The sequence below is a fragment of the Zea mays genome, chromosome 1 (assembly GCF_902167145.1).
Source record: "Zea mays cultivar B73 chromosome 1, Zm-B73-REFERENCE-NAM-5.0, whole genome shotgun sequence".
NCBI classification, from domain to species: Eukaryota; Viridiplantae; Streptophyta; class Magnoliopsida; order Poales; family Poaceae; genus Zea; species Zea mays.
This window is the reverse complement of record NC_050096.1, coordinates 260,210,432-260,281,535: the sequence shown is the minus strand read 5'-3', so window position 1 is coordinate 260,281,535 and position 71,104 is coordinate 260,210,432. Positions and strand designations below refer to the sequence as shown.

Here is a 71,104-nt window from a genome sequence, read left to right as displayed (position 1 = left end):
ACTACAAGCCGGGGTTAGCGTTAGACATATAATCAAGTCCGAAAGAGAGGGCGAAAACAAATCACAAGCAAATAAGGCAGATGACACGGTGATTTATTTTACTGAGGTTTGGTTCTTGTAAACCTACTCCCCGTTGAGGTGGACACAAAGACCGGGTCTCTTTCAACCCTTTCCCTCTCTCAAACGGTCACTTAGACCGAGTGAGCTTCTCTTCTCAATCAAACGGGACACCAAGTCCCCACAAGGACCACCACACAATTGGTGTCTCTTGCTTTGATTACAATGATCTTGGGAACAAGAAAGAAGGAAGAAGAAAAAGCAATCCAAGCGCAAGAGCTCAAATGAACACAATTGTCTCTCTCACTAGTCACTATTTGATTGGAATGATCTTTGGACTTGGGAGAGGATTTGATCTCTTTGTTTGTATCTTTGAATGAAGTCTAGAGCTCTTGTATGAGGTTTGAAGGCTGAAAACTTGGATGCAATGAATGGTGGTTGGTTGGGGGTATTTATAGCCCCAACCACCAAAGTGACCGTTGGTGAGGGCTTCTGTCGCATGGCGCACCGGACAGTCCGGTGCGCCAACCACGTCACCAGGCCGTTGGGTTCCGACCGTTGGAGCTTCTGCATGTGAGCCACCGGACAGTCCGGTGGTGCACCGGACAGTCACTATTCACTGTCCGGTGCGCCTTCTGGCGCTGCTCTGACTTCTGCGCACGCAGGCGCGCACTGTTCACTTTTACTGTTCCGTTGCAGATGACGGTTGGAGCTGTGTAGCCATTACTCCACTGGCACACTGGACAGACCGGTGAATTATAGCGGAGCGGCTCCCAGAATTCCCGAAGGTGGCAAGTTTGGAGTTGGGTTCCCTGGTGCACCGGACACTGTCCGGTGGAACACCGGACAGTCCAGTGCGCCAGACCAGGGCAGCCTTCGGTTTAAGTTTGCTCCTTTATTTTGAACCCTTTCTTTTATCTTTGTATTGGTTTGTTGTGAACCTTTGGCACCTGTAGAACTCATAATCTAGAGCAAACTAGTTAGTATAATTATTTGTGTTGGGCAATTCAACCACCAAAATTCATATAGGAAAAAGTGTAAGCCTATTTCCCTTTCACACACCGGACAGTCCGGTGCTACACCGGACAGTCCGGTGCTACACCGGACAGTCCGGTGAAGTATAGCGGAGTGGCTCCCCAAATTCCCGAAGCTAGCGAGTTGGAGAGAATCCACCCTGGTGCACCGTACACTGTCTGGTGGTGCACCGGACAGTCCGGTGCGCCAGACCAAGGCAGCCTTCGGATGTCTTTTGCTCTTTTTATTTGAACCCTTTCTTAGACTTTTTATTGGTTTGTGTTGAACCTTTGGCACCTGTAGAACTTATAATCTAGAGCAAACTAGTTAGTCCAATTGTTTGTGTTGGGCAATTCAACCACCAAAATCATTTAGGAAAAGGTGTAAGCCTATTTCCCTTTCAATCTCCCCCTTTTTGGTGTTTGTTGCCAAGACAAACCAAAGCAAATATATAATTGCAGAATTGAACTAGTTTGCATAATGAAAGTGCAAAGGTTACTTGGAATTAAACCAATATACATTTTATAAGATATGCATGGATGCTTTCTTCTATTTTACATTTTGGACCACGCTTGCACCACTTGTTTTGTTTTTGCAAACTCTTTTGGAAATTCTTTTCAAAGTCTTTTTGCAAATAGTCAAAGGTAAATGAATAAGATTTTGAGAAGCATTTTCAAGATTTGGAATTTTCTCACCCTGTTTCAAATGCTTTTCCTTTGACTAAACAAAACTCTACCTCAATGAAATTCTCCTCTTAGTGTTCAAGAGGGTTTTAGATATTAATTTTGAAAGGGGGTTATACCAATTTGAAAATTCTATCAAAGATAAGATACCAATTGAAAAACCTTCTTTTAATACAATTTATTTTTGAAATTGGTGGTGGTGCGGTCCTTTTGCTTTGGGCTAATACTTTCTCCCATTTGGCATGAATCGCCAAAAATGGATACTTGTGAGTGAAATATAAGCCCTTTTTCAAACTTCCTCCCCCTTTGGTAAATAATGTAGGAGTGAAGATTATACTAAATTGGAGAGCGATGCGGAGCGTCGGCGAAGGATGAATAATTCGATGGAGCGGAGTGGAAGCCTTGTCTTCGCCGAAGACTCCATTTCCCTTTCAATATATGACTTATCATGAAATACACTTGAAAACCACATTAGTCATAGCACATGTAAGAGATATGATCAAAGGTATTGAAATAAGCTATGTGTGCAAGGGATCAATCAAAGTTCCTAGAATCAAGAATGTTTAGCTCATGCCTAAGTTTGGTAAATGTTTTCTCATCTAGTGGCTTAGTAAAGATATCGGCTAATTGTTCTTTGGTGTTAATATAAGCAATCTCAATACCCCCCTTTATTGGTGATCCCTCAAAAAGTGATACTGTATGGCTATGTTCTTAGTGCGGCTGTGCTCAACGGGATTATCCGCCATGCGGATTGCACTCTCATTATCACATAGAAGAGGAACTTTGGTTAATTTGTAACCATAGTCCCTAAGGGTTTGCCTCATTCAAAGCAATTGCGCGCAACAATGGTCTGCGACAATGTACTCGACTTCGACGGTAGAAAGAGCTATAGAATTTTGCTTCTTTGAAGCCTAAGACACCAGGGATCTTCCTAAGAACTGACAAGTCCCTGATGTGCTCTTTCTATCAATTTTACACCCTACCCAATCAGCATCTGAATATCGTATTAAATCAAATATGGATCCCTTGGGGTACCAAAGGCCAAACTTAGGAGTATGAACTAAATATCTCAAGATTCGTTTCACGACCCTAAGGTGAACTTCCTTAGGATCAGCTTGGAGTCTTGCACACATGCATACGGAAAGCATAATATCCGGTCGAGATGCACATAAATAGAGTAAAGATCCTATCATCGACCGGTATACCTTTTGATCTACGGATTTACCTCCCGTGTCGAGGACGAGATGCCCATTAGTTCCCATGGGTGTCTTGATAGGCTTGGCATCCTTCATCCAAAACTTGGTGAGTATGTCTTGAATGTACTTTGTTTGGCTGATGAAGGTGCCCTCTTGGAGTTGCTTCACTTGAAATCCTAAGCAATACTTCAACTCCCCCATCATAGACATCTCGAATTTTTGAACCATGATCCTACTAAACTCTTCACATGTAGATTTGTTAGTAGACCCAAATATGATATCATCAACAAAAATTTGGCATACAAACAAATCATTTGCAATTGTTTTAGTAAAGAGAGTAGGATCGGCTTTTCCGACTTTGAAGCCATCAGTGATAAGAAAGTCTCTTAGGCATTCATACCATGCTCTTGGGGCTTGCTTGAGCCCATAAAGCGCCTTAGAGAGTTTATAGACATGGTTAGGGTACTCACTATCTTCAAAGCCAGGAGGTTGCTCAACATAGGCCTCTTCCTTGATTGGTCCATTGAGGAAGGCACTTTTCACGTCCATTTGATAAAGCTTAAAGCCATGGTAAGTAGCATAGGCAAGTAATATACGAATTGACTCAAGCCTAGCTACAGGTGCATAGGTTTCACCGAAATCCAAACCTTCGACTTGTGAATATCCCTTGGCCACAAGTCGGGCTTTGTTCCTTGTCACCACACCATGCTCATCTTGCTTGTTGCGGAAGACCCACTTGGTTCCTACAACATTTTGATTAGGACGTGGAACTAAATGCCATACCTCATTCCTCGTGAAGTTGTTGAGTTCCTCTTGCATTGCCAACACCCAATCTGAATCCCTTAATGCGTCTTCCACCCTGTATGGCTCAATAGAGGACACAAAGGAGTAATGTTCACCAAAATGAGCAACACGAGATCGAGTGGTTACCCCCTTTTGAATATCGCCGAGGATGGTGTTCACGGGGTGATCTCGTTGTATTGCTTGGTGGACTCTTGGGTGGGGCGGTCTTGGACCGTCGTCATCTTCCTTGTCTTAATCATTGGCATCTCCCCCTTGATCATTGTCCTCCTCCTAAGGTGGCTCATCTTCTTGATCTTCATTTTCATCCTCTTGAGCTTGATCCTCATTTTGAGTTGGTGGAGATGCTTGATTTGAAGATGATGGTTGATCTCGTGTATGTGGAGGCTCTTCGGATTCCTTAGGACACACATCCCCAATGGACATGTTCCTTAGCGCGACGCATGGAGCCTCTTCATCATCTAGCTCATCAAGATCAACTTGCTCTACTTGAGAGCCGTTAGTCTCATCAAACATAATGTCACAAGAAACTTCAACTAGTCCAGTGGACTTGTTAAAGACTCTATATGCCCTTGTGTTTGAATCATATCCTAGTAAAAAGCCTTCTACAGCCTTAGGAGCAAATTTAGATTTTCTACCTCTTTTAACAAGAATAAAGCATTTGCTACAAAAGACTCTAAAATATGAAACATTGAGCTTTTTACCGGTTAGGAGTTCATACGATGTCTTCTTGAGGATTCGATGAAGGTAAAAATAGTTGATGGCGTAGCAGGCGGTGTTGACTGCTTCCGCCCAAAACCGGTTCGAAGTCTTGTACTCATCAAGCATGGTCCTCGCCATGTCAAGTAGAGTTATATTCTTCCTCTCCACTACACCATTTTGTTGCGGCGTGTAGGGAGAAGATAACTTATGCTTGATTCCTTCATCCTCAAGAAAGCCTTCAATTTGAGAGTTCTTGAACTCCGTCCCGTTGTCGCTTCTAATCTTTTTGATCCTTAAGCCGAACTCATTTTGAGCCCGTCTCAAGAATCCATTCAAGGTCTCTTGGGTTTGAGATTTATCCTGCAAAAAGAATACCCAAGTGAAGCGAGAATAATCATCCACAATAACTAGACAGTACTTACTCCCACCGATGCTTATGTAAGCTATCGGGCCGAATAGGTCCATGTGGAGTAGCTCAAGCGACTTGTCAGTCGTCATGATGTTCTTGTGTGGATGATGAAAACCAACTTGCTTTCCTGCTTGACATGCGCTACAAATCCTGTCTTTCTCAAAATGAACATTTGTTAGTCCCAAAATGTGTTCTCCCTTTAGAAGCTTATGAAGATTCTTCATCCCAACGTGGGCTAGTCGACGGTGCCAGAGCCAACCTATGTTAGTCTTAGCAATTAAGCAAGTGTCGAGTTTAGCTCTATTAAAATCAACTAAGTATAGCTGACCCTCTAACACTCCCTTAAATGCTACTGAATCATCACTTCTTCTAAAGACAGTAACACCTATATCCGTAAAAAGACAATTGTAGCCCATTTTGCATAATTGAGAAACAGAAAGCAAGTTGTAATCTAAAGAATCTACAAGAAAAACATTGGAAATAGAATGGTCAGAAGATATAGCAATTTTACCAAGTCCTTTGACCAAATCTTGATTTCCATCCCCGAATATGATAGCTCGTTGGAGATCATGGTTTTTCTCGTAGGAGGAGAACATCCTTTTCTCCCCAGTCATGTGGTTTGTGCACCCACTATCAATGATCTAACTTGAGCCCTCGGATGCATAAACCTACAAAACAATTTTAGGCCTTGTTCTTAGGTACCCAAACGGTCCTGGGTCCTTTCACATTAGAAACAAGCACCCTGGGTACCCAAACACAAGTCTTTGATCCCTTGTGTTTGGCCCCAACATATTTGGGAACTACTTTGCCTGATTTGTTAGTGAGCACATAAGAAGCATCAAAAGTCTTAAATGAAATATTAGGTTCATTTGATGCTATAGGAGTTTTCTTCTTAGGCAACTTAGCATGAGTGGATTGCCTAGAACTAGATGCCTCACTCTTATACATAAAAGCATGATGAGAGCCAGAGTGAGACTTCCTAGAGTGAATTCTCCTAATTTTGTGCTCGGGATAACCGACAGGGTATAAAATGTAACCCTCGTTATCCTGAGCCATGGGAGCCTTGCCCTTAACAAAGTTAGACAATTTCTTATGGGCATTAAGCTTGACATTGTCTCCTTTTGGAAGCCAATGCCATCCTTAATGCCAGGGCGTCTCCCACTATAGAGCATGCTTCTAGCAAATTTAAATTTTTCATTTTCTAAGTCATGCTCATTAATTTTGGCACTAAGTTGAGCTATGTGATCAATTTGTTGTTTAATTAAAGCTAGGTGATTATAAATAGCATCGACATTAATGTCTCTACATCTAGTGCAAATAGTAACATGCTCAACGGTAGATGTAGAGGGTTTGCAAGTATTTAATTCAACAATCTTAGCATGTAAAATAGCGTTCTCATCTCTAAGATTGGAAATAGAAACATTGCAAACATTTAAATCTTTAGCCTTAACAATTAATTTTTCATTCTCAATTTTAAGGCTAGAAAGAGATGCATTCAACTTGTCAATCTTAGTAATCAAACTTGCATTATCATTTCTAAGACTAACAATTGAATTATCACAAATATCTAACTTCTCAACCTTAGCAATTAATTTAGCATTTTCATTTATAAGGTTTGATATAATATCATGGCAAGTACTTAGCTCACTAGTTAATTTCTCACATTTTTCAACTTCCTGAGCATAAGCATTTTTGACCTTAACATGCCTTTTATTTTCTTTAATAAGGAAGTCCTCTTGGCTATCCAAGAGTTCATCCTTTTCATGAATAGCACCTATCAATTCATTTAGTTTTTCCTTTTGTTGCATGTTGAGGTTGGCAAAAAGGGCTACCAAGTTATCCTCATCATTACTAGAGTTTTCCCCATCACTAGATATTGCCTATTTAGTGGAGGCTCTAGATTTTACCTTCTTTTTGTCGTCCCTTGCCATGAGGCACTTATGGCCGACGTTGGGGAAGAGAAGCCCTTTGGTGACGGCGATGTTTGCGGCGTCCTCGTCGGGGAGGAGTCGGTGGAGCTCTCGTCGGAGTCCCACTCCCGACAAACATGGGCATCGCCGCCCTTCTTCTTGTAATACTTCTTCTTTTCTCTTCTCTTTCCCTTCTTGTCGTCGCCCCTGTCACTATCACTAGATAAAGGATATTTAGCAATAAAATGACCGGGCTTACCACATTTGTAGCACACCTTCTTGGAACGGGGCTTGTAATCCCTCCCCTTCCTTTGCTTGAGGATTTGGTGAAAGCTTTTAATGATTAAAGCCATCTCCTCATTGTCGAGCTTGGAGGCGTCGATCAGGAGCCTACTTGATGTAGACTCTTCCTTCTTCTCCTCTGTCGCTTTGAAGGCGACGGGTTGCACCTCGGGTGTGGAGGTGGCGCCTCACTCAATGATTTGTTTGGAGCCTTTGATCATTAGCTCAAAGCTCACAAACTTTCCTATCACTTCCTCGGGAGACATTAGTTTATATCTTGGATCACCACGAATTAATTGAACTTGAGTAGGGTTAAGAAAAACGAGTGATCTAAGAATAACCTTGACCATTTCATGGTCATCCCATTTGGTGCTCCCGAGGTTGCGCACTTGGTTCACCAAGGTCTTGAGCCGGTTGTACATGGCTTGTGGCTCCTCTCCTTGGTGAAGCATGAAGCGACTGAGCTCCCCCTCGATCGTCTCCCGCTTGGTGATCTTGTTCATCTCATCTCCTTCTTGCGCGGTTTTGAGCACGTCCCAAATCTCTTTGGCGCTCTTCAACCCTTGCACCTTGTTATACTCCTCTCGACTTAGAGAGGCGAGGAGTATAGTGGTGGCTTGGGAGTTGAAGTGCCGGATTTGGGCTACCTCGTCCGAATCATAGCCTTCATCCCCCACGGATGGTTCCTGCGCACCAAATTCAACAATGTCCCAAATACTAGCGTGGAGTGAGGTTAGATGGTGCCTCATTTTATCACTTCACATACAATAATCCTCACCATCAAAAACCGGTGGTTTGCCTAGTGGGACGGAAAGTAAAGGAGTGTGTTTGGAAATGCGAGGATAGCGTAAGGGAATCTTACTAAACTTCTTGCGCTCATGGCGCTTAGAAGTGATGGATGGCGCGTCGGAGCCGGATGTAGAAGGTGATGAAGAATCAGTCTCGTAGTAGACCATTTTCTTCATTTTCTTTTTCTTCTCGCCGCTCTGATGCGACTTAGTGTGTGAAGGGGATCCCTTCATCTTGTTGCCGGACTCCCCCGATGGAGCCTTCCCGTGGCTTGTGGCGGGCTTCTCGTAGGTCACCATCTCCTTCTTGGCGTGATCTCCCAACATCACTTCGAGCGGTTAGGCTCTAATGAAGTACCGGGCTCTAATACCAATTGAAAGTCGCCTAGAGGGGGGTGAATAGGCAAATCTGAAATTTATAAAGTTTAAGCACAACTACAAGCCGGGGTTAGCGTTAGAAATATAAGCGAGTCCGAAAGAGAGGGAAAACAAATCAACAAAGAAATAAAGCGGATGAACACGGTGATTTGTTTTACCGAGGTTCGGTTCTTGCAAACCTACTCCCCGTTGAGGTGGTCACAAAGACCGGGTCTCTTTCAACCCTTTCCCTCTCTCAAACGGTCACTTAGATCAAGTGAGCTTCTCTTCTCAATCAATTGGGACACTTAGTCCCCGCAAGGACCACCACACAATTGGTGTCTCTTGCTTTGATTACAAAGAACTTGGAAGCAAGAATAGAGGAAGAAGAAAAGCGATCCAAGCGCAAGAGCTCAAAAGAACACAAAAGTCTCTCTCTCTCTAGTCACTAATTTGTTTGGAGTGATTTCGGACTTGGGAGAGGATTTGATCTCTTTGTTTGTGTCTTGGAATGAAGTCTAGAGCTCTTGTATGAGGTTTGATGGCTAAAAACTTGGATGCAATGAAGTGTGGTGGTTGGGGGTATTTATAACCCTAACTACCAATATGGTCGTTGGTGAGGGCTTCTGTCGTATGGCGCACCGGACAGTCCGGTGCGTCAGCCACGTCACCCAGCCGTTGGGTTCCGACCGTTGGAGCTCTGACATGTGGGACCACCGGACAGTCCGGTGGTGCACCGGACAGTCACTATTCACTGTCCGGTGCGCCTTCTGCGCCTACTCTGACTTCTACACGCGCAGTCACGCACTGTTGATCATTGTTCACCTTTTGCAGATGACCGTTGGCGCTGTTAGCCGTTACTCCACTTGGCACACCGGACAGTCCAGTGCTACACCGGACAGTCCAGTGAATTATAGCGGAGTGGCTCCCCAAATTCCCGAAGCTAGCGAGTTGGAGAGAATCCACCCTGGTGCACCGGACACTGTCCGGTGGTGCACCGGACAGTCCGGTGCGCTAGACCAGGGCAGCCTTCGGATGTCTTTTGCTCTTTTTATTTGAACCATTTCTTGGACTTTTTATTAGTTTGTGTTGAACCTTTGGCACCTGTAGAACTTATAATCTAGAGCAAACTAGTTAGTCCAATTGTTTGTGTTGGGCAATTCAACCACCAAAATCATTTAGGAAAAGGTGTAAGACTATTTCCCTTTCACAGGTACAATAGCATAATAGATTTAAAAAATCTATATATTCATCTAGTTCAATTTAGAATCATATTCTTCACTAGATTTTCCAGATTCCTACCAATGAAATCTATAGTTGACAGTTGTTTTAACAAAACATATTTTTGCTTAACTACAAGCGTCAGCTCATAACAATTTTCTCACAACTCATATTTAGAATCGAATTTTCAAGAATCTACAACTGAACCAAACAGGCACTTAGTTCAAATTTTGGATAACAATCTTGAGAACGAGGGATTATTTTGTCAAATGCAATGTGAAGGATTTGTCGGTTCATTTCCTTCCCGATACAACCTCCAACGTAATTTAATATTTAAATTGCGCTCTTTATTATTACTAGGTGAGTGCCCGTGCGTTGCAACGAGAACATATAATATCATGGTAATTGTCGGCGTTTCGAGACCGGGGGGTCCCTAGGCCGACGAGTGAATGTCGCCGCGTGCCCCAGCCCAGATGGGTCGAGCGCGAGGCCGAGCGCGAAGGGGGGAGAGCGAGGCGGCCGGAGACCGGCGTGAGAGAGGTGGGAATCCCGCGGCCTTCGTGTTTGTCCCGCGCCCAGGTCGGGTGCGCTTGCAGTAGGGGGTTACAAGCGTCCACGCGGGAGAGGGAGCGAGCGGCCTCAAGCGAGCGCGTACCTCGTCCTCGTCCCCGCGCGGCCAACCCTCTCTAAGAGGGCCCTGGTCCTTCCTTTTATAGGCCTAAGGAGAGGATCTAGGTGTACAATGGGGGGTGTAGCAGAGTGCTACGTGTCTAGCAGGGGAGAGCCAGCGCCCTAAGTACATGCCGTTGTGGCAGCCGGAGAGATCTTGGCACCCAGCTGGTGTGATGTTGTGGCCGTCGGAGGAGCGATGGAGCCTGGCGGAGGGACAGCTGTCGGAGCTGTTGAGTCCTTGCTGACGTCCTCTTGCTTCCGTAAGGGGGCTGAGAGCCGCCGTCGTCACAGAGTATGCAGGGCGCCATCATCGCCTATCTGGCGGAGCGAGCCAGATGGGACGCCGGTCTTGTTCCCCGTGGCCCGAGTCAGCTCGGGGTAGGGTGATGATGGTGCCTCTTGTTGACGTGGCTGGTCTGCGCCCTAGGTTGGGCGACGTGGAAGCTCCTCCGAAGCCGAGGTTGAGTCTGTCTTCCGTGGCCGAGGTTGAGTCCGAGCCCCCGGGTCGGGTGAGGCAGAGGTCGCCGGCTGATGCCGGGGCGGAGTCCGAGCCCTGGGGTCGGGCGAAGCGGAGTTCGTCGTCTTCTGGGGCTGAGCCCAAGTCCGAGCCCTGGGTCGGGCGAGGCGGAGATCGTCGTCTTCTGGGACTTAGCCCGAGTCCGATCCCTGGGTCGGGCGGAGTTCGCCGTCTTCCGGGACTTAGCCCGAGTCCGAGCCCTGGGTCGGGCGGAGTTCGCCGTCTTCCGAGACTTAGCCCGAGTCCGAGCCCTGGGTCGGGCGGAGTTCGCCGTCTTCCAGGACTTAGCCCGAGTCCGAGCCCTGGGTCGGGCGGAGTTTGCCGTCTTCCGGGACTTAGCCCGAGTCCGAGCCCTGGGTCGGGCGGAGTTCGCCGTCTTCCGGGACTTAGCCCGAGTCCGAGCCCTGGGTCGGGCGAAGCAGAGCTTCCTATGGTGCCTTCGACCGGGCCTGACTGCCTGTCAGCCTCACTCTGTCGAGTGGCACCGCAGTCGGAGCGGCGCAGGCGGCGCTGTCTTTCTGTCAGGCCGGTCAGTGGAGCGGCGAAGTGACGGCGGTCACTTCGGCTCTGGGGGCGCGCGTCAGGATAAAGGTGTCAGGCCACCTTTGCATTAAATGCTCCTGCGACTTGGTCGGTCGGTGCGGCGATTTGGTCAAGGTTGCTTCTTAGCGAAGACAGGGCCTCGGGCGAGCCGGGAACACATTCGCCGTTGGAGGGGGGCCTCGGGCGAGACGGAGATCCTCCGGGGTCGGCTGCCCTTTTCCGAGGCTAGGCTCGGGCGAGGCGTGATCGGGTCCCTCGCATGGACCGATCCCTGACTTAATCGCACCCATCAGGCCTTTGCAGCTTTATGCTGATGGGGGTTACCAGCTGAGAATTAGGAGCCTTGAGGGTACCCCTAATTATGGTCCCCGACAGTAGCCCCCGAGCCTCAAAGGGAGTGTTAGCACTCGCTTGGAGGCTTTCGTCGCACTTTTTTGCAAGGGGACCAGCCTTTCTCGGTTGCGTTTTGTTCCGGTGGGTGCACGCGAGCGCACCCGCCGGGTGTAGCCCCCGAGGCCTCGGAGGAGTGGTTTCACTCCTCCGAGGTCTTAATGCCTCGCGTAATGCTTCGGCTGGTCTGGTCGTTCCCTCATGCGAGCTGGCCGTAGCCCGGGTGTACGGTCGGGTCCCAAGTTCTTGGGCTGGTATGTTGACGTTGTCAACGGTTCGGCCGGAGCCGGGTTTGCGAGAGCAGCCCCCGAGCCTCTGCACAGGGCGAGAGGACGATCAGGGACAGACTCGACTTTTTTACATACGCCCCTGCGTCGCCTTTCCGCAAGGAGGAGGGGGGAAAGCGCCATGTTGCCCTCGATGGGCGTCGAACATGGTGTCTCCGGTGAGCTGCAAGCGGGTGATCCGAGTGGACGCCCGTGCCCCGTTCGTTAGGGGTCGGCTAGGGGCCCAGAGGCACGCCCAAAAGTACCTACGGGTGATCTGCCGGACCCGGTCCCCTGGCGATGGGGTCCGAGGGCTCGATGCCTCCCTCCAATGGGATTCCGTTACAAGATCGTTCCCGCTGGTCTCGGAAATGTCCTAGGGTACCTCGGGAGCGCAGCCCGAGCCTTAGTTATGTATCGAACGTACCCATGGTCATCCCTCGCTCGGCGTCTGAGGCGGCTGTGAACCCTTCGGGGGCCAGCCTTTGAACCCCTGATCAGTAGTGGGCGCGGAGCCCGAGTAGCCTGAGGCGGCCGTGGAACCCTTCCGAGGGGCCGGCCTTCGAACCTCTGACCAGTAGTGGGTGTAGGGCCCACGCGATCTGAGGCGGCTGTCGAACCCTTCCGAGGGGCCAGCCTTCGAACCTCTAATCAGTAGGGGGGGCTCGGAGCCCGGTTCCTTCTCGGGGAAGGATCCTTTTCGGGGTATCCCCCTTTCCCGGCCCTGTTGCAAGAGAGAGAAAGAGGAAAAAGGGAAAAGGATACGAATTCGAACGACGCGGCGTACCTTTTTTGATGCGGTCATTATGGCGAAGGCGAAGCGTCGCCCGCTTCTCCTGCCAGAGGCGCCGTCTGTCCTGCCGCGGAGTTAATGCGACGAGGCAAGTGGTTGGTGGGGCGGCCATTGTGTGTGCGCGAGCCGTTCGAGGAACGGATCACGGGCGCGTTGTCTTCACGCCGTGAGAGAGGGTTCTCTCGTTGCCCCCGGACGGGACGTGAGCTTGGCTGACGACGTGACCGCTGCTCCTGCCCGCCTGCCACCGCTATTACTGCCGGCCCACTTTTGGCCGCATTGACCGTCGCGCCAGGCTGGCGCTGCTGGGTCGCGCGCTGGGTCGCCTCGAGTCGCGGTATTGGTTCCGCAGTCGAGGAGGCGCGGTAGTGACGCAAGTGGCGGTGCAGTTGCATGCGCGAAGCATTTGGCGCGCCGGTTGCATGACGCGTGGGCCTGGGCCTCCACGCCGAGCGTGTTGGGAGTCGGAGAAGTGCGCCCACCTGGCGCGGTTGCATGCCGCCTGCATGGCTGCCCGCCCTTTCGCCCGCTGGTCTAGGCGAAAGTGGAGGGTCGCTTGTAACCGCTGGGCAGTTGTACGCACCGCGCACGGCGGTTTGGCTTCTTCCGCTCTGAGCCGGCTTGCATGACCTGTGGGACCCAGCCCCCGCGCCGTAGGGGAGGACCTTGGAGTGTGTTGGAGGAGACTCAGCCCACGACGGCTGGGGACGCAAGTAGGGGGAGCCACCTTTAAAAGGGGGTGACTCCCTTGGAGGGCGACCATGTCTTCGCGCTCCCTTATGCATCGTGTCTTTTCACCTTCCAAGCCCCCGGATGGGGGATATCCGCCGTCTTTCCGCCTCGTCGTTGGAGGAACGCAACTCTGTGGGAGTTGGTACCTTTCAGCCATCGTTCGGCTTCAAGGATTTTCATCATGCAGCCCGGCTGCACCCCTCCGCTGGCGGTCACCCAAGATGGTGACCTCCAGTTTGATGGTGGGGGAAAGCGAGCCGGGCTGCGGCCTCTGCCCCTCCCTCAGCCTCAAGGATTTTCATCACCAGGGCTGGGGAGGGGAGTGAGCCGAGGTGGGGTCGGCCCCTACGTGGGCGGTGGCCCGCTCCTTCCCTCAGTGATCGGGGGGAAGGGCGGCTGTCGTCCGTGGCGCCGGCAGCTGCAGCGTGCCTGGCTCTCGGACCCGAGTGGCTTCGGAGCCGTTCTCGGCGCCGGCTTTCGCCACGGCAGCTGGAAGAGGTTCTTCCGCCGACGAGATAGCCAGGGCCACCCACGGGCCGACCTCCAACTCTACGGCCTTCTGCCCGTCCTTGCCTCACGAGTTTGGGCATGGGCGGGGGCCTCTTGGCAGCAGCATCCGCCCTGAGGTCAGCGCTGCCGCTGTTCGGCCCCCCGGAGCAGAAGTCATCGTCGTCGTCGCTGCTGGAGCGGGTGACGGCGCGCCGTTCGTCGGTCTTCTGTCGCTCCGCAGGCTCCCCCCCATCGAGTGGGGTTGTTCGTACCTGCGGAGGTGGAACCGGAGTTCCGTTTGTAATGGCACTTTGAATGCCAGTGTTTTTGTTCATTGTGGCTGTCGAGGCCTGAACATGTATGTATTTTTGGCACGGAGCCGTGTTTTTTCCTCATTTTCGAGCACTAAGACTCGCCTGTTGGTTGTCTGAACCGCTTCACCAAGCGTGAGTCGCCCCGTGTAAAGGTGACGAGCGAGGTATCCGTATCCCGGAGGCGTAGGAGTCCCTCGGCTCGGTCGGCCTTGTTGTCCAAGGCTTCTCTAGCTTAGTTAAAGGAACCCCTCGCTCTTCGATGAGCCGAGGCCAGGGGTAGCGGTATCAGCATGAACAGGGGCAGAGTTGGCTCGAAAAGGAAACCTGGTTGGCCGGAGCCTAGCCGGGTCGTCCGTTAGCGGGACCGACACCGGAGTTGACCAGCCGAGGCCTCGGGTCGGGCTGACGTCCTTGGAGGACGGCTGGCCGAGGCCTCGGGGTGACCGGCCGAGCCGCCTGCTCGGGCCGGATTCCCGGAGAAGACCCTATCAGCGATTGCCCGGGCGTGGCGATGACGTCGTCCTTTAGAGTGGAGATCCTCGGACCACGTCGCCGTCCGAGGCCAGGTCGGACCTCGCCGAAGGTGTCGTCGATGCCGAGGGTGCGGCTGCTCCCTTCAGCCGTCGAGATCCGAGCTTGCAGGATCGGATTATCTTGTAGTGTGTGTTTTCTGCGGCCGCCGAGGCCTAAACACACCTTCGCCGTGTTGTAAAGCTGCGTCTATTTTCCTCTTGTTTCGAGTATCTGCACTTTTTTGTCGGTAACAGAATTGTTTTGCGCGAGCGAGAGTTGCTTCTCACGGAAGGTGATGAGTGAGGTATCTGTATCCCGGAGGCGTAGGAGTCCCTCGGCTCGGCCGGCCTTGCCGCTTACGCGCACTCTTGCCCGTCCATGGGGTTCTGTTCCCGACGCAGTCGAGAAGGCTCAAACAATCGCTTCGGCAGAAGAGCTTCCGAACGTGAAGACTTGTTCGGTCCGCGGAATCACTTATCCGAACGTGAGTTACTTATCGCAGAAGGTGATGAGTGAGGTATCCGTATCCCGGAGGCGTAGGAGTCCCTCGGCTCGGTCAGCCTTGGTTGCTTACGTGTACTCCATCGTTTTCAGGATCCACTTTCGAAGTAGTCAAAAAGCACGAAAGACATTCTGGCAGAAAAGATCTTTTTTCGAGGAAAAAATTCGACGCAGAGGGGGTTCCCCCCCTTTTAGCCCCCGAGGGAGGGTCGGGCTTTGCCGAGGCAAGGCTGACCCTTCCTTGATGACTAAACTTTGCGTGGGAGTTAGGTTTATGAACAACTTGAAAACATCTTAAGGGTAGAAGCGACGTAGCTATTGGATGTTCCAAGCGTTGCTGTAGACCTCGCCTTGACTGTTGGCCAGCTTGTACGTTCCGGGCTTCAGAACTTTGGCGATGACGAACGGCCCCTCCCAGGGGGGCGTGAGCTTGTGCCGCCCTTGGGCGTCTTGTCGCAGCCGAAGCACCAGGTCGCCCACCTGGAGGTCTCGGGACCGAACCCCTCGGGCGTGGTAGCGTCGCAGGGACTGCTGGTACCGCGCCGAGTGTAGTAAGGCCTTGTCCCGAGCCTCCTCCAGCTGGTCCAGCGAGTCTTCTCGGCTAGCTTGGTTGCTTTGGTCGGTGTAGGCCCTCGTCCTCGGGGAGCCGTATTCCAGGTCTGTGGGCAAGACGGCCTCGGCCCCGTAGACTAGGAAGAACGGCGTGAAGCCCGTGGCTCGGCTTGGCGTTGTCCTCAGACTCCAGACCACCGAGGGGAGTTCCTTCATCCATCGCTTGCCGAACTTGTTGAGGTCGTTGTAGATCCGAGGCTTGAGCCCTTGTAGAATCATGTCGTTGGCACGCTCTACTTGCCCATTTGACATGGGATGAGCCACGGCGGCCCAGTCCACCCGGATGTGATGACCCTCGCAGAAGTCCAGGAACTTTCTGCCGGTGAACTGGGTGTCGTTGTCGGTGATGACGGAGTTCGGGACCCCGAAGCGATGGATGATGTTGGTGAAGAACGCCACCGCCTGCTCGGACCGGATGCTGTTCAAAGGTCGGACCTCGATCCACTTAGAGAATTTGTCGATGGCGACCAGCAGGTGCGTGTAGCCCCCGGGTGCCTTCTGCAAGGGGCCGACGAGATCCAGACCCCACACAGCGAAAGGCCAGGTGATGGGTATCGTCTGTAGAGCCTGAGCGGGCAGGTGGGTCTGTCTTGCGTAGAACTGACACCCTTCGCAGGTGCGGACAATTCTAGTGGCGTCGGCCACCGCCGTTGGCCAATAGAAGCCTTGTCGGAAAGCATTCTCGACAAGGGCTCGAGGTGCTGCGTGATGGCCGCAAGCCCCCGAGTGTATCTCTCGCAGGAGTTCCTGACCTTCGGCGATGGAGATGCATCGCTGGAGGATGCCGGAGGGGCTGCGGTGGTAGAGCTCCCTCTCATCACCTAGCAAGACGAACGACTTGGCGCGTCGCGCCAGCCGCCGAGCTTCGGCTCGGTCGGAGGGTAGCTCTCCTTGGTGGAGATATTGCAGGTACGGGGTCTGCCAGCTTTGATCAGGCGTGACCCCACTTCGCTCCCCCCCAACGTGCAGCGTCTCGCCCTCGGGGGCCGAGGGTACCTCGGGCTGAACCGAGGATGCCTCGGGCCGAGCCGAGGGTGCCTCGGACTGAGCCGAGGGTACCTCGGGCTGGGCCGAGGGTGCCTCGGGTTCGAGCGTGTCGTCGATCTTGACGGAGGGTTGATGCAGATCCCGGGAGAAGACGTCCGGGGGAACCGTCGTTTGCCCCGAGGCTATTTTAGCCAGCTCATCCTCAGTTTTGTTGTAGCGCCGAGCGATGTGGTTGAGCTCGAGCCCGTAGAACTTGTCTTCCAGGCGCCGAACCTCATCGCGGTAGGCCTCCATCTTCGGGTCGCGGTAGTGGGAGTTCTTCATGACTTGGTCGATGACGAGCTGCGAGTCACCGCGAGCGTCGAGGCGTCGGACCCCTAGCTCGATGGCGATCCGCAACCCGTTGACCAGAGCCTCATACTCGGCCACATTGTTGGACGCCGGGAAATGGAGGCGTAGCACGTAGCGTAGGTGCTTCTCGAGGGGCGAGATGAAGAGTAGGCCTGCGCCGGCTCCTGTCTTCATCAGCGACCCGTCGAAGAACATGGTCCAGAGCTCCGGCTGGATCGGAGCTGTTGGGAGCTGAGTGTCGACCCATTCAGCTACGAAGTCCGCCAAGACCTGGGACTTGATGGCCTTCCGAGGAGCGAACGAGATCGTCTCGCCCATGATTTCCACCGCCCACTTTGCAATCCTTCCCGAGGCCTCCCGGCACTGGATGATCTCCCCCAGGGGGAAGGATGACACCACAGTTACCGGATGAGACTCGAAGTAGTGTCGTAGCTTTCGCCGCGTTAGGATCACCGCGTACAGCAGCTTCTAAACTTGTGGGTAGCGGATCTTGGTTTCGGACAGTACCTCGCTGACGAAGTAGACTGGCCTCTGAACGGGCAATGCATGCCCCTCTTCTTGCCTCTCGACCACAATCGCGACGCTAACCACCTAAGTGGTCGCGGCGACGTAGACCAAGAGGGCTTCTCCGGCAGCTGGGGGTACCAAGATAGGTGCCTTCGTGAGGAGCGCCTTCAGGTTCCCGAGGGCTTCCTCGGCCTCAGGGGTCCAAGTGAAGCACTCGGCCTTCCTTAAGAGGCGGTATAGAGGTAGACCTCTTTCGCCGAGGCGTGAGATGAAGCGGCTCAGAGCCGCGAGGCATCCCATGACCCTCTGTACGCCTTTCAAGTCCTTGATGGGCCCCATGCTAGTGATAGCTGCGATCTTCTCCGGGTTGGCTTCGATGCCCCGCTCGGAGACGATGAACCCCAAGAGCATGCCTCGGGGCACCCCGAAAACACACTTTTCGGGATTGAGCTTGACGCCCTTCGCCTTGAGACATCGGAATGTCACTTTAAGGTCGGAAAGGAGGTCGGAGGCTTTCCTCATCTTGACCACGATGTCATCGACGTAGGCCTCGACCGTGCGGCCGATGTGTTCGCCGAACACATGGTTCATGCACCGCTGGTACGTCGCGCCCGCATTCCTCAAGCCGAACGGCATGGTGACATAGCAGTACATGCCGAAGGGCGTGATGAAAGAAGTCGCGAGCTGGTCGGACTCTTTCATCCTGATTTGGTGATACCCCGAGTAGGCATCGAGGAAAGCCAGGGTTTCGCACCCAGCAGTGGAATCCACGATTTGGTCGATGCGAGGCAGAGGGTAGGGAACCTTTGGACATGCTTTGTTGAGACCAGTGTAGTCTACACACATCCGCCATTTCCCCCCTTTCTTTCTCACAAGCACAGGGTTGGCAAGCCATTCGGGATGGAATACCTCCTTGATGAACCCTGCCGCCATTAGCTTGTGGATCTCCTCGCCTATGGCTCTGCGCTTCTCCTCGTCGAATCGGCGCAGAGGCTGCTTGATGGGTCGGGCTCCGGCTCGAATGTCCAGCGAGTGCTCGGCGACATCCCTTGGTATGCCGGGCATGTCCGAGGGACTCCACGCGAAGACGTCGGCGTTCGCGCGGAGAAAGTCGACGAGCACTGCTTCCTATTTGGGGCCGAGCTCGGAGCCGATCCGGACTTGCTTGGAGGCGTCACTGCTGGGGTCGAGGGGGATGGACTTAACCGTCTCCGCTGGCTCAAAGTTGCCGGCGTGACGCTTCACGTCTGGGACCTCCTTCGAGAGGCTCTCCAGGTCGGCGATGAGGGCCTCGGACTCGGCGAGGGCCTTGGCGTACTCCACGCACTCCACGTCACATTCGAACGCGTGTTTGTACATGGGGCCGACGGTGATGACCCCGTTGGGGCCCGGCATCTTGAGCTTCAGGTAGGTGTAGTTGGGGACGGCCATGAACTTCGCGTAGCATGGCCTCCCCAGTACCGCGTGGTAGGTTCCTCGGAACCCAACCACCTCAAACGTCAGGGTCTCCCTTCGGAAGTTGGAGGGTGTCCCGAAGCAGACGGGAAGGTCGAGCTGTCCGAGGGGCTGGACGCGCTTCTCGGGAATGATCCCATGGAAGGGCGCAGCGTCTGCCCGGATGGAGGACAGATCGACATGCAGGAGCCCGAGGGTCTCGGCGTAGATGATGTTGAGGCTGCTGCCTCCATCCATGAGGACCTTGGTGAGCCTGACGTCGCCGATGATGGGGTCGACGACGAGCGGGTATTTCCCCGGGCTCGACACATGGTCGGGGTGGTCGGCTTGGTCGAAGGTGATGGGCTTGTCGGACCAGTCTAGGTAGACTGGCGCCGCCACCTTCACCGAACAGACCTCCCGGCGCTCTTGCTTGCGGTGCCGAGCTGAGGCGTTCGCCGCTGGCCCACCATAGATCATGAAGCAGTCGCGGACCTTGGGGAACTCTCCTGCCTGGTGATCTTCCTTCTTGTCGTCGTCGCGGGCCTTGCCACCCTCCGCGGGTGGCCCGGCCCTGTGGAAGTGGCGCTGAAGCATGACGCACTCCTCAAGGGTGTGCTTGACGGGCCCCTGGTGATAGGGGCACGACTCCTTGAGCATCTTGTCGAAGAGGTTGGCACCTCCGGGGGGCTTCCGAGGGTTCTTGTACTCAGCGGCGGCGACAAGGTCCGCGTCGGCGGCGTCGCGTTTTGCTTGCGACTTCTTCTTGCCCTTCTTCTTGGCGCCGCGCTGAGTTGACGCCTCGGGGGCATCTTCCGAAGGGCGACCCTGGGGCTGCTTGTCCTTCCGGAAGACAGCCTCGACCGCCTCCTGGCCGGAGGCGAACTTGGTGGCGATGTCCATCAGCTCGCTCGCCCTGGTGGGGGTCTTGCGACCCAGCTTGCTCACCAGGTCGCGGCAGGTGGTGCCGGCGAGGAACGCGCCGATGACATCCGAGTCGTGATGTTGGGCAGCTCGATGCGCTGCTTCGAGAATCGCCGGATGTAGTCCTGGAGAGACTCTCCCGGCTGCTGTCGGCAGCTCCGAAGGTCCCAGGAATTCCCAGGGCGCACGTACGTGCCCTGGAAATTGCCGGCGAAAGCTTGGACCAGGTCGTCCCAGTTGAAGATCTGCCCCGGAGGCAGGTGCTCCAACCAGGCGCGAGCGGTGTCGGAGAGGAACAGGGGGAGGTTGCGAATGATGAGGTTGTCATCGTCCGTTCCACCCAGCTGACAGGCAAGACGGTAGTCCGCGAGCCACAGTTCCGGTCTCGTCTCCCCCGAGTACTTTGTGATAGTAGTCGGGGGTCGGAACCGGGTCAGGAACGACGCCCGTCGGATGGCCCGGCTGAAGGCCTGTGGACCGGGTGGTTCGGGCGAGGGACTCCGATCCTCCCCGCTGTCGTAGCGTCCCCCATGCCTGGGGTGGTGGCCTCGGTGCACCCTCTCGTCGAGGTGGGCTCGACGGTCGCGGTGATGGTGCTCGTTGCCGAGGCAACCCGGGGCCGCAGGCGCTGTGTTGCGCGTGCGTCCGGTGTAGACCGAGGCTTCCCGCATGAATCGGGAAGTCGCGGCATGAGGTTCCGAGGGGTACCCCTGCCTTTGGGAGGCAGAGCTCTCGGCCCGTCGGACCGCGGCACCTTCCAGGAGATTCTTGAGCTCCCCCTGGATTCGCCGCCCCTCGGTGGTTGATGGCTCCGGCATCGCGCGGAGAAGCATCGCTGCTGCAGCCAGGTTCTGGCCGACCCCACTAGATGCGGGTGGTGGCCTGACCCTGACGTCATCGGCGACGCGGTGCTGGAAGCCCTGGGGTAGATGACGTATTTCTCCGGCCGGGGGTTGGCCCGCCCATGCCTGCCCGACGTCCCGGCGGATCGGCTCAAGCGCTCCTGCTCCCTCGTCGAGCCTGGCCTGCACCCCGCGGATTTGCTCGAGCTGTGGGTCATGGCCCCCCGCCTGAACGGGGACCACAGCTAGCTCCCGTGGGATGTCAACGCGAGGCACCGGCCTAGGGAGATCACCATCCTCCAGCATGCCGAGATGGTTGCCTTCGGAGGGACCCCCTAGATCGACGTGGAAGCATTCGCGACTTGGGTCGTAGTCCTCGTCGCCGAGGCTACGGCTACCGTCGGAACAGTCAGAAAGGCAGTAGTCGCATGCAGTCATGAAGTCCCGCATGGCACTGGGGTTGCCAAGTCCAGAGAAATCCCAACAGATGCTGGGCTCGTCGTCTTCCTCGGACCCAGAGGGCCCGTAGGTCGAGACGTCCGTCAGCCGGTCCCAAGGTGACCGCGTACGAAACCCCAGAGGGTTTGAACTTGCCTCTACGAGAGCACCCGCCAAAGCGAAGCCGCTAGGCGGGTCGAGGCTGAATCCGGAAGACGTGGGATGGGAATCGGTCGGTACCTTCTGGTCGACGGGCGACGATGAGGTCACGTTGTGGACTGACTGCGCCATCGTCTCAAGTACAAGGTTGACGTCCAGCAAGCTTTTCGCGAGCGTGCTGGCGTCGTCCGCTTGCTCGAGATTGGCGTGTCGCAGGGAGACGGCGCTCGCCTTCGTCTCAAACGCGAGGTCGACGCCCGGTGCGCCCCCCGTTGGGGCGCTGGGGCCGTCGACTCGCTCGACAGCCGACGAGGCACTGCCTCTTGCTTGGCCTTGGTTGCCCCGCCTCCTCCTCCGTCAGCGGGGGAGAGGACGGGGTGAGCTCGAAGGTTGTTCTTCCACCATGCGGGGAAGATGTCGTCGATTCCGCCGCCGGCGGGCGGGTTGTCGGCCACCATTGTCGTTGTCACACGGCGGTGGAAGGAGTATCATGTCGTAGCTGCCGTCGAGGGACACGAACTCAAGACTCCCGAAACGGAGCACCGTCCCGGGTTGGAGAGGTTGCTGGAGACTGCCCATCTGGAGCTTGACGGGAAGCTGTTCGTCAACACGCAGCAGGCCCCTACCTGGCGCGCCAACTGTCGGCGTTTCGAGACCGGGGGGTCCCTAGGCCGACGAGTGAATGTCGCCGCGTGCCCCAGCCCAGATGGGTCGAGCGCGAGGCCGAGCGCGAAGGGGGAGAGTGAGGCGGCCGGAGACCGGCGTGAGAGAGGTGGGAATCCCGCGGCCTTCGTGTTCGTCCCGCGCCCAGGTCGGGTGCGCTTGCAGTAGGGGGTTACAAGCGTCCACGCGGGAGAGGGAGCGAGCGGCCTCAAGCGAGCGCGTACCTCATCCTCGTCCCCGCGCGGCCAACCCTCTCTAAGAGGGCCCTGGTCCTTCCTTTTATAGGCGTAAGGAGAGGATCCAGGTGTACAATGGGGGGTGTAGCAGAGTGCTACGTGTCTAGCAGGGGAGAGCCAGCGCCCTAAGTACATGCCGTTGTGGCAACCGGAGAGATCTTGGCACCCAGCTGGTGTGATGTCGTGGCCGTCGGAGGAGCAATGGAGCCTGGCGGAGGGACAGCTGTCGGAGCTGTTGAGTCCTTGCTGACGTCCTCTGGCTTCCGTAAGGGGGCTGAGAGCCGCCGCCATCACAGAGTATGCAGGGCGCCATCATCGCCTATCTGGCGGAGCGAGCCAGATGGGACGCCGGTCTTGTTCCCCGTGGCCCGAGTCAGCTCGGGATAGGGTGATGATGGTGCCTCCTGTTGACGTGGCTGGTCTGCGCCCTAGGTTGGGCGACGTGGAAGCTCCTCCGAAGCCGAGGTCGAGTCTGTCTTCCGTGGCCGAGGTTGAGTCCGAGCCCCCGGGTCGGGCGAGGCGGAGGTCGCCGGCTGATGCCGGGGCGGAGTCCGAGCCCTGGGGTCGGGCGAAGCGGAGTTCGTCGTCTTCTGGGGCTGAGCCCAAGTCCGAGCCCTGGGTCGGGCGAGGCGGAGATCGTCGTCTTCTGAGACTTAGCCCGAGTCCGAGCCCTGGGTCGGGCGGAGTTCGCCGTCTTCTGGGACTTAGCCCGAGTCCGAGCCCTGGGTCGAGCGGAGTTCGCCGTCTTCCGGGACTTAGCCCGAGTCCGAGTCCGAGCCCTGGGTCGGGCGGAGTTCGCCGTCTTCCGGGACTTAGCCCGAGTCCAAGCCCTGGGTCGGGCGGAGTTCGCCGTCTTCCGGGACTTAGCCCGAGTCCGAGCCCTGGGTCGGGCGAAGCGGAGCTTCCTATGGTGCCTTCGACCGGGCCTAACTGCCTGTCAGCCTCACTCTGTCGAGTGGCACCGCAGTCGGAGCGGCGCAGGCGGCGCTGTCTTTCTGTCAGGCCGGTCAGTGGAGCGACGAAGTGACGGCGGTCACTTCGGCTCTGGGGGGCGCGCGTCAGGATAAAGGTGTCAGGCCACCTTTGCATTAAATGCTCCTGCGACTTGGTCGGTCGGTGCGACGATTTGGTCAGGGTTTCTTCTTAGCGAAGACAGGGCCTCGGGCGAGCCGGGAACACATTCGCCGTTGGAGGGGGGCCTCGGGCGAGACGGAGATCCTCCGGGGTCGGCTGCCCTTGTCCGAGGCTAGGCTCGGGCGAGGCGTGATCGGGTCCCTCGTATGGACCGATCCCTGACTTAATCGCACCCATCAGGCCTTTGCAGCTTTATGCTGATGGGGGTTACCAGCTGAGAATTAGGAGCCTTGAGGGTACCCCTAATTATGGTCCCTGACAGTAATTTATATACAAATGTGTGTTATAAAGTTACGAGAAAATGTTTTGTAATCCATTTATGATCCTAATCATACACAAATTTTGTTATTTTAATCTAGTTATTTCACCACTATATAAGTACGTGTCCATGCGTTGCAACAACATACAAAATATTTGACAAAATGATAGCGCACAATGATTACATAGTATCGTAATGTGATACTTGTAGAAGGTAATTCAAAACCTTGCATAACTTAAGGTCAATGGACCGGACAAAGAAATAACAAGGAAGCTATAAAATTTGGAAAGTCAAAGTGCAAACATCATGCCTGGTAAAAGAATGTTTCTTGTAACAACGAAAGCTACTTCATATTCTGGAAATGTATGATGTCCCAGTAGACCTGGAATATAAGAGATTTGCATAGCGTCAAAATCCTAAAACATGTCCCGACTTTGTCATCACACCAGCAGTGGAAACATACCTCCCTTGCTATTTTCCTCCATAACAATGTCTGCTATTATTCGCACCTTTGTCATGTCTTGCTTTGTTGGCAGCATTGTCCGCATAGTGGCACCATTGCACTGGCATCATGTAACTAACCGTAGCATCAAGCTCTTGAATCGCTCACCTCTTTCTCCTCCGATAACCCGGCAAGGAACTTAGCGTACCTAATAATAGCTTTTGGTACCTTCTCCACCATCTCGACATCTTCATTATTGTCTGGTTCGAGTGAATAATTCAGACTCGTTAGTTAGAAAGTTTATCTATTAAAGTATGAACACAAAGGGACCATAGAGATTACTATGAAGCACAAAGGGGTAAAACATATTGTGTTTTCTTTTTTCTGAATGCTCTTATATCTTGGTCATCTAGGTACAACAAACACAATATAGATAGGACACGATAAGCATTTTGAAAAGAAAAAAAGAGTCAAGACAAATTTATGTGTCACCTTTTGAAGAGTAGGGGTTTAGGTTCATAAACTGAGAGAATGAAGTCCAAACAAGTATTAGAAAGTGGCATTAAATAGAAAGTGAAAATATGGAATAGCAAGAGATTAACATCACCTTATCATCAACTTCGACATCAAATATCTATGCCACACTGTATAAATATATTATTATGTTATCTAATGTCATAAAACGCATTTTGGGTATGTATCTCATGCTATCAACCTCATGGCACAAGAAATATATACTGATAGAAAAATTGTTGGCAGGATATACGAACTGAGCATTGTATTTTTCAGTGTGGGAGTACCATTTACAGACAATTAGCTGAGAAATACAGTTCCAATAATTACTTTGTGGACAGAGTAAGACACACCGAGTATCTAAAAACATAATGTTGCAAGTATCCATGATATTTAGCATAAAAGGATTGGCTTCATTTCAATCAAAGCAAATAAGAAATCCTCTGCATATGAAGGATCGTTCATTATCACTCACAATACAACAGATTCTAGTTTTCCATGTAGCAGTAAATAAAGGGAAGTCAAGACAACTTCAGCTACATCACACAACCTTAGACCATCAATATGTTCCTGTATTTGTTCTGGAGTGAATAATTCAGTCATTGAAATGCCTTTTATTTTTTGCTTTCCTGATTTAGACATAGTAGCATAAGTTAGACACTAAAATACCTTTAATCATTATGGATGAAAAACATGATAAGCATGAGTTTGTAGGGTATAGTCAAAGCTTAGTGGAAGCTAAAAGCTTGGAAGGAAAAACTATGTACGTGCAGACTCAAAATTGCCATATATACAAACTGAACCTACCCACTTTCAATTTCTAGACTTCTCATACTTCTCTCTAGCACTTCGCCTTTTCCGTGAGCTGCTTGCTACCAGGAAAACATACTTTAAATCCTTTTGGTTAACTGGATCATTCCTAAAGGGTAACCATGTAACAATATTGTCATGTTTGACTTCTTTCCAACTGTAGGCTACACGAATAATCAAACACTGCATGCATGCTACTATTTGTAAACATAGTTTGTACACAACAGATCAGGGAAATTTGTACCTTTCTCCAAGTAATGGGCACTCAGGGACTGGAGCTCCTTTTCCAATATTTATTGTGATGTCGCTTAGTAGAATGTGATGGTTCAACTTTCCCATCTGAAATAGAGCAAGATAAGCAGCACACACAAAAAAGTTGTTAGTTTTCTTAACTAAAATGATGCTTCAAATTCTTAACTAAAATCATGCTTCGAAAAATATAGAGTATAATATGTATGTAGTCCCATTCTAAATTCAGCTTAGGTGAAAGCAAGTATGCAGTCTGTTCACTTGTTTTAATCGCAGGATTGATGGGGGAGCCATCATCATTCTTGAGCTGCACCCTGGCCCTCCCTGCCTGGAAAATATCCTGAGGGTACGACTTATCCAACTTCACATAGCAACAATTGGCTAATCAGATGTATAAACAAATGATACTGCCAATCTTGAACTGGGAAAATAAACGATCAAAGAAGGAATCAGAGCAAGTACCTCGATGGTGTGGAGGATCTTGAGGTGTGAACAACAGTTGTCGAAGAAGGAATGAGAGTGACCTGAAGAATGTTAGTAACATCATGACAGAAGCTAGATTAATCATGTATTAAGCAAACAATACCAATATGACTTGAAACAATCAACAATGAATGGATTCAATAACTGGTTAGAAAAAAGAGGAAAATACATTGTTTTGTCTATTAAAGTTATTCCTTTCCAGACATTTATTATCCTACATATCATGAGCATCACCTGCAAAATTTTAAATTACCAGATAAGTACTTTCACTTTGTAAACAAACCAATTAACAATATCAGTTCAAGAATAGTACATAACATCTCAACTCTAGTATTTTCATCTGATAGTTGTAGATATGGCAGCTAAATTAGCCTCAGAGCTTATTTGAAACATTAAGCAACATGGGCGGTATAGGTTGAGCAGAAAATTCAGAATAAGAAAAAACATATAGTATCCAAAATTTCAGCTATCATCTTTAGCATGCACACATAAAAACATGACTCAGTAGTAATGTTTGTTGACAATCGTAGCTATTTCTTCAATCATCATTTCTGGTGAGTGAATAGCATTATCTCATGAAGAAAGGAATTAAACCTCATAATTTCGTTTCAACTGAGGATATAAAATATGCAGTATTTCGTTATTTTCAAGAAGGCCTTGTGAACATTTTTTCCTAATAAAAGTTGATATTAATTAACCTTAACAAATAGTTTTGATGCTGCCAACTTTTTCAAACAAATTATTTTTACCAAGCATTGTCTAATCAGGATAGGTTTGATATCAACCATGTTTAGACTTTATAATGGATAAAAACAAAGAAAAATAAGCGACAATTTTTTTATTGCGCAAAAGAAGAAGAATTTCAATTATATTATTAAAACAAAATAATAAATACAGAGAAGGGAGGAAAAACACCATTGCAATGATGAGAAAAGCAACAACCGGATAATTGGATATCTCTTAAGTCGAAATGGAGGAGCATAATATATTGTGCCAAGAAATAGGCCAAGGCAGTATAGAGAGGTAATGAAAGGTCCAAAGTTTGATATAACAATTAAAAACCTGCAACTGCAAATAATACAACCAAGAGCCATGCTGACTGAACTGAGATCACAAGAACACCGTTTTTGTTTACCAATATTAGAGAATTTTGATGTGTAAAATTATGAAATTAGGTATCAATATTAAACAGAAGATACTGAAGATGATCCAACTGGAGTTGCTCTAACAGCCATATATCAAATACTATACCTTGTTGTACTCAACTCCCAGATTACTCTATTGGGTCATAATCATATGGATATCTAGATGGCATCTAGGTTCAGTTTGTTGATACCGGCAATTTTTTCCTGTTGATAGGAAGCAAGACAGTTATTGTTGGGACTGAATTGCGCACAACCTATTGAGGCTATCTCACTCGCATGCATTCATTATCTACAATTTATCAAGCATCATGAGTATCCAAGAAAATGTGATCATTGATGCAACACAAACAGTACGAGAAAGCTTACATTACTACTATACTTACACTTTGGGCAGCCACAAGAATAACCATGTCCATTTATCCGTCCAACCTTATCCACCTAAAGATAATCAAAATTAAGCATAAATATTGTCCCGGAGATATCAAACCCTATGTTTCAATCAGTTTACTCGGGTTCACGGGCTCGTTGGCTCTTGGTTGTGAAGGATCTCCATTCCAGGGTATCTGTTGTGATTCAAGTTGTTGATGCAATCTCCAAAAGAATTGAGAAGATAAGGGATGAAGAACTACAGCCATAGCTTGTCGAGCTAATTCAAGGGTATATATACCTGATAGACAATATTTCATTTCTTATACCACAATTTCGAATGCAATCTTCTTGTTTCATTTTTTTCAGTGTATGCTAGCAATTTTTTTCTCGAACACGTAGGATAGTTGCGTGTCATTCCATTAATAGGTAGAAAATGGTCAATTACATGTCGATTCTATAGATCTGGTTAATATTACACCGAATTTATTAAATATTTCAATTGTCAACATCACTCCAATTTTTTTGGCAGAATGGTAGTACAGTAGAAGAGCATGCAGTGTTGGAGTTGTCTAGAGTTGCCAGGTTGCGGGTTTGAAATCGCCTTCTCCGCATTTGCAGAGGGAAGGCTTGCCTCGTCTATCCCTTTCCCGGACCTCACTTGTTTGGGAGCCTCTGATGCTGTGTCTGCCCTTTTTTTAGAATGATAGTGCAATACTGAGAATCAGAAGATTACAGTTCACATCCTATTCTAAGAAGTTCCTTTGTTTTGTTGAAACATTCTGATGGCTCATAACTGTACCTTCAGTCTTAGCTCATCAAAATCATGTTTTTGACATTTATAGTCTATTGACCTTGATCTGACTTCATACAAGCTAATCAGAATGTGGAAACAGATGCTGGAATGTCACCACAAACAGTTCATCACGATCACATTAGCATACCACGTGAAAGACTCGACCTCGGCGCGTCAAGGTGAGCACCACCATCACCGCCAGGCAGCGATGCATCTGTGGAATGAGATGGACAACTTCTCCTCCAGCTTCAGAAACTGGGTCACCGCTCACAAATCGTACGTCGAGGCTCTCAACGCGTGGCTCCAGAAGTGCGTCCTGCAGCCGCCCCAGGACCAGTGCAGGCGCACACGCAAGGTCTCCTTCCCTCCTCGGCAGGTCGTCTCCCCTCCCATATTCATCCTTTTGCGGGGACTGGCTTGCCAGGACAAAACCTCTCCCTGCTAACGAGCTATGCAGATCCCTCAAAGACGTGATGCAGCTCCTCCGCGGCTCGTTCGAGCACTGCGGCAAGCAAAACAGGCCCAGAAGCGGTGAGTAGCGAGAGTGCGGGATGCTGGAGAACAGTAGCGAGCAGGAGGCGGCAGCTGAGTGGGAGTTGTGCAGCATCAGCTGAAGGGCTGCAGTCGAGACTGTCGGCGGTTCTTGACCGCCTGACAAAGTTCTTGGAGGCATCACTGAAGTGCTACGAGGAGCTCAAGCAGAACTACGAGATGGCCTATGCTGATTATAGGAGAGTTGGACCAAATGCTCGGCTTGCTTAGGATTGATGTTGGTTGTGGTGTGTGACTTCTTGATATCTCTGTTCTGGATGACAAATTCTCTAGTGTTTTGGTATATATTTTGTGAACAATCAGGTGATAGCACAATCTTTGGCCGAATATTACTGATCGAAGGGAACTACTCCAGTGACTGCAGGGGGAAGCTATATTGAGCAAAATTACGTAGAACAGTAACCTGGTCGTTAATGATGGACGACAGAGAGTAATCTGGAGGCATGCAGTGGTGGAATTCATGAAATTCATTGAATGATTGACCTGTCTGCTATACTAACCGCATCACTCATCGCGAGATGGCACGACTGATGGAGGCTAGAATGCCAAGTCGGGCGCGGTGGAAATGGAATGGAAGAGATCGTTGCGTGAGAGGAAAGGGAGAAGGTGAAGGGGAGACCGGGGAGTACCTTACGGATGAACTTGGGGGCACCGCCAGTGAAGCCAGATCTGAGTCGAGGAGGCGGCGGCTCACCTCCTTGGAGTAGGATTGCAGCGCCTCGATTCCCTCCTCCACGGAGGCGGCGGCGCCTCCCGCGGTGGCCACGGCGTCGAAGGTGCGGTGAGGAGGATTGAGGGAGTTTGTCCTATGCCATCGCTGCGCAACGGATTGGGCGCTATGTCCATTGGAATCACTGCGATCGTGGGGGCTGCAGTGGCCACGGCGGGATTTGCGGGATTGCCGCGTGCGGGCAGGAGGGCGGGCGTTAGGGCGGTTCGCCATGGTCGCGACTTGGTTTGCGGCGTGCAGGCGGGCTGTCCGGGGGCGGCTGCGGGGTTCCACGGATCGACCATGGCGGGCGGCAATGGTCGGGCGGGTGGTTCGCGGAGGCCGCGGCAGCTGCAGAGGCCTTAGCGGGATTGCCGTGTGCGGGCGGTCTGCGGTTTTCGTGGCTTTCGCGGAGGCTGCAGCTGTAGCATCCGCACAGCGGGATTGCGGTGTGGGGGGCGGGTGGTAGGGCGGTTCGTGGCGTTCGCGGATGGAGTTGCGGGTGGGCGGTATGGCGGGGTGTTTCGACGGCGAGATTTCCGGCGTGAGGCAGGCGAAGGCGGGCGCAGTGTTTTTGGAGGTCAGGGGCGGGGGCGGTCTACACTCTGCGCTTAATTGTTAGTAGAGATAGAGATTGCTGCTGTTGCTGATTTTATCGTCGTGTCATCGTCATTTTCGTTATTTTATTGGGTCCCTGATTTGTGTTATTGTTATGACGTTTTCTAGAAGGCCAATCGGGCCAATTTTACGGCGAACGACGGTAAGCAACCGGTCAACCCATTTGGGTCGGAGGCCCATTCGTCTCCGAAATCCAGAGTGGGACCTGAGCGTAAATAGAACCCGAGCCCCTCTCCGCCTCCCTCCCCGCCGCACAGCCTCCACAGCCCGAAACCCTCGCCGCCGATCGGTTTCGGAGAAGAGAAGCAAATCAAGATGTTTCTCGGCTCGCTCCCGCGGCGCCCGAGCAAGGAGGCTGCGTACAAGCAGCTGCGGTCGCACATCATCATCATGGCCTCCTGCGCCGCCGTCATCCGCGCCACCCCTTACATCCTCCATTTCCTCGCCCGCGACGGCGACATCCAGGAACTCAAGCTCGATCTGTAGGCCCGTCCGTTGCTTCCCCACCTCCAGAGGTGAGCTCCTCGTCCTTCTCTTCCCCTCAATAGGTTTCTGTCTTGTGGTGATTGATTGATCTCTGCAATTGCATGTAGTTCGCAGCGATTTTGTTTTGTATTCACGATAGATGAGCCGCGGTCGGTCATAGCTCATTACATGTTCTGGTGGAATGATCTGTTGACTTGAACTTGGTTAGATTCACCGTGTTTTGTTGGATTAATCAATGCGGCAATAGGTCATCATAGTTTAAATTCTGCGGTTCCAAGAAGAGTTGACCGGCTGAACTGCTGGATTCGGTGTTTTAGTTCACTGGTGGGTTTCATTAAGTTGGTGGTCTTGTTGAACTGTCTGTTGGTATTGTATTATTTAATGTTTATTACTCCTCTGCTTGAATTGTTAAGGCACTCCTAATGAAGAAACTAGGGTAGTTTTTATGTGTATTTATTATCCAGTCAGATAAGCATTTTGCTGATGCGGCAAAGATTTTTTTGAGGAGAGAGGAGAAAATAGAGAAACCGTTTCTACATCAAGAAACATAGTCTTCACGCGCATCAAAGGCACAAGGAATGATCCGTTCTACTATGGGCATGGTGACATCGTTTCTATTGGCCTTACTCAAATCATGGGCTCCTGTGACCTCCCTCCCTTCTGGTTAGATTGCCGCTGCCAAAATCCCCTTCCCACTCATGCTGGTATTGTGTCCGTCCATGCCTTTTCTCCTTGCTTCTGGATCTGGTGCTGCCGCAACTGATGCAGCTGATGTGCCAACACAGTCCGCTGTGCACGGAGTCACCCTTCCAATGCTGGTCTTCCTTGCAGCTCAAATTGTCTCCATCTGATCAGTGAACAAGCTCTGCCTATCCCCAGCCACTTACCAGATCAGCTCCTGCCTGACCTAGCTGCACCAAAATTCCATCGGTGTCATGATTCCAATTTCTGTGCAAGGATGAATTGACCAGCAAATGATAGAGTAGAGCAAGTTGAAAGATCATAGAAGCGTACTTTGGGTACAGATGAATCACTGGTATTCTGGCGGCCGGTGCTCCTAGATGCATGTTTTTTCCGTCGCTAGTGGTCTTAAATCTAAATGGTATGGTTCCAATATGCATGCTTTGGCTAGGATGTGTTCTGCACCTCTCCTAAGTTGTGACTCTAGTCTAGAGTAGCTCTGCTACTTGTTCGATTTGGTTACTGGAGAAACTGTTTCCCGTTCAGTTTATGAACGACCCACAATTGTTGTAACCAAATTTTTATGGTATATTTATGTTTTATCTGCACAAAATTAAAGCTTTGCTTCTCCCCTAATAATTTTTCTTTGAACAATTGAACAAACATGAAGCTCCTTTGCACTGAATTTTTCATATCCACAATGGTCAAGTCTAAACTCTTCCTTTAATATTATGATCTGATAACATGATGGCTGCAGATTCACAGTTGCTTGCCACAGCAGATTAATGTCTATGTGTTGTGCATGTATGAACTATGAAGTTATTAAGATTTTCTATGCATAAAAACTACTATGGAAATTATGCATTTGGAAGGTCTAAAGGAAAATTTATTGTGCTCAAACTGATAGAATCTACGGGTCGGGACTGCACCTAGAGCTTTACAAATGCAAAAAGCCAAAAACAGGTACCAGGTTCTCGATTCTATGTTTGCAGAACAACCTGGGCCATTGCTAGTACATCCTGGTTGTATGGTTGTATATCAGTGGGAAGTGGGAACTCATTCCTGTTTGATATGTTTCCTTTTTTTAATATAAAAACCTTGGTTCATATCATAAATTTGACTCTTCAATTGCCTTGAAACACAGTTTATCATCCAGAAATTTAATCTTATGTAATTACGTTTTTGGGTAATGTTTATTCTCCTGCTACCCATCTTGATATTGTCATGCAAGTGTGATATATTCTCTATGCGAGTGTAGCATTGAATTTGATGTGAAAATCTTGAGACTGGAATCTGGTTTGGTTACCATATTGAATACTTCTGTTTTTTTTGTCTATTTGGGGCTCTAAGTGGAAGGAGTATTTGAACATGCCTTGATGATCCATTGGTGAATTTTTAGCTATCATGCATTTTTGTTGGTGGTTTTTGTGTTTCTGGTAATAACTAGGTCTTGTGTAGAACAGGTTAACGGTAAACACACTACTTACAAGAAATAAATCACAGTCAAGAACCCATGTTGTAAGTTTCCAGATTGATATATCTGTGGGAATGCAAACCATCACCTGGACACAATCTGCCGAGCTGTAAAACAAGTTCCTCCGATTGTAGATACAAGTCTGTCGAAGTCAAACCTTTAAACCTTTGACTATGAATATCTAAATTTTGCATGGGTGTACAAGATAAATTTGGTATTGCTAGATTCTTTATGAATAATATATCCATAACATACAACTCTTTTCTATGTAAGGAAAAATATATTTTAAATTTCTAATGGATATTGACAGTCAAAGGATCACATCGTAGACCTTGTCGACAATGGACTTGTATTTTTGATCAGTTGAAGTATAACTTCTAACCTATTGGCTTGGCATTTAAACTTGCTGGTTTGTTCAAATATTCTGCCAAGTGCCAACTGGAAACATAAACTTGTTTTGCCATTGAGCCGCCTTCCCTGTCCTGATCATGGAACTGGCATAGTTTTGTTCTTTTGTGTTAAATTTATTTTTTTGTCCTGGTTGGAATTGGCAGATAACCAGGATAATCTTTAGCTGGGGCAGATTCCTCTTGCTCTGTGTTTAGAAATTAGAATTATAATAAATTGATACTAAAAGTTTATATGGTTTCATTTTATAGTAAATGAGAATATGCTGTTGGTTTTTTTACTGTTTTTTTTTTTGCAAATTTGCTACACAGTTATAATTTATACGGGGATCATTTATCCCACCCCCTTTATTTGAAAAGTTCGTTCTCGTGTTTGCAACCACTTACTGATATTATTATTTTTTTGGTTTCTGTTAGGTGCTACAAAGGCAACCGTTAGTTCGAGGCCACTGCAAGGTACTATGGAGTTAGTGGCTACAGTGCCTGCTTAAGTTTCTTTGTTGTTCCAAGTTTAGTGACAAAACTGACAATGGTGTAGCAACTGGGTTGTGCTGCGACCAGTATTTCGTTTTTGCCTACCTGTATGGTCTAGTCTTTGTTTGCACTGGTGGATTTGCAGAGATGTTATCATTCAACAATGTTCTGTGGTCAGTTGCAATTGTCCTTATGCTCTGTGAATAATGCTTGGACTGCCGACTGTGTATGATTTGGTTTCGGCTTGAACTTTGTTGTGTGTCAAGCTATTCCTAGGCGATGCTTGATTATATCCACGAGATGCAGCAGACAGTGCTGAGGTCATCGATGGTATCACAAGGAAGGATGATTCTTGTGACATGCTCGCGTTCTGGGTTCAAGTCGGCTCGCAGCGGACTGGAATCTGAATGCAAAGCAGGCTGGCGCACGAGCCTGATTCGGCTGGCGGCCTAGTCGAAGCCGGCCACTGCCGTTTACCAATTGTCATGTGCCGTCCTGGCACTCGTGGCCACAACACAGTACGACTCCGTTGACATTGGGAGTTAGAAGGACGGGCAACCAAATGAGCAACGGAAACCATTTTATTTGCTCTGACTGGGACATCATCCAACAAGGGACGACGGATGATTCAAGCGCTTTTACTCGATCGTCATTTGACTGGAACGTCTCTGGGGAATGGACCAGATGCTTCCCCCCCCCCCCCCCCCCCCCCCCCCCCCCTTTTTTTTGTAGGATTCATTCAAGAAGGCCATTGGGTCACCAATCTGTAGAATTCACAGTTCACAAAGGCCATCATCACCTAGCCGTTGAATCTGGTGGCTTCATGAAGGGTCCAGCATGTTCCCGAGAGGAGCTTCTGCTTCTCAATCACAAGTGACAAGTCCATGGCCAGCCAAGGTTTCTTGCACTGCCTTCCCTTTCCTTACTTCACCACCAAACCAAACGTGCCAAACTGCAGAATAGCAGCTTCCTGGCCCCTATTCCTCTACGCAGTCTCTTTCGCATTTCCCCTAATAACACATGGACTGCTGTAGCCGCCTTCTAATGACGGGAAGACAGACGAGATCCCGTCGACGTCACATCAAGGAGGATGTGCAGTACTGCGTACCTAACAATCAAAAATCCAGCTGGCCCCAAATGGCTGGTTCTTGGCTACTCCACCTGTCGCCGTTTCGTAGCGCTTTGAAAATTTTCCCTTCTCAAGAGCACATGGGAAACAGTACACATGAACGCTCAAAAGCCGCAGAGAAATTTCGGAGGCCAGTAGTATTCGTATCGAAATCCGATAGGTCCTCTCTGTGGCTGAAACCTGGAAGTAACCCTCGACCGTTCGAACACAACACAGCTGTATAAAAAAAAAGGGCTCCTTTGCTATCTCCTCCACGCTAGATCGATGATCAGGAACGTACAAAGGGTTCAGTTCAGTTTTCAGTGAGTCGGCATATGGGCAACTGCAGCAGCAGCAGCGGCTTCTTCTCTCTTCCGAAACGGTACCTCTCATCTCAACTTTGCAAACATTTCTCTCTCTCTCTCTCTTTTCCCCCCGTATGATATGATTCTTCTGCGTCTCTTGATTGGCACACAACATTGCAGGGGAAGCAAGCTACTCAAACTCAACAATGGCATGGTCTCGGTCGACGATGAGGGTGGGACTCACGAAGGGATAAAGACCATTCCGGTGCAGAGAGCCTGCGAGTTCACCACGAACTCCGTGCTCTGCGTCTGCATCGTCACTTGGAACATGAACAGCAAGGTACATATATATATATATATATATATATATATATATATATATATATATATATATATATATATATATATATATATATATATATATATATATATATATATATATATATATATATATATATATATAATCGTGACGACTCGGTCCATCGTCTCTCCTCTCGACGTCGACGCGCGGTGTGATGTTTCCAATGCAACCCACGTTGACTCGATCTCGATGCGTGTTGTGTTCTGCTGACTGGCGAAAGATGTCCGCGGAAGATGTGGCGAAGCTGGTGAGCTCCGACAGGAAGTTCGATCTGCTGGTCGTCGGGCTGCAGGAGGCGCCGAAGCCAGACGTTTCAAGGGTCCTGCAGGAGGCGTTGGCGGGGACACACGTGTAAGGAGCCAGTAGAGTGGACCTCTCTCTCTCTCTCTCTCTGTATCTACTCTCGTCGTCTCTTCCATTGATCATCATCTCAGAGGGGCTGTTTCCACTGCACAACATTCTCATGAGGTTTGATGTCCATGATGAAACCTGCAGGCTGTTGGGTCAGAAGAGCATGCAGTCTCTCCGGATGCTTCTTTTCGGTTCAAGGAGCTCGGAGAAGTACATCAGAGGTGACTGTGAACTTGATCGTCATAGTTTTTCTTAGACGACGACTGCTTATAGTGCATCTTTCTTCGTCAGTCAAATTAGTATTTTTTTGTTGTTGTCTTCGTTGCCCCAGTCTGTTCAGTTCTTTGTTTTGGACAGAGATGAAGGTGGACAAACACGCGGTTGGGGGTTGCGGGGGTATCATCGGGAGGAAGAAAGGAGCGGTGGCCATGTACATCAACTTCAGCGGGATCCGGATGGTCTTCGTGTCCTGCCATCTTGCAGGTTAATTAGTTTTCAATCGCCAGGCCATGCTTTTTTCGATCGTCAGGGGGGGTATCTTGCAGGTTAGTTGCCATCTCGAAGTAACAAAGGTGTAATAAAAAACCCGCAGCTCACGAGCACAAGGTGGAGAAGAGGAACGCGGAGTTCCAGCACATCTCGCAGTCGCTCTTCGCCAGGTACGGCGCGCCGACGCCGTACGCGCAGTCTGCCGACATAACGGTGTGGCTGGGCGACCTCAACTACAGGCTCCAAGGGATAAGCTCGACACCGGCGAGGAAGATGATCGAGGAGAACCGCCAGAGCGTGAGTGCCTTGCTGTTCTTTCTGAGGAAGATGATCAGCGTCTCATATGTTTCTAAGTTCTTTCTGTTCTTGCATTATCAGAAGCTAAGAGGCAGAGACCAGCTGCTGCAAGAGGCCGAGAAGGGCCAGGTGTTCAGCGGCTACTGCGAGGGGACGCTGTCGTTTAAGCCCACGTACAAGTACGACGTCGGGGGCAGCGTCTACGACACCAGCTACAAGGTATATATATCTTTGATCCAACTAAACATCACTTGCAGATAGACGACCCCAGCTTTTTGTGCTGCTTGTGATCGATCCATCCATCGGGTTGTTCACCTGTGCAGGTACGAGTGCCTTCGTGGACGGACAGGATACTGTTCAAGGTTGGCCAGTCTTCAGGCCTGGATGCAGTGCTGAGCTCGTACGAATCACTCGACTGTGTCCGGAGCTCCGACCACAAGCCTGTGAAGGCGCATCTCTGTCTCAAAGTACGCAGTGATGGTGATGCTGACTGATATCCAGTACTGGCGGTTACTTCTGCCGATTAACATGACATGCTACGATGAAAATGTTCTAGTTTGGAATGGTGATTATACTCTAGTATATTTTATAACATGGCGCTCGATCTTAGCTTGTGGGCCAATTGTTTCAGAACGTGCCATTCTTTCTTATTCTATTTTCTCCCCTTTTGTTTCTCCTTGTACAACTATGGCTATCTATACTACTTATTAAGGCTCTAAGGGTAGCCTGCCTTTTTTCGTTCTGCCATCCGTGAATCTGGACCGTTCGCTTCATCCAGGGCGATCTAACCGTGCTCCGCCCCCTCCCTCGTCCCAGCCGTCCCTGACTTTGGCAACCACCCCGCCCCCATCCATCGCCGTGCAGGCACCGCCCCGCTCACCCTTCGGCGGCGTCGCCAACGAGGCCTATCCACCGCTCCGCTCCTCCCCCAGTACCTAGATCCCCCCACACTCGCCGACGACGATGAGCGTCGCACCCCTCGGCGGCCAGATCCACGTCTCACAAGTACACCGCCGGTGGAGAAGCTGTTGGCGCCCCCGCCCGGTGCCCAGATCCCACGCCCCACCCCACACCACCATCGACGACGACGAGCGCGCCGCACTCCCCCGGTGCCTAGCTCTCGTCGTAACGTAACCGCCGCTCCTGCTCCTGGTGCTCGGTCGATGCACGCAGCGTAGCAACCGGCGGCGAGAAGAATTGCATGCTTCCCTCCCTCGCGGCGCTCGCGGCCGTTCATGCCCTGCAGGAAAAGAGCCGCCTCCTTCCCGGATCCCGCCGCCACTCGCCGGAGATGGGAGGCTCCCGCTGGCTGTTCCACTTCCTGTTCGTCTCCGTGCTGCTGCACGTCGTCCGGTCCCTAGAGTCCCAGGCGTGCCACCCCGCCGACCTGAGGGCGCTCCTCGACTTCTCCGGCGGCTGGGACAGCAAGGCCGCCGGGCTCGTCGGGTGGGGTCCCGGCGCCGCCGCCGCCTGCTGCTCCTGGACGGGCGTCGCCTGCGATCTCGGGCGGGTCGTCGCGCTGGATCTCTCCAACAGGAGCCTCCACGGCGTCATCTCCCCCGCGGTCGCCTCCCTCGACGGCCTCGCCGCGCTCAACCTCTCCCGAAACGCGCTCTGCGGCGCCGCGCCGGAGGCGCTGGCCCGCCTCCCGATGCTGCGGGCGCTCGACCTCAGCGCCAACGCGCTCTCCGGCTCATTCCCCGCCGCCGGCTTCCCGGCGATCGAGGACCTCAACATCTCCTTCAACAGCTTCGACGGGCCGCACCCCGCGTTCCCCGCCGCGGCGAACCTCACGGCGCTTGACGTCTCCGGCAACAACTTCTCCGGCGGCATCAACTCGTCCGCGCTCTGCCTTTCGCCGCTCCAGGTCCTGCGCTTCTCCGGGAACGCCCTCTTCGGCGAGATACCCAGCGGGTTGAACCGGTGCAGGGCGCTCACTGACCTCTCCCTCGACGGCAACTATTTCACCGGGAACGTGCCCGGCGACCTGTACACGCTGCCCAACCTGAGGAGGCTGAGCTTACAGGAAAATCAGCTCACTGGCAACCTCGGCAATGACCTTGGTAACCTCTCTCAGAACGTGCAAGTCAGCTTTTGAGATTAATTACCAAGTCAGCTTTTGAGAGCTCAAAAGATGGTCTTCGCATTGAGTAGATTTTTGTGAAACATTTACAGATTTAATAAAGTCATTGTTTATTGGTTTTAAATTAAAAAACTTGAGCTGGCAAGGGAAAATAACATCGGACATCATATATAGAGGAGAAATTCTTAGTTTCTCACACAGGTAAAAAAAACCTTTAACCTCTGCCTACTCAAACAAACTGGTACCGTAGACCATATGATGAATTATTTACTGAATTTACTATAAATTATTGAATGTTATTCCTTCCTCCTTGTTTAGAAAGAAAGATAAAAATGAGTATTTTTTCCTAATGTCTGACGCACTCTATCTATACATGCATTGTCATTCCCAGTTTCTTTCGCTCAGATACATCTCCATTTTGTTCTGAAGCTCATATTTGGGAATACAAAAGAACCGGGGAAAAGGCAGAGAGGATTGTTGGTCTGTAATCTATATATGGATATTCCTATTTTGCAACAATATGTTCTGTCAGCTATGTGTTTTCCTTTTTATATTTTGGCTTTGAATGAATGGTTGTTGCAGGTCTCAACTCTCAAGTCAGTACCAGCAACAGAGTTGAATGTTTCGTAATTTGGGTATCATTGCTCAACCTTCTTTTTTTATTTTGCCTATTGTTTTTCTTTAGTAAATTCAAGCTGATACATCATACTATAATACAGTCCAAAGCTAGCTCTTGCTTCCTAGGATCTAATCAGAGTTTATATCAGATAATGAGTCGTTAAACTACCAAGAAAATGTCGGTATAATAATAGAACTACAGTAGTATCCCTGTGGTCTCTCTCTAGAGTTGCATAAAAGTACTTGCAGGCTTGTTGCACACCTTGACTGGCCTGTCCTGAGTCATGACCCAGATATGATCAAGATGCTATGTGGAAGTTCCTATCCAGCCATTTTGTAGGTTGTTTCTCATTGACATAATACCTCAGAATCTTGTTCCATTACAACTTCCATGTCTCTTTGAAGCACTAGGTCGATTTTGTTGGATAATGTATAACTGAATACTCTTGTTACTTCATAACAGAAAATTGTGTGGTTTATTCTTACAAGCTACTGTTGTCCCTGCAGTGGGAGAAGCCTGGAGAGTATGTGTTGTATGAGCAACAATAGCAGAAACAACTTTTGCTTCAATAACACCAACAAGATCTCTATACAACAACTGCATTCACCGCCACAGGATCAATCACTTCCATCCATGGAACCTATTCAATAGCTTCCCTAGGCAGAAAGAACACAAATGAATATGAAACAACAGGTGCGCAAGTTGTTCTGTTATAGTTTTGATTTGTGAGATATTATTTTTATTTCAGATAGCAATGTATAGTTTTGTGTTGGTATTTTGCTTGTGTCTAGCTATACTTAAAGGAGATCTCTTGGATGAACTGAAGTTATTCAAATGGATTCTTCTTTTTAGCATTTTTCTCACTAGCATACATCCTATATATTTGAATTGTTTGCTTTTGAATTTCATGTAAATTTTACTATCTTTTTAAGTGCACATCTCTACTATCTATTAAGGCTGTAAGGGTAGCCTGCCTTTTTTTGGTTCTGCCTCTCCCTGGCTGTAGGATCTTCTATCTCGGTTCTGCCGCTCCGTGGCTGTAGGATCATATGTCGTGAGCCCATCGCGCCATACGTCACGCCTCCTTCACCCCATCACCTTCGGCGGCGCCCGCGTGCGCCGCAACCACCCTGGCGCCGCCGTCCCCCCACCTCCGCGGTTCTCGCCCCCCACGCGCTCCAGACAATCTCCGCCGTGTTCTGCCTCTCATCCGTAACCCTTAACTCCGATGCTCGCGAATCTTTGACGCAGCGACGGCAGCCGCCTTCGCACCTGCTCAATCTCCATCGTCGATCCGAGCACATGGCGATCTAGGCGCAGCAGTAGGCCACCCCATCGCCGACGCGCGACAGGGTGGGCAGCAGCGAGTGTCCGACCGACACAGAGAAGCTCCCCGACGCCGCCGCGTCCTCGGACGATGTGGACCTCGTCGTCGTCGCCTCCACGCACCACGTCGCCGCCGCCACGTACGTCCCGCCGCGAGTCACGTCGCACACCGCCGACCCGAATCCTACCCGCTGCGGTGGCAGGGTACTCATGGAACGGCGACCATCACACTCGCCTCGATCCGCTCGCGCCGCGGCGGCGGTAGACCGCAGAGATGCCCTCGTTGCCCCTAGCTTTGCCTCCGGCTCCCGCTCCAGCTCCGCTTCCAAGGAGACAAGGACCTCACACTCTTCTTCCTAGGCTTGTTTATGGCTATAGAACTGCTTGTGCTCCTGACTATTACACCGAGGAAGAGGAATTGGTATGTATGAAGTCATCTTACTGAAGAAAAGTATAGGCTTTTTAACTTGGTGGTGGAGGAGATGTGTTACTTGTGATTTGTGATATACTCCTTGGTTACGTTATGCTCCCTCCATTTGGTGCCTCGATTGAAGTCAACATGGTTAGGTCATCGCTGTCTTGATATGATATACACCCCAAATGCCTGCATTCTGATCATCCTATCATGTGCTAAACTTTGCGTCATCCAAGTTTGTGATGAATCTTTGTGGCTGTTAATTGCTACTTATTTGAAGTTGAGTAGAGAATCTTCAGCATCAGCGTGGAAATAAAACCTAGCTGATTGGTTACTGCTTGCATACTACTTTTCATCCCTGATTACTCTTGTTTCTTTATACATGAGGATCAACAAGTTCATTTGCATGTTCAACATATCTCATTTTCACGTTCACTGCATTCGTGCTCAAAGCCTCAAATATAAACCGAGTGAGTGAGCAATTGATGAGCATGAGCCTCCTTAGTTAATATGTCTTCACAACGATTATGTGCTTCATTACTTTATGCTTGATTATGGTTTTGATGGCCCTTTTTGTTAGATAACTTAGTTTGCACAAATAGGAGGGTTTCTGTTGTCTGCAAATATAACAAGAATTATTTAAATTTATATGAGATCGGGCTATTATGTGATAGTATAATTTTGTACCTATACTTTTTACTTGATATTATTGCTTTTCCACTAAAGTTACATGATAGTATTTTTACTCGATATTATTCCTTTCTCACTAAAATTGTGTGATCATATTTTTTACTTGACACTATAGCTTTGGCTTTGGCTTCAAGGATTCGACAGCGGTCTCAATACTATTTGTTTTTCTTATCAGCTACATATATGTTTAATTATGGTTTTATACACTTAAATAGAAGTGACTGGAATCTATGAAAAAGTTATGTTCTGTTTCTTTGTTAGTCGACCATGATCTATCCACATGCTTTATGTGGACTTGATTGGTAAGAGTCTTCATCTTTGCATAGGCCTAGCCTAAGACGGTACCGTGAAATGGTTTACTTTGTTAGTTCTATGCATACAGCCCTTGGCCCCATTGTGAAAGAGTTGGTTCTCTCATTTTCTTGTACAGTGAAAATGTATTGTCAAAAGCCCTTAGCCTCACGACATTCATTTATTCTGAACAAGGCACTGAATTTTTGGGGTGTTGTTCCTGCATGAGTTCACCTTTTGATTATTAAGACGATATGTATGTACATTTTCATTAAGGTAGCTCATTTCTGTGGTTTTTGTGTTGGTGAATTGATTATTTTGGGAGATTTCATTGGAGATATTGAATACCTAGCAGTTCAAGTCTCAAAAAATTGCTTATTTGTCATGCTGCTTCAGAGATTTGACCATCACGAGTGCTTTTGCTTTGCCAGTTCCATCCCTATACCATCTTGCTTCGCTAGAGCAATGCTAGGCGCACCGGCCTCACGGGGGAGTGCTGAGCTGGTTCTCGTTTCGACCTTGCTCTCGAGGTGAGTTTGTGCCTATTATAGAAAAAGATCCAAGCTTCATGTCTGAGAAAGAACTGTAATTCTGGTGAGGTATTCTCTACTCATTTTGGTTATTTTGTTGGTTTGATTCAAATGGTTAACTAGATGTGGAAAGTCATGCATTGTACCGAATTTGAATTAACCTCCAAGGAAAAAATAGTGTAAAGTCTGTATGAAAAAAGGCAATGACATCTTTTCATCCAGTAGCAGCTATCAATGTTAAACTAAATTTGTGCCAATGCACATACTGAAACTTAAGGCAGACAAAGAAAAAGAACAACCCATCTAGAAGGCAAGCTTCAATTCTAGAGATGCTTAAAAACAACTATTTTTTGTGGTGTTATGTCTGATTCATATTACTTATATGGTTTGATCCCAACCATATGTTAAGTATTCAATGTTATTTTTAGGAGAGGTTCTTGTGATGCGAGTTTTAATTATTTTATCCTTTCTGTGTATTCTCCTTGTAGGATGTAATGTCTTTTGTGTGTTCTCCTCGTAGAAATTATCTTTTTCATATCTTTTTAGGAGAATGAGATTTTGTAATTAGCAGTATGCATTACACTTTCTGGGAATAGACTTCTCTGATTTCTATGATTAGAACTAGAATGATGTCCCATGTACTATTCATAGTGTGAGTATAACGATTGATTTAGCTGGTGCCTTGCTGGTGCAGTTAACATTTGCAGGATTTGGCTCCTGATATAGTCAGCTCGATGAGCTTTGGTGTGTTTATCAATGCTTGGAACTTGTGTTCTATTGTGTCAGTGATCCCTAAAATTGGCAAAGGTAGTCCAAACTCCTGGTGGATTGTGGATAACCTCTCATCATTGTATAGACATCCATGAGCTACCGCATCTTAGTATTGATTGAAGTAATATCCTCACTTCTAGACTTGTAGTGTTGATTGAAGTAGTATCCTGCTGAAGTGTTGATTGAAATAGTATCAAGTTGTTGATTGAAATAGTATCCAGTTGTTGATTGAAATGTTATCCAATTTTTAGGATTGTCATCCATGAACTCTTGTATATTGATGGTGTGCTACATCGTGTGGGAACTATTCAAAAATACTTGGTGACTCTACCATATTGCAGCTTATGGTCAAGTATGCAGTTTGTAATCTACATATCTATATCAGTCTACCATCTCACTGTCCTTGGTAGCTGTCACACCCGGATTTTAGGGGTCAAAAACCCGGGCACGAACATAAACACCAGGTGTGCTGGGACCAAGTCTCACACATATGATGCATAGTGGCACAGGATCGAATGTCACATCTTTACTATATAACAGGAGTTCTATACAAAATAATTAAATAATTACATCATATGAGGAAACGATCCAGCAACCCAAAGTTGACTGGGAGACGACGACCTAGACCACTCACGAACACATCACAACATCCTCCAAGCGCCTCATCCTGCGGTACCTGTTCTTGACCTGTGGGGGGTGTGAGACAGCAAGAGTGAGCTCACATGCGTTCATCGCTCAACAAGTTGTGGGGAATAATGTGCGTGAACTCACCAAAGGTGGGAGCTCACGTGAAGTGTAAGGCTTACCAAAGAGGATGGTTAGAGCTGAGCATTGCTTTTAAAGTTGGTCAAAATTTTATTAGCAGTTACTAAGTATAAGTAAATACCAACCCAATTAAGTAGTAGAACAAAAGTAACATCATCACCTGCGATGCAATGCATATGACAAATTGAATTTAGTTCCATAAATTAATCATCAGAGAGTCCTGAGCTGCTCATGACCGTGAGCTCGGCTAGTATACCAGTTTTACACTCTGCAGAGGTGGTACCCTTTACCCACAAGTCATGTTACCCATCTGCCAAGGGATCGCGACTTCCCATACACCTCTACCGAGGAGGCGAGGCAGGGTAACACTACGAGGCCTTTACAAAGTTCCACTAGCTTCAGAAAACCCGCTACAGTTTATAGGAAGCTCCAATGCAGGAATCCCTTGCAGGACCGCCATCACAGCAAAATCCTCCCGAGGGCCTCCCCAGGAATCCCTTGCAGGACCGCCATCACAGCAAAATCCTCCCGAGGGCCTTCCCAGGAATCCCTTGCAGGACCGCCATCACAGCAAAATCCTCCCGAGGGCCTCCCTACACTGACCACTCCCCTACTGCCCTTGCCCCTTTCGGGTAAGGTAGTCCTCCACTAGCTTTCCTAATTAGTCAGCCAAGGGCGTCCCATTAAACCCTTGTGGTGGCACGTGGTTCTCAAGTTAAGCTCTATGTTCCAATTAACTTTTAATGATCTTGTCATGAACATAAATAGAATAACAACATAATTGGAACATAGATGTAATGAAATATTAACCCAAAACCATATAAAGCAGTGGCAGAACTACCCAAGTGATTCAGGGGTAAACAAGGTATTCAGGATGAACAAACTAGGGTGACCTATTGGGTCCCATCAAAATTAACCTATGCAGATCATTATGATTAATCAGAACATGAGTGGGTAAAAGAAGTGATCAAGGGCACAACTTGCCTGGGACTTGAGATTCCAGGTACCAACTTGCTCTTCAGGTGACTCGTGACCTCACGCTAGTCGTAGCAATACAGACAGACATGGTATAGGCAAAATTAACATCACACCAAACATAAGAACATACTGCATAATAATTATCTACGCGTTGCTACGAGACTAACGCAACTTGAACGGATCAATTCGGAGTTAAAACGGAGGAGTTATGAATTTCCTAGGGTTTAATGTGCTTGAAATAGGATTAAATAAGAAATTAATTTTCTTACTGTTTTCATGCAAAAACAGAGACACTAAATGATAGACATTAATATTACAAAATTTTAGAAAGTGGAATGGGGTAATTTGGAGCTCATATGAATTTTCTACAATTTAAACAAGTTTCTGCAATTAAATATGTATTAAAAACTATTTTCTAAATGATTTTCCTGGTTTTATCAACTATCTAGACTGGGCGCACTATTATCAGGAAAGACAGGGACCACGGTGCAAGATCCCAAAGACACAATGAATAGTACTCTGAGGACTGCGGGTTGTTTCCAAAGTTTGGCGGGGTCTCTTTTGCGAAACATACACGCCGAAGGGGTATCTAGAAACCCTGGCCGCTCAGATCAGATCCAGAGGCCAGGATTAGATCACAATTTTCCCCAAGCGGTACGCCGCGCTAGCCGCCGGATCAATAGCGAACGGTCCGGATATAATGAGTCGCAGATTCACTCCGCGCCACCGGATCACGATCTAACGTTCCAGGACAGCCCTCCCCAATCGGTATGCACCATCTAATCTTACCCGTCTGATATGAATCCGACGGACGGGCACTAGTTTCTCCCTCCCAGGCGAACTCCGGTGGCCACACATAGTCCCATGGTGGAACAGCACGACACGGCGGCGCCATGGCCGGACTTCGCGCGCCCACGATTCCTACCGCCATACTCCGGTCCAAACTATGCTACACGACGAGTATGACAATACGATGCAATGGGTAGCGTGCTCACCGGGGGTTAGAGATGAAGGCGCAGCTATCCGCGGTGAAGGGCGGATCCGTGGTGGCGGTGCTCTACGGCGAGGAATTCCGGGCAACGCAGAGGCCGGTTTTCACCCAATCGGCCACGTCGCCTCTCCAGGGACTCCGCCGAAGCCCCCAGACGCGAAGCGAGCCCCCGAGCAACGCACTGGGACTGGAACACACGCCAAGGCCAAATCGTCGGCAGCGCGGTGTTGCCAGCGGGGGTTGACCGCGGCGGCGTCTTCAAGCTCTCCCTCTCATACTGTCTAATCGGCCGTGCGTGGTGGTTTAAGCCTAATCTCTAGCCGAAGGAGGATGTGAGCAGCGGACTTATAGGGCGACGGGTGAACTCCGAGCTGGTCGCGGTCAGGCACGCGAGATCCCAGCGGAAGCGGCCTTCGGTTACGGGGGTGAGGAAGATCTCCAGGGATTCCTTACGTGTGGGACCCGTGTGACAGTGGCGAGAGCACGCGTGAGTCAATGGCCAGGTGGACCCACATGCCGGTAAGCCAACTAGAGGACGCACGCAGTATACTGGCTGGCGATATGGGCCCCGGCCGTCGGCGCCATCGCGCGCGCGGTCGTGAGGCGCGAAGATGGGCCGCGCGGAGAACTAAATGGGCCGGGCGCGGGGAAGAGTAGATGGGCTGGTTGGTGGCCGAGGAGGAAAATGGCCCAAGCGCGCTGGTTCTTTTATTTAATTATTTATTTTCTATCTTTAGATTTCAGATTTGAACTCCTTCCCAAATTTAAAAGTCGATAATTTGAATTCCCTTTTATGTTGGGGTTTTGACACAGTAATTGAGCACATAAAATGTACTAACATGAAGGAGTATATTTATTCATGTATATTTTTCTTTGCATATTCCTTTTCCCTTTATATTTCATTTTTTTCTTAGTTCTCTTTCTCATTTAAATTTCAAATTTGAATTTGAATCTTGTTATGAGCTTCACCTTTGAGTCAATTATACAAATTCAAACCCTATTTTAGGAATCATTTATCTTTGTTCACTTTTTTCTACATAATATTTATTTTCTTATCTTTTCTAGAATTTCTTTTGGATGTCAAATTCCACTTTGGTCTTTAATATATTTCTTGTCACATTATTTTTATTGTCACAAAATGCACACAACATAAAATTCCAGCATGATGCATAATTTAGTGGCATATCATTTATTAATTATTTGTTTTTTTAAATATGATATTCACATGTGATGATAAGTATAGATCACAAAATATTGGGCTCTCCTCTATTTTCACTATTTACATTTTTGGGTATTACAGTAGCTAAGGTAAAGTTGCATTCATTTATGAACCATGTAGCCATAAGACAATAGTTTTGTATAATCTCTACCTGCTAGAATCCCATTTTTGTTACACAGTTTTCATTGGTTAATTCACTTTAGTGCTGAATAATTTTTATTATCTGTTGGAGAGAAACACATCCTCTACAATGAGGAAGAAAAATTTTGAGGGGTCCTCTGTACTCTCTTGTGAACAAGATCATAGTGTATGCATGCCATTAATTGAGAGTGGTACGTGTTGTGAATTTGCCCTCCTAAAAATCTTTTTCTATTGCTTTCTTCATTTTTAGAAATTTAGGGAACATGTTTTGTACAGTTGCTGCAGAAGTTAGTTTGCTAGGTACATGCTTGCTATCTTTCAAACATTTTGATATTGAAAAAATCTATGGAGCTTGTTGTATGGCTCGCAGAGATTTTCAGATAGAAACTTTGGAACATGGAGTTCACAACTCAACATGATATTGCCATGTTGCAATTAGATTCCATATGTAAATTTTTTGAGATTGCAAACATATGTGTATGCTAGATATTGTTCTATGCATTTTTAACTGTTTTTCTTTTCTCCATGTCTAGGACATTGCTGAAGGGAAGGTGAAGTTGCAAGAAGCCATCAACCCTTTTTTCTGAATGGGTTATTGGTGCAGACTGATTTAGGAGGGTTTTTATTGCCATTGTTCTGATTTTCTGCTCCTCATAAAAAGCCAATTGTAAAGGTACCATTGTTTTCCCATGCTTGCTACAACATGTTTGTTAAACTGTTGATGTGTACTTATGTGCAAAATATTCAAATATGTGGTCCGTTAGATTATTTAGTGTTTACATGTTGAGGAGCTACCTGCGGTGGCATCAATTGTTGCTTCTGATTTGCTCCCTAGAGGCCTTAAAGGTAAAAACCATTAGCCCTAAGGAATTACCTCTGGCATATGAACCATATCAAGGTGACATTCCTTTTTCCTAATTTTCTTGTTATTAATATGCCTGGTTACCTGCACAATTCAGTTGAACTGGATATTCAAGTTCACATATTTCCAAAGATTTGTTGTGCTATTGGTCTTGTCATGGAGCTCAAATTTGGTACAATATGAATTATTATATGTGCTGCATACTCTAAATTTTTGTGTTTAATTTTTGCAAGATAAGTCCAGCGCTAAGATCAGATAAGGAGGCGGCGACGTTACTGAAATTTTGCATTAATTTATCCTGTTCAGCTCCTTGTGCCTGGATACAAGAGATGGTTAACTGAAACTAGATATTTTACCATGTTCAAATCCTGATGCCTGGATACAAGGTGGTTAACTGAAACAAGATGGTATGTGTTTGCAGGGGACGCCAACAAGGTTACTGTCATGTACATACATATTGATTAACGAGCATGATCCGAACCTCTTTGCTGAATGTGATTTTGTGGTAAGAACTTTTAGTTCATGTAGTTTCAAACCATGGTTTGTGAAGATGGAATACATAGTTGACACGACAACAACAGAGAGCCTTGTCTCCCACAATTATTTGTAAATTTCATTTGGTAAGATTTTAGAACCATGAAATAACTGTGTCACACAGATTAGTCATTTTTCTGCTGAGAATATATGCTCGTGATGCAAAATAACTATGGTGATGTCTATTTTGTACTTGCATTTGTTTTAGTCACATGCAATTCAAAGTCAATGATCTTTTGTACTTGCATTTGTTTCATGGAAGAAATCTACTGTTCCTCGCAAGACAGAAGTTTATTTTATACTGTAAGGTTAACCTTTATTTATTTGTTTTTCAAATGGTGAAATTCTGGAATCAATAGTATGTGTTTGTTTGTTTTGGAGTCCTCTAGATTATTTTTAGGTGTACTGTGTGGCTAGGTTTTGCGTTTTTTTGTTTATTAGCACAGATGTAATTTTATTATTTGGTGGGTCTGATCCTCCCTTTACAGGGAGGCTTGTACTTCGGACATTCTTTTCTTTCTTATAAATACAAAGATTTACGACTATTGGAAGTTTAAAATAGTGCCTTTCTGACCTGGGGTTTCTTTGCTTTCCTATCAGTCGTTTAAGGAGATCACACAACTTTTGACATTAGAGAACTTTAGGTAAAAAGCTGACTGGATAGCCTTGTCTTTTTATATGCATCGATCTGTTGTCATTGTTGTCATGGATTTTAGCTGTTTCAGGCTTGCTCAACGAGTGATTTCTAAGTATGGTGTGCAAGACCAATAATGCTTGTTGAGCCGAAGAAGCTTATTGAAGCTAACTCCTTGTTCTGTGGCAAGCTACAATTTCCCAGCCTGAAGAATTCTAGACGGGTTTGGATTGTGGAAATGAATTGCTATAAGGATATTGACATGAAACAAATAGCAAGTGACTGATGCAAGATATTTATGTACTCTCAATTGTGTATTTAGGTATTAAGAAGTAGCTATCTCAAATATCTGTGAACTCAAGTGACTATCCAGTTTGATAGCTATTACTGATTCTTTTAATGTGTTGTTTGTTTGATAGCTAGATTAAAATAATAAAAATTATGCATGGTTAGGATCACAAATGGATTATGAAATCTTTTCTTATAACAGTATAACACATTTATACATAAGTTATTGTAATATTATATATTTCCGTTGCAACGCACGGGCACTTACCTAGTAACAAAAGAAGAGGAGACAGTAATTAAGCATTACGTAAGCAATAGTGATTGACTTAATAATTAATTGAGCGCAACGCGTTTACTGCCTCCAGTGTCCAGTCCAAGCTAAAAACCGGTGCAGAACTGCTCTCTTTTGGCGTACCAGTGCGTCAACCGTAACCCTTTTTCTTTTGCAAGTAACACTCCTGCACTCGCTTTTAAAATCCGGGCTGTGAGAGGAGGGAAAATCTCGCTTATAAGCTCATCACGGCCCCCTCTAGCTAGTGAGGTGGTACTAAAGCCGGACGCTGACGGTTGCGCTCCTGACATCCCATCCCCTTTTCGGGCGGTATGACGATTGCCTGAGCTCCGATACCAATTGTCAGCGACCTTCCCGGTCTAACCCACTCAATGCTACACCTTTGGACGTTTTTCGGCGCTCGTGGGCTAACACAAGCGAGCCCCTGCACTCGCTCTCAAAACCCAGGCCGTGAGAGGATGGGAAATCTCGCTTATAAGCTCACCACGACCCCCTCCCGCTAGCGAGGTGGTACTAAAGCCGGACGCTGACGGTTGGGCTCCTGACAACCTGCTGTATCGCTGCTTGTCACTGTGACCAAATTGGGTTCAAAACTGGGACCGGATCAACAACATTTTCCTAGCACAGAAACTAAACACAAATGGACTATAATTTATTGCACCTTTGAACATTTTATATAATTTACTGCACCTTTGAACATTCTATATAATCCAGTGACACTTAGGTGTCTGAGTTGTCTAATTAAGCTTTCCTCTTATGACAATCTATCATAACTATACCTTTGTCTTGACCCCTTGCATTTTTCTTTTATCCTTCCTCTTTTCATGTTGAACCCTTGATTCTTCTTTTGGATATAACCATCATTTCGTAGTTGCCATTCTTGCTCAATCTTAGATGTGGACTTTAGCCTAGCTCATCTACACCACCTAGAGTAGAGGTTAGACCACTAGTTTCACATGGAGTTTCATTCTTTCTCTTTTCAATAATTGACGACAACCATACAAAGGTAGGAACTATAATTTGAATTCCAAGATAGTATTTCATACAAGAGTTACTAACTTGGTTTGAATTTGATTAACGTGTCTAAGAGTTTTAGCTACCTGTGAATATTTAGACAAGTTTCATAAGTTAACTTTGATAGTATTTGTTCCCTCTACATGTGTGCTAGGAATTATGAATTACAACTTGCATGTGTTGGATTTTGAAATTATGTAAGAAACAATGCTACCAAGTGATGCTAAGGTGTATAAGATAACCCCTTGAAGCATGTAGACTACTTAAATGCCACTTAGAAAACATTTATCTTTGGCCCCTAAGATAGCTAGACACACCTTCGTGAGATCAAAACTACAAGAGAGATTTCTAGATACCAATTAAAAACAAATAATATTAAATGTAGTTATTGCTTTACTTATGCATGCTAGTATATCAAATCATCAATTGAACATTCATCTTGGTCCATAATATAGCCCCTGTTTTTATCATGTGTAACATGTCTGCAACAACTTTAATTTAGAGCTGATTTGATGATAAGGGAATTAGATGGATTCATGGGAGGAAATCTCTTGGTATTCATTTCATTTTCTATGGATTTTCTCCAATTATTTTGTCACTAAACCAGCCTTTAGTGTTATTTTTCCCGAAACATGCAGATCTAAATTCATCGTCTATTTTGCTCATGATTTTATGGAAAAAAGTAGGTCTACCCCTGTGCGAGAGCATATATAGAAATTTGCATCAATGCCAAATAAAATACTAGGCAGGCAACTGATCATACTAAATACTAAATTTATAAAATCATAAACAGAAAGGGCTTTGATACAAAAACAGCCTGGCCAGCACTGCCATTGCCCATTGACTTCGGTAGCGACCTCTCACGGTCTCACCCCACTCCCGCCTCTCCTCAGTCACCCCTCCAGCTCCAAGGTCCGAGCCCAACTGCCAGAGAATTTCCTGCGCGCGCAGGCAGGGCGCTCGACGGAATGCGTGCGCCAGACGTCGCCGCGCCTCCTCGCCAGCCTCAGCCCCACGTGGGCCTCCTCTACCCTCCCCCTCCCACCGGCCCCGCGCGTAGGGGTGTCGACGTCGCCGCGACAACGACGCGGGCGGGCGGTGGGCGAGTGAGAGTGGGGTTGGGACAGAGATGTCAACCTCAGCTCGTTGTTTTTTCTCTCTCCGTTTCTCCCTCCTGGACTCGGGCTCCCACCCTATTTCTTTGCTGCACCTGCACCTCCGCTTCCCGTCCATATCACGCTTTGATCGCTTCTTTTTTCTCTCCATCATTTCTCCCCGTTTCGTCTCGCTTCTTTTCTGTCGCCTCCCGTTTCGTCTATCTCCGGCCGGCCTTTCTGCTGCAAGGAAACCAATATTGTTTGCTGGATCTTTCAAAAAGGGAAACCGAATTCCCGAGAGCGAGCAGCAGGGAATCTCTGCTGAATCCGTAGGCTCCGAATTGGTCAGTCTCTTGCTCTTCTTCTTTTACTTGAATTACAGTGGTCTTCTTGGTTTGTTCCTGTATTATTACTTCACTATTTTCACCGGTACTCAAGTTAGTTTGGTAGCTAACGTCTTTTTGTGGTTGCTGAACCGTGGGCTCTGTACCCTGATGCTTTGTGGGGACTGGAGCTGCCATAATGGTTTCTTCCTGTTCTGGTGCAGGAGCTGGAAGTGTAGTGATTTCCTGATTGGGGACATAAGGTGGGGTTTGTCCCTACTCCCCAGTGAGCTCCACGCGGTCCCTGCTGTTCTTCCAGTCAAAATTCTGTACCCTTCGGTGCTGGGGTCAAGGAACTAGGCGTGTTGTCCTGAACTCTTGATTCCTGCTTCATGGAAATTGTATATGTTTTTCTCTGAATTCAAAATCGTCCCTATTCTCCCAAAGCTTTCTGAGGTAAGGATAAGATAATGACGTCGTGACCTGTTTCAATTTATTTTGTAGTCTCTTTCTCTTTTGAAGGCGCACTTGCATTCTCTCTGCTGCTTCTTTTAGTACTGGTTACCGAAATTTGGACTCTACTGTTTGGTGACCAGTGATTTCCACAGAGTTTGAAAAAACATTTATAGATACAGGGCTGCATATATAGTTTTGGTTTGTGAGGTTCTCAAAGGACAATTTCATGTGTAGTAAATCTAAGAGACATGTTAAGCCATTTTGTTGAATTTGGATACTTTTGATTTAAGGACTCCAGACGCGGCATGCATATCTGTGTAGGTGATCAATTGCTGGTCTCTTCATTGTAACTTACATAACAAGCCACTCGCCTATCTTACTGTTGTTCAAATGCAACTGCGAAATCTTCAGTTATCTTTCCATTGGTCTGGCTGTCCTTTGGGGTTACTTGTGTGCATTTTGCATTCTGAATGCCGTGCATACAGAACCATCAATATTTCATCATTGTGGTGGCACACCAGCCTATTTGTTTTTTTATCGCACCACTAAAAGTAATGTAGAGTGCACTAGCGAGAGTGGCACTTTTCTACATAGTTGATAATATTCACTTTCAAAGCAAAGAGCACTCTGTAAATTGTTTAAGTATTGACAAAATTTTAGGACTGATTAATGCTAGAAACATGATGGTGTTTCCAACAGTCTGCATTGATGCTTACTGTGGGAATCTACATTAGAAGAGTAATATGGAGATAGAATCGCTACGCAATTGCAGAATATAATTTTTAAGGCATATGGATTAATTTATAACCTATGGATGTGCTTGATCATCGAAAATTCATGAGCCTTCACCTTCACCCCTGAGGTCTGTGCTTGCTATTGGAATATGGCAACATGCATTGCAAAAGTAGTAAGAAAAACAGAGCTGCTATACATCAATCAATGAAATTTTTAGAGACCACATGGAATTTCTAGCTTGTTAATGTGCTTGAAGATTCTTCCACCTTCATCTTTTGCTTAGCATGTGTCACTAGTGCCTCACATCATACATTCAGCAAAGCTCAATGCCTGTTTTGCTGGATGTGCTTATATTTCTAAGCGGTGAATGTTTTTAGATTTCTCTCATATTGATTCCAGTTTCAAGGCCACATGGGACATAAGGGAGAAGCAAGCAAAGAGCTGATAGTGAAGGTGCCATGTGTGTTTGGAACAGGGTAGGAACTAATAGTGGAGAGTGATTTTTATTTGATGTAGCACTAACATTTAAGGGTCAACTACTACATAAGAAATACTAGTGTTTTATATAGACAGACCCTCAATTGCCTTCTTTAAGTGTGAAGAACTCATATGCACTCATTTTCTCCAAATATGGTTCTCAATGCATCTTGTTTTGCAGCGCAGGAAGAAGGATATTGTCCCTCTCCAAAACTATAAACATGGGTTGGTTGAGTAAAATATTTAAAGGTCCAGTAAATAGAGTTTCAAGAGGACACTACAACGGGAACTCCCATGAAGGCTATTCAGCTCAGCACACTAAATCATATGTACTGCTCAGTTGCAGCTTATCCTCTTAATCTTTATCTTTACTGGTGCAAATTAGTTAATTTAAGTAGAACCTAATATAAAAAATGAAGAAAAGAATCATAGTGCACTGAAATGTGCCCCCAATATTATATACTATGAGTTGCTTAGTGCACTTGCCGTATTTGTTTACTTAATTTGAAATGGGTCCTTCCCTATTTCTAATAAATAATTTTTATTAAAGTATATTGTTGGCATGCCTGCCTGGAAAAATATAAGTAGTGAACAACTTACCAATCTGTGCTTGACTAATGAGGATCCACAGTATTTTTTAATGTATATCAGGACTCACAACAGGTTGCATGTTCCTCAGTCGGAGAGGAAAGGAGTAGCACTGGATGTGCTTTTTGCATACTTAACCGTTCCCTGCTTTTTTACTGTATAATTAAAATTTAATGTAGGGTGTGCATGGCAATGAGGACGAAGACATGGATCATGCTATTGCATTATCCTTATCAGAGGAAGATCAAAGGAAGGGAAAGACCATTGGTTTGTAGTGCTCTGCCCCATCTTTGAATGTTTTGGCTATTTCTATAAATAGATTGCATATCTAATTTCTAAACTTGTGTGGTTTAGTTGTCTTTTAACTTGAGACGAAACTTTGAGATTTGCTAAACTGTTATAAGTTAGAGGGAACAGTTCTGAAACCTGTCCTAACTTAGCAACCGTTGATGCCAAAGCACTGTGCTCTAATAATGGTAATGTTTGATGATATCCTCTGTGAAGCGATACTACTTCAAAACTAGTAAAACACTTTATAAGGTATCATAGTTCCATTCAAATTCATAAGGCTAGCCCTTCATTAATTTCACATGCTTTCTGCAAAGTCAAATGAGCAACCTGAATATTTGAGAAAAAAACATAGCAACCTGAAATAGCATGTCATCACTATTTTCTGATTAAATAGGGCCTGCTTGCCTTGGCCACATATACAAGTTCAGGTACTACATATGGAATCCTCATGTTCAAGACTAAAAACAAAACAACTCATTTTTTACAGTTTTTTCTATAGGTATTAAGTTTCTTCTCTAGTTGTCAGCGTCTAGTTAACTGAAGTTGATCCTTGATCCTTGATCTTGTCCCTAGGCCCCTGTGCCTCAGGGCACCCATGAGACTAAGGGACTGTTTGGTTCCGTCCTCAACGGACCTGCCTGGCCCAGACAGTGTCCCAGGCCATTGATTTTGGACGCCTGAGGGCTATGATGGAATGCCTGGCAGGCATCTACCTAGGAGGCTGCAATCCAAACGTGCCCTAAGTCATGACATCACACACTCTGAGGCGCTTGCGAGTATAAGTTCCTGGGGTCCTTCACGCCTTGGGACACCTGTCGTTATAAGTCCTCGGGCCCCTCGCGCCCTAGGACACTTATCTGTATAAAGCCCTCGAGGCCCTTCACGCCCCGAGACACCTGTCGACATATGTCCACAACTCGGGGATGAAAGTGGTAATCCGAACTGTTAGGACAAATTTAATATTTTAAAATAGATATGTATAAAATTTGATGTTGATCTTTTCTTATGTTATCAAGCACATTAGTATAAATATGAATAAAATATTACATACATTGTTTTATGTATTATTTGCTCCCTACAACACAAAAAGTTGGAAAAATTACCGAATTTATTTCCGAATCCATACCGAAGTTTATATCTATTATTTGAGAAAATATAGGATGAATTTGAGGTTTATCTTTTATGAATCTTAACAAGATGGATGTTAAAAACAAGAATACAAATTTGTATTGTATATTCATATCCTATTTATTCACAATCAAAGAAAAACGACTAAAAAACTGATTACTGAAAAAATACCGTTTCCGACCGTTTTCATCTCCCTTATGTCTCGAAGCACATATCCATATAAGCCCCTGGGGCACCTGTCGATATAGGTTCCTGAGGCCCCTCACGCCCCACGACGCCTATCAGTATAAGCTCTCGAGGCCCCTCGCGTCCTGCAACACCTGATGGTGTAGGTCTCTAGGACCCCTTGCCCTAGAGTAATAATGAGTCCTCGGGGCAGACCAAACCCTGAGCTCTTGTAGCACTTGGCCGCTCTGGGCTCTTCAAAGGCCCCGGGACCCCTAAAGTTCCCGACCTCATACTCCGAGGACGGACGGGACTTGAGTCCTTCGAGGCTTAGGGGTCCCCAGAGGAGTTGAGGACTTAGATTGGCAAAGTCTGATCCTATCTCATGATAGAAGGATGTGTCAGACCCATTGGGGACAATACGACCTTTGGAGATGGACCTCAAATCTAAAGGTCTGAAGACTATTCCTTAGCGATAGCTTAATGTATAAGTCTCTGGTACAACACATTAAATATGCGATTAGCAACATTACGGGTCTGACTTAGTGTACCGGCACACAACTTACGCTGCAGGGCACTTGAGACCACTGCACAGTACATACACCGGTCATGTAGCCACACGTGTGCATGCAGAGTGTGCTGTAAAAACAATAAAATACTAAGGGTCAAGTTGGCCACTAGTTACATTGTGCCAGGTGCCTTGGACCGCGGTGTCTGTAGACGAGGGTTATCTGGCAAGTATGGCAATCACTTCAGGAAGGGATGACTGCAACTAGGCCCGTGTATCACATTAAATGTAATACATGACATTACGGTCACGCCTTCGCCCTAACACGCTCTAAGGGGAGCAGGTGTACCCGATGCCACTGCGCAAGGGTGCTCGTGCATTTAAGACCATATCTGATCAGACAATCATAACCAACTGACTGGGAATAGGAAATCCCTATGGCCATGACAAGGCAGTACGACGATACTTTCATGTAATTAAAAGTACAAGGAATCATACTTAACACCATAAAGCACCTGTCCCCACTCTAGGCTGGGCCCAGAAGGTCACTTCAACAAGTATCATTACATTGGCGCATGCCCTACGTATGTTGTACGATTACAAGGTTGAGACAGGACGGGGGCAGTCAACCCAATGACAGGTAGGGCCTGCTAGTAGTGCATACATGTAACCTAACCACTCCCATGGACTATAAAAGGATGATGTAGAGCAGCATTTAAGGGGATCCCCATTCGGTTCCACTCAGGTTCTATTCAGACTTTAGTCTTCACCAAACATCAACCAAGTATGATCAATTCGATCCGGTCAAGATAACTACAATTAGAGTCGGTCTGGCTTTCCACAATACTCTCATCTTGTAGGTGGTCTTGGAGTCTCCTGGTGCTAGAGTTTGTACTCTTTTTGTATCATCTACACACATCAATACATGATCAGCAAGAGAACGTAGGGTATTGCACTCACTGTGGCCTTAACTTCTATGAAAATTCATGTATTAGACTCTTAATGCCATGACCTCACAGACATACTCTACGGTGTTAGGACTCGCTCCCTGCTCTTCTAGTTATTGTTTATCTGGTATTCTTAGTACCCTGGTGTCTTTGCTACGACACTAGTAATTAGTAGAAATACCAAAACAACTGGTTTTAGATTGAAATATTAGTTTATGCATATAAGGTGTTTGAGGAAAAGCATATTCATATAAGCATGGTTAGTTAGAACTATGAATTCTAATGCTTTGTCATTTTTTTATTTTAATTATTAACCAGATACCGGGCATCATTTAGATGAAGATGAACAGATTGCACAGGCTCTGCAAGAAAGTATGAATGATGGTCCTCTTCGAATATTCATTCAGATAATTGTTCATTAATTTCACGTTATGACTGCAAAGTCAAATAAGCAACCAAAATTTCATTTCATCTCTTATTGCCAACTAAATAATGCTTATGCATGCCTTGACCGCATATGCAAATTCAGGGACTAAATATGGAGTTCTCAAGTTCAGGGCCAAACATAGCACAACTTTATTAGACAGGGTGTTCCTGTAATATTAAATTTGATTCTTTAATACTTACCAAAGAATTGTAAATAACAGTTCTTGTCTAACAAATGAGTACTGCTAGTCAGAACCATGAACTTTAATGCTTTGTCTTATAATAATGAACCAGATATTGGTCATAACCTAGCTGAAGACGAACAGCTTGCACGGGCTCTGCAAGAAAGTATGAATGATGGACCTCCTCGTCAGCACATTCCAGTTGAAGATGTTAACTCAGAAAGTACTCCAGCAAGCATCTTGCCCTCAAATATTTTCCGCACAAGTGGCTTGAGGTATTTCTCGTAATGATGCATTATGTTGCTTCACTAATTGCTTCTGCCACCTTGCAAATACTACAATCGAATTATTACAAATTTTTTTGTTATCTACCTTTCAAAAGTACTAATAAGCATTTATAGGGGACTTGGGGTGAGTGGCATTTTCGAAGATTGTTGAGTAAGACCACTCACACAATCATCGGGACACAAACTGAGTTCAATTAAGTAATTATTGAACACATGTTATGAGGTACTTATTGGGGATGCTGCCTTCGCTGTTCTTAATAGAAAGTCTAGAATACCCCTAAGCTACCATTTACAACCCTTCTTATACTCAAGGGCATAGTAGTCATTACATCTTTGATTCGGTGTTTTATATGTCACAAGTGACCTTCGGGTAGGGAGCATCAGCGACGAGGCTTCACGTTTTGAAGATAAGTCACACTGCTTCCATCCGCTTTGACTTCACCTAGAAGCGAACAAGTGACTACATCTTCCGAACTGCAGCGAAGTGAACTGGGTGACGTTGTGCACTCTCTGTCTTCGCACTCAAGCGAAATGGTCTGACTGTCTTAGCTTTCTCCCTTCATTTCTCCAGACAAAGATACTTCTAAAAACAAGCATTAACAAAGCTACTATTAGTTCTGACCGAAGTACCGAACCATCGGGGACTGTTTGTGCGAGGTCAAATCCCCAACAAAGATACTTCTGATAATCAGACGTGTTAAGACTTGGATCCATAGCATTAGCTTTTTGGTTTCTTACACACAACAAAAAACAACAACTGAGTTTGGGTTCTACGGCTACACTTTGAGTTTCTAGAAGCACCATTTGTTCTGGAAACAGGATACGACTGCAAACTCATATATTCCAAAGGCTACCCAAGTGTGATATATATTATAAAAAACTCAACTTGTGGGGGGTAAGACAGCCTCTCGGGCATTGTATTAAGAAGAAGACTTTCTCACACAGGTCGAGAAAACCCCCGAATCCCTGCCCCACCCATACACAGCGGCACTGTAGCCATGTGAGAACGACCGCGACCGGGGCCGGGCCTTAGACCTGTGCTTTTGGCGTGGGACAGACGAGTGGATTTTTTTAACCACGGCCTGAAATTCGCTCCCACGGGAAGTCGAACACAAGACCTGAGGAGTGCAACTCAAACCACCTAACCAACTCAGCTAGATGCCCTTTCGCTGATATATATTATAGAATGAGCTAGTATTCAAAGAAGGCTAGATACAGAAGTATAATATGGCTCAGATTGTCTACATCTAATACTATAGTATTACTTCACTGGATATGCAACATGGATCAATTTGTCTGATTATCTGAGCCTTGTTCTAGTGTGACGGAGAATTTTATCATCTGATTTTCTCTCATTCTCTCTGATTAAGCTTTTTCTGGTCTATAATTTTTGTGTATCTGGTTGCACCACTGCCTTCTGTAGGGTTTGTGCTGGATGCAGAAGTCCAATTGGCCGCGGTCGGTTTCTCAGTTGTATGGACTCTGTTTGGCATCCCGAGTGCTTCAGGTGTTATGCTTGTGATAGACCAATATCAGAGTATGAGGTATACAATTGAACATTCCTGACCTAACATTCTTCAGCTTCACAAGATAATTAACACCAGCCTTTCTCTTTGTAAGTTTGCTGTTCATGAAAACCATGCCTACCACAGGCCCTGCTACAAGGAGCGTTTCCATCCTAAATGTGATGTTTGCAGTAGCTTTGTAAGCACTCTTCACTTTGATTTGATAGATGAGCTTGAAAATTTAGTAGTAAATAATCTTGATTATCCATTTGGTTATTCTTATTTCTGATGGAATTTTGGTAACCAGATTCCCACAGATAAAAATGGCCTCATTGAATACCGGGCCCATCCTTTTTGGATGCAGAAGTATTGTCCTTCCCATGAAAATGATGGTACACCTAGGTGCTGCAGTTGTGAACGAATGGAGGTTAGTGTTATGTTTACATACAATAATATATATATATATATATATATATATATATATATATATATTATTGATGGATTCATAAAAAATAAAATGTGGATCCCAAATGCTATTTCAAATACTCCAGCAGCTGCATTTGTGTGTCTCATTTCAGAAATTTACCTGCGAATTTGATGAATTGTATTATCTTGTGCCGCCTATAGCACACATCTTCCTGATTTTGGCTTTCCAATGACATTTCCTTCTTTTATTGTTTTGTTGTCAACCCTAGCCAAAGGACAGTCAATACATAACATTAGATGATGGCCGGAGACTCTGCTTGGAGTGTCTGCATACTGCTATTATGGAGACCAATGAATGCCAGCCACTGTACATTGATATTCAAGAATTTTATGAGGGTATGAACATGAAAGTAGAGCAACAAGTTCCCTTGCTTTTGGTTGAGCGACAAGCTTTAAATGAAGCCATGGAAGCAGAGAAATCTGTAAGTGACACCCTTTCCTTTATTATGTGGTATATATAACATATATCTAATGTACTCTCGTCGATTAGGTGCACCACCTTCCTGAAACAAGAGGCCTCTGCCTATCTGAGGAGCAGATTGTCAGAACTGTATGATCTTAAAACATTTCCTTGTTTTGCTTAATTGGTCTACTGAATTTGTGAGCTTCAAAGCCAATTACGATTAAACATAAATAACATAATGGTATTGTCTAGATATTGAAAGGACCAATTGGACCAGGCAACAGAATCATAGATATGGTCACAGGACCATACAAACTCATTAGACGGTGTGAAGTGACTGCAATTCTTATACTGTACGGGCTGCCAAGGTGATTTTCTCTCTCATTATTTAACAAACTAATTACAATTGATGTAGTTTCCCTTTGATGAACGTTGATTCTACTGCCAATCCATGAGAATGCATTCATGTTCTAATTTTAATTTATTTAACTGCATGCAGGCTGCTAACTGGCTCGATTCTGGCTCATGAGATGATGCATGCTTACCTCCGACTTAAAGGTATTCTGGTTGTGCCTGTTTATCTACGTTTGCAGCATCCTCTTCATTCTTCGATACCATTCTATGTTTGCACAACAGCAGTATTTACTATCTTAATACTTTTTTTGGGTAGGATACCGAACCCTGAGTCCAGAGGTTGAAGAAGGCATCTGTCAGGTTCTAGCTCATCTTTGGCTTGAGTCAGAAATCACATCAGGTTCTGGTAGCATGTCAACCACCTCAGATGCGTCATCGTCATCTTCAACATCTTCATCATCGAAAAAGGGCGCAAAGACGGAATTTGAAAAAAGACTCGGGGAGTTCTTCAAGTACCAAATTGAAACAGATTCTTCTGTCGCTTATGGAGATGGGTTTCGAGCAGGCATGCGAGCCATTGAGCGGTACGGCTTGAGAAGCACCCTTGATCATATCAAGATGACGGGGTCTTTTCCATGCTGAAGCTGGTTTTTTTTTACCTCGGCTTGGATATGGGTATACATATTTTTTTTGGAGAACTTTTGGTTCAGGTTATACATACGAAAAGCCGAACTTCTGTGTCGAGAAGAGGCATAAGGATTTAGCTATACTGTCCATTGCAGGAAAAAAAACTGTTTCCCTTTTCAATTATAAAATTTCACAGTGCAGACATGAAGGTATGTGGTCTTTAGCTTGGCCAACCTTGTGGAATGCTGTCACTTGATGCAAAAGAAATTTCGAATACATATGCTTTGCTGTGCTTGAAATGCAATGGTTGGATGCTATGCTCTTCTTTATTGCGTTCCTTTGTATCGTAGTAGATTCCAAGCCAATTCTCGAATACCCTGTTCGTTTACTACTAATTGTAAAAAAGAACTGTACAACTTAGTATATTTGTATCTGAGGGGGTCATCCCTCAGAAACAAATCCTAAGCTGAACAGTCCTTTCTTACAATTAGCAGGGTATTCAAAACAGGTATTCAAAACAGATGCATTAATAAAGTCATCAGGAGCCGGGTCTTGTTTGTTTAAGCTTTTCGCTAGCTTCTCGGTGCTAAAAGTCTGAAGCTAAAATAAACAGCTAGCCTTTTGAGCTTTCGGAAAACTAGAAGATAAAAACTGAGTTTATATAGGAAGCTAAGAAGCCTAATTTTATGAGTTTTTTTATAGCTTTCTGATTTTAGAAAGCTCATAACATCAGTGGCTTCTTAGAATTAAAACCCTAGCAGCAGCTTTTCCGAAAAGTTCCAAAAGCAGTAACTTCAACTCTTAGGCTTATATAATAACTAGTCAGTTGTCTGTATTTTGCTGCGATTGTTATATATCATATAAATAAATATTAAGATATTTATTTAAATATAATTATTATTTATTTTTAAATATTAAGTTATATGTGGTCTGTTGGCTAGCCCCAAAAATTTGAAATAGGGGACGTGAGTTCGAGTGCTTGCTCTTTTTTTGCACTGGACGCCGGATATGAGGCCCACAGGGTACGACGTCGAGGCGGGGGCGTATGGAGCGGGTCCATAGTATCAGTACGGAGAGTAAAGCCATGGTAGCACAAGACGACCTAATTAGATTTTTTATAGAGTAGTATAAATAAGCCGAGGGATGAAAAAGCCCGTTAGGCTTTTGTTTGGATGGAAGGCCCAGTAAATGACTAAAATCTTGGGTCATTCACACACGTGGATAACCCTTGTGGCAATCTTTCCTCTCATTTCCTCCACGGGTGAAAAACCCTATGTGTATGCAATCTTTACTGCTGTCGGTTGGGCTAACATTTTATATTACTTGCATATGTGGCTGCAGTCCCAAAAAGGGCCACGACATGGCCTACTGTAGCCCAACACCTAAATTGTAAATTGTTGGTTTTTTAGTCCTAAAATATAATTCGTTTTACACTAAATATAGATTCATTTAATAATTTATGAAGATAGTTTATATGTATGTTTATATTTATTATCATTAATTTGAATATGGCTAGAAAAAAGGATTAGAAAGAACTATATTTTTTGACAGATGAAGTGCATTCTATGCTAATGTTAGTGTTCATGAAATTTAACAATAGGAGATTTGTACAAAAGAGGATACCTTAATTTAGACTCTTCGTATAATACAACAGAGTGCAAAATATATATGATGATTACAAAAAACGAAGAGGCACCACATGGGATTTTGTTAAGCTGTTTATTTTAGAGTATTTCTTTGTGTGGCCAAATTTAGACATTCGCATAAACAAAGTGATTATAAACAGCTCATGGAATCTGGGAAATTGTTCCAAAGTAGTTTAGAGTGCAAACAATTGTTTGAAAACCATGTGAGGCAAAAGCGGTAATAAACTTTTCTGCTGAGACATAAATGTAAAAGGTTTAGAGAGTGTTTGATTTCTAGGGACTAATTTTTGTTTCCTCTATTTTAATTCCTTGTAGTTCATAAATTGTCAAATAAAGGAACTAAAAATAGAGATAATCTATGTTTTAGTTCTTGTGTTTGGCAATTTATGGACTAAAATGTATTAAAATAGAGAGACTAAAAATGAGTCCTTAGAAACCAAACACCTCCAGTTTTATGCTGAGCTAAAATTGTCTAACTTTGGTTAGGATTTGTTTTAAAAAACAGATATGAAGATTTATATAAATGTACTATCAACTACCAAGACATATTCAATTGTGAAAAAATGTAAGCAAACCAGTTTGATGTTTGACGGTGTGTGTTTTCTGTAAAAAAAGTAATCTAATTATAGAAGTTTATTTTAAGTTAAAATAAAACCAAACGTCTAACTCATTTTGATTGAAACCGATGGAGTTATATATAGAACAGGTTGCCGCATCACTGCCTAAACCGCCTTGCATTGCATGCCGTGGTCCATCTCATGGACGTTTCACATCGTCACGCTGTTTGCTTTCAGGCTACGACGACGAAAATCGCAATCGGTGCCTCCGTGGTAGGATTGTGTCCCAGTCGATGGGTAGGTACCAGCTCAAAGACTCACAACAAGTGTCATGAACTAGACCGCAATTTTTGAGCCGGTGGCATGTGCCAACTACACGAGGCAATATTTGTTGACTATGCATGCTGCTCTTTTAGATTAGCAATCGATATCTACGACCAAATGCAACTAGTAGCTAGTTCTAGATAAAGTAGTGTTTAGAATTCTTTTGTGTGAGGCTCATTACGTTCATACCAACTATATCCTGATGAGATCCTATTATACTCCGTCCGTTTCAATTTCATAACTATTGTTAATTTTTGTTGTGATATTATTTAGCAGATAATATACTTTAAATATAGCTTTGGATTTTTCATTTTTCGCAGATTTTTTTTATAGGACGAGCCGATCAAACGTGACACAAAAAAATCAAACGAATTATAATTTAGAACTGATGGGGTACTGTTTATTTCTTAAAAAAAATGTGAGCCGGCTTGTCGATTTGTTGGGCGTTATAACTCCTCCAAGGCTCCAAAGGGTTCTAATGATAAAGAAATACCATCTTGCAGACAGATAAAGTCTGCACCTATGTCGTTGTAAAGAAACAAAGTCTAATGAACCTATATATGGAACACTCTTGCTCATGCGTTTTCAAGGGATCATAATCAGCTACCTACTCACTTGATAACTTGGTCGCCGCGTAACATATATAGTAGAAGCTAATTAAGAGGGGCAAAAAAAAAACCACCAAATAGTTCAAGCCAAATCCAAAGTCAATAATAGATGGACCATACCACACCAGTGGATGTGGCCGTGTGTGGGGAATTGAAGGACCGGATGAACAAAGCCGGAAAGTAAGGTAGGTTACACATCAAGTTGCTTCCATACATTGTTATTGTTTAGGTGTGGATGCATGCAATGGTTTATGGGAAGGCAACATATCCAATGCACATGAACTGCTGGTGCACATAATGCACATATTAAATCAGATCCTTTGATCTAAAATCCAACGTCTCAAACACATCCCACATCTCTCTCGTGCCTTTTTTCTAAAATCCCCTTCCACCTCCCTCACTTAGTGCATGTCACTTTTCAGAAAGCTCCCTAGCAGGCTGTTCGTCTCCCTGATTAGAGGTCTCTCATCTCCCTCATTTACCTCCTAGAAACGATCACCACGGATGACCTTCGTATGTTGTTAATTTTGTAATTAATTTATGGATTTAGAATCAACGGTCTCTTTGTTGGATGACATGTATCTTACCATGTCGTCCTATACAAGACTGTGGTACATAGGTATGGTGATCGAAAATGGCGCAGTGAAAGATTTACTGAATCTGTTGCATATTATTTTTTGTTTTTGAGCTGCAGCTTCAAATCATTGGTCGAAAAGTTAGAGCATATTCAGTTTTTTATTGATATATCATATTTTATTTGAGAGGCAGAGAAAGATAGAGAGAGAACAATAGGGGATATATGTACTAGATGTTGTCAGTTTCTTTGCTCATTCTGTTGGTGCATGAAAACGCCACTATATATTCACCTACGCAATACATTCATATTCTATTGACCGGAGGAAGCAAAAAAAATCTGACACGGCTGAACCCTGCATACTCCCAGCCGTTCTGATCAAGCAGATAAACAGTCCGCCACGCAGCTTTCTAAAGAACGACATGGCAGGAAGTGGGAGAGGCGGGAGGGCATTTTAGCAAAAAGGCAGGAGAGAGAGAGGTGAGATAATTGTGAGACGCTTGATCTTAGATGAAAGGGCAGGATTTAATATGTGCATGATGTGCACCAGCAGTCTATGTGCATTGGATACGTTGCCTTATGGGAATAGCAAATTCATGTAGTTCAGTTGATTAGAGATTTAATTAATTTCTTCTAGTGGCATACCCGATCCATTCATTGGAGTGCTTGCTGCCGCTCACCGCAGTCTACCACTAGCACACAGAAGCTCTATAACAACGTTCATAGAGCTATTTTCATTGACGTTTTCAGTGCTACAAGTGCTAAGTTATTTTGGAACCACCAGTAGAAATGTTATTTTCACTGTCGGTTCTCTTAACCAACCTTCGGTGAAAATAGAATGTGGTTCTCTTAACCAACCGCCAATAGATGATATTTCTTTCAACATCTTGGCGTTTTAGGTTTGAACTGTTTTTTTTTGTGATGGGTTGGTGTGTCTTTACCTATCAAGAAAAAGAAGGTCCGTTCAAGTAAATAGAAAAATGGTTGACCTGGATTGCATTTGGCGTGAAACGGACCTGCTGGTGGGCAGTTGGATATGTCTAGCTGGGCTGGATGTTTAATTTCTCCCTCATGTAGAGCACATAAATCTCAACATGTATACTTTTTCTTTATGCACTGTTAGATGTATCCATGTATGCATATACATTGTAGTTGGTAAGGCAAAAGATGATCTGATTTGCATGTGTATGTATAATAAATCTCTAGGCAGAGGCTGGCTGGATGGATATCCGCATGTGTATTTATTTATCCCTTTGGGATTCCGAGGCTTGGAAGAGCTAGCAGAGAGATCGTTTTCTCAAAGAAACGTGAAGAATCGGTTGCCCCGATTTGAGACGCCGGAACCGGGGCAGATGCTTTCGTTGCTCGATCGAGAAAATGACTTCGTTTTTTCTTCTTTCTTTGGCCTCTCGGACACCGGCCCCACCCTCTACCCGGTCCACTTAATCTATAATCAGGGCTTGTTCGTTTTGCTCTCAATCCATGTAGATTTGGTGGGATTGGATAGATTTCAATCCCAAATAAGTCAAAATCTTTCATATTTTTTTCACAATAAGACTATTCCTTAGGTTTAAGAGACACATCTTTCAGCAATAATATGACACTATTAATGATAGTTCAGAATAGGACTAGTAGGATGATGCCAAATTTTCCCCGTACTCGACGACCCAACCCGAATGGACGGGGATGGAATGAAATTCCCTAGGGATGACGGGGTGGAGACCCAAAACCTAATAGGATTTGGGCAGGGATAAAAAAAATCTCGTGGGGTTTTGATGAGAACTCGAATTAAGAGTCATACCGTCCCCTCATGCGGTTTATGAAGGCTCGTGTCATTGTGACCCCATATAAAGATTCAAAATTCTCACTTGGTAACCTTAGTCCTCATTTCCTTCGCTTAGATGCAATTCACCCACGTGACAATCTTTGTTTTTGTGTGCATACCATAATATCTAAAGTCAATAATTGATCCCCATGGGTTCTTCGTGGGGATTGGGTCTCTAACGGGGACGGGGATGAAATCCTCCGTATAAGCGTTTCAAGGCCAAGACGGGGAATAGGTTTCGGGGATCAAGGTGGGGATGGGGAGCAGTCCCTGACCACGACACGTCTTGTTGCCAACCCTATACCAGACAGGTACTACCACCTTCACCTCCATGCATGGTTACATTGAAGACCACATGATTCAGAGGCCGATGGTTCCAGTATAGTACCCCACCTCCATTAGTTTATGCGGTCAGTCCACCACTCCACCCTATGACGCTTGAGTTTTCTTCACCTAAACAAGGTGCGACCTTAGGACTTATAGTACCATAGGCTATCCCTGCTCTAACACCCTTGACTTCAATTTGAGTGAACATGCTCCATTAGTTTCACCTTAAGAAAGCCAAGGAGTTGAGCTACACTCAATTCATGTATGCTATTGTGTTTATTTAGCTAACGTTACATAATGTAGCTTATGACCCGTTTGGAATCCCCTTGTCTGAATTTTATATAGCTCCAAACTTTAGAGCTAAAGTCTTCAAATAGATGACCTTTAGCTTTAAGCTCTAGTTTACCTTAAAACTTTAGAGCTAAAGACTTCAAATAGATGATCTAAAGTTAGCTTTAAGCACTAGTTTACCTTAAAAGTTTAGAGCTAAAGCACTAGTAAATATGTTGTGGCACATCGTTCCTAGCAGATATTATCTCAGTATTTTTTTTCTCTGGAACCGCAATTGTGCAGAGCACCATTTGCATAGACACAAGTCAGAGGGAGGGACAACAGAGTGGTTACTGTTTGAACTGAAAGTAATAAAAGGAAACATTTATTTATATATAGTTTATTTGCTCTAAATGTTTGATTACTGAACATGAACCTAAGTATAGTATATGAACTTCTAACAAAAAAAACGTGTGGGTGGGGGGGGGGGGGGGGGGTAAAAGTCGCCAAGATTGGGGGAAAACGAAAAACAACGGAGGTCCCGGCCCGGCCGCTGTATTCTTCGTTTCTTGAAAAATAAATCGTTGGGCCTGGCTGCCATGCAAAAGTCTAGAGCAAAACAACATTCTTGCTTAAAATGGATGCGTTTGGGGGACGCTAACACTAGGTTTTTTCATCTTCATGTGAATATTAGGCGGAAAAAGAATTTCATCGGGGAGCTGCATTCTAACGCTGGTATCGCTTTGACCCATACAGTTAAGGAGGATGTGGCTTTTCAGTATTTTAAAAATCTGTTAGGATCTCACTCAGCTAGGGAGCAGACGTTGAACTGGTCTTTTCTTGGTTATGAGGCTTCAGACTTGAGTGACTTAGAAACCCCCTTTTCTGAGGATGAAATAAACAAAGTTATTCGGGCAATACCTTCCCAGAAAGCTCCAGGTCCTGATGGCTACATTGGATTGTTCTATAAAAAATGCTGGAGTATTGTTAAGACAGATTTGGTCAATGCTCTCATTGGATTCTATAATCACCGCACTTATAAGCTCCATCTTGCGAATGAAGCAAATATTGTTCTCCTTCCAAAAAAGAGGGGGCACTCTGCCTTGCTGATTTCAGGCTGATTAGTTTGATAAACAGCTTAGCAAAGGTTCTAACAAAGCTACTAGCAGAAAGATTAGCACCTAGGCTTGAGCAGCTGGTGTCCAGATCGCAGAATGCCTTCATCAAAGGGAGGAGTATATGAAAGGGAATTAGGCTTACACCTATTTCCTAAATGATTTTGGTGGTTGAATTGCCCAACACAAATAATTGGACTAACTAGTTTGCTCTAGTCTATAAGTTATACAGGTGCCAAAGGTTCACACTTAGCCAATAAAAAGACCAAGAAATGGGTTTAACAAAGAGAGCAAGGGATAACCGAAGGCTGCCCTGGTCTGGCGCACCGGACTGTCCGGTGCACCAGGGGACTCCAAGCCAAACTTCGCATCTTCGGGAATTTTCAGAGGCGCTTCGATATAATTCACCGGACTGTCCGGTGCTCCAGAGGAGAGCGGCTCTGAACTTGCCAGCTTCGGATTTTCGCTCCGCTACAATTCACCGGACATGTCCGGTGCACACCAGACTGTCCGGTGAGCCAGCGGAGCAACGGTTCTCCGCGCCAACGGTCGTCTGCAACGCATTAAATGCGCGCCAGCACGCGCAGAGGAGCAGAGCACGCGCGGGTGGCACACCGGACAGTCTACAGGACTTGTCCGGTGCACCACCGGACAGCCAGGCGGGCCCACAAGTCAGAACTCCAACGGTCGGAACCCAACGGCCTGGTGATGTGGCTGGCGCACCGGACAGTGTCCGGTGGCGCACCGGACTGTCCGGTGCGCCATGCGACAGCAGCCTCCACCAAACGGCTAGTTTGGTGGTTGGGGTTATAAATACCCCCAACCACCCACATTCAAGTCATCCAAGTTTTCCACCTTCCAACCACTTACAAGAGCTAGGCATTCAATACAAGACACACCCAAGTGATCAAATCCTCTCCCAATTCCACAAAAGCACTAGGGTTAAGTGAGAGTGATTTGTTGTGTTCTTTTGAGCTCTTGCGCTTGGATTGCTTTCTTTCTCACTCTTTCTTGAGATCAAATTCACTTGTAATTGAGGCAAGAGACACCAATCGTGTGGTGATCCTTGTGGGAACTTTGTGTTCCAAGTGATTGAGAAGAAAAGCTCACTCAGTCCGAGGGACCGTTTGAGAGAGGGAAAGGGTTGAAAGAGACCCGGTCTTTGTGACCACCTCAACGGGGAGTAGGTTTGCGAGAACCGAACCTCGGTAAAACAAATCCGCGTGTCACACTCTTTATTCGCTTGCGATTTGTTTTGCACCCTCTCTCGCGGACTCGATTATATTTCTAACGCTAACCCGGCTTGTAGTTGTGATTAACCTTGTAAATTTCAGTTTCGCCCTATTCACCCCCCCTCTAGGCGACTTTCAATTGGTATCAGAGCCCGGTGCTTCATTAGAGCTTAATCGCTCGAAGTGATGTCGGGAGAACACGCCAAGAGGGAGATGGAGACCGGCGACAAGCCCATCGGCGACAAGCCCATCGGCGACAAGCCCACTACAAGCCATGGGAAGGCTTCATCGGAAGAGTCCCGCAAAAAGGGGAAAGGGAAGGAGAAGAAAGCCTCTTCCCACAAGTCGCATCGGAGTGGGGACAAGAAAAAGAAGATGAGGAAGGT

At 46.6% G+C, this 71,104-nt stretch overlaps 3 protein-coding genes and 1 long non-coding RNA gene across 10 annotated transcripts; all 4 read left to right on the top strand.

Moving 5' to 3' along the window:
• Nucleotides 1-30,564: 30,564 nt before the first annotated feature.
• Nucleotides 30,565-34,130, top strand: LOC100192814 (uncharacterized). The gene is made up of 2 exons (NM_001367492.1): nucleotides 30,565-30,894; nucleotides 33,845-34,130. The coding sequence occupies exon 1, from the start codon at nucleotides 30,695-30,697 to the stop codon at nucleotides 30,863-30,865; it is 171 nt and encodes a 56-aa protein (NP_001354421.1). The 5' UTR covers nucleotides 30,565-30,694; the 3' UTR covers nucleotides 30,866-30,894; nucleotides 33,845-34,130.
• Nucleotides 34,131-35,302: 1,172 nt separating this feature from the next.
• On the top strand, nucleotides 35,303-37,550 carry LOC100279724 (uncharacterized). Its single transcript, NM_001152683.1, is given in 8 exon segments — nucleotides 35,303-35,391; nucleotides 35,495-35,654; nucleotides 35,896-36,026; nucleotides 36,171-36,247; nucleotides 36,384-36,509; nucleotides 36,619-36,812; nucleotides 36,894-37,031; nucleotides 37,136-37,550. Coding segments are annotated over 8 exon segments (1,044 nt in total). The 5' UTR covers nucleotides 35,303-35,344; the 3' UTR covers nucleotides 37,307-37,550.
• Nucleotides 37,551-39,175: 1,625 nt separating this feature from the next.
• LOC103645472 (uncharacterized) lies at nucleotides 39,176-40,367 on the top strand. The gene is made up of 3 exons (XR_002266854.1): nucleotides 39,176-39,375; nucleotides 39,478-39,530; nucleotides 40,021-40,367. It is a non-coding gene; the product is annotated as an uncharacterized lncRNA (long non-coding RNA).
• Nucleotides 40,368-49,873: 9,506 nt separating this feature from the next.
• Nucleotides 49,874-62,563, top strand: LOC103643720 (protein DA1-related 1). 7 transcript variants are annotated; one of them, XM_008666890.4, is made up of 15 exons: nucleotides 49,874-52,696; nucleotides 52,900-53,131; nucleotides 54,266-54,342; nucleotides 54,525-54,672; nucleotides 55,111-55,198; nucleotides 58,289-58,342; nucleotides 58,691-58,853; nucleotides 60,289-60,409; nucleotides 60,486-60,569; nucleotides 60,678-60,797; nucleotides 61,066-61,278; nucleotides 61,347-61,406; nucleotides 61,512-61,627; nucleotides 61,759-61,817; nucleotides 61,930-62,563. In XM_008666890.4, exons 2-15 carry the CDS (start codon nucleotides 53,081-53,083, stop codon nucleotides 62,253-62,255), a joined length of 1,680 nt encoding a protein of 559 aa, XP_008665112.1. In that variant the 5' UTR covers nucleotides 49,874-52,696; nucleotides 52,900-53,080; the 3' UTR covers nucleotides 62,256-62,563. The 7 variants fall into 7 exon arrangements, with proteins under 7 accessions (XP_008665112.1, XP_035820207.1, XP_020402426.1 ...); XM_035964314.1 differs by having other exon boundaries at nucleotides 54,530-54,672; nucleotides 61,930-62,544; XM_020546837.3 differs by lacking the exon at nucleotides 58,289-58,342 and having other exon boundaries at nucleotides 61,930-62,544.
• Nucleotides 62,564-71,104: the final 8,541 nt, after the last annotated feature.

Bases quoted from the DNA above. Each gene is read 5' to 3' on its own strand.
- LOC100192814 (NM_001367492.1), top strand. From the start codon at position 30,695: ATGTTTCTCGGCTCGCTCCCGCGGCGCCCGAGCAAGGAGGCTGCGTAC.
- LOC103643720 (XM_008666890.4), top strand. From the start codon at position 53,081: ATGTTTTTCTCTGAATTCAAAATCGTCCCTATTCTCCCAAAGCTTTCT. The intron at 54,343-54,524 runs GTAGGAACTAAT...CTTGTTTTGCAG, and splicing joins CCATGTGTGTTTGGAACAGG to CGCAGGAAGAAGGATATTGT. The intron at 60,410-60,485 runs GTATACAATTGA...TCTCTTTGTAAG, and splicing joins GACCAATATCAGAGTATGAG to TTTGCTGTTCATGAAAACCA.